This window comes from Cupressus sempervirens, chromosome 9 (assembly GCF_028749045.1).
Source record: "Cupressus sempervirens isolate cs-2001-9-10 chromosome 9, ASM2874904v1, whole genome shotgun sequence".
Lineage (NCBI taxonomy): Eukaryota > Viridiplantae > Streptophyta > Pinopsida > Cupressales > Cupressaceae > Cupressus > Cupressus sempervirens.
This window is the reverse complement of record NC_143126.1, coordinates 744812172-744884260: the sequence shown is the minus strand read 5'-3', so window position 1 is coordinate 744884260 and position 72089 is coordinate 744812172.

The following is a 72089-nucleotide window of genomic DNA, read 5'->3' as shown; positions in this document are numbered from 1 at the left end:
TAGACCTCTATTCTAAACTATGCAAATAATGCTAGACCTATTGGCACCTCTTGTATCTCTCCAAAGTGTCTATGTACCCACTCTAGTAGATACATCTCTATCAATAGGTGACCAATCACCATCCATCCTATGAGATAGCACTCCTATCTATAGTTTGGTAGGTGGATCTCATCATCATCCCACATGGGGTAATCTCTATAGGGTCTCTAGATAAACTATTGTTGGAAATATTCAGAAAGGCTAGGTTACTAAGAGGGGAAGGCTGAATTAGTAACCCTACAAAACTTTTAACTTCAATTATCCAATTATCATTTAATCTTCCATATATAATCTGATCTAATTACATGCATAAGAAACTGAAAATATGAAAGCATTTATAACACTTTGACACATAGATTTAGTGACCTAGAAACCTTCCAAATAGAAAGTAAAACTGGGTGGGGATGATACCCACAAGCTTTAGTATTGCAATATAAAGTTAGCCTATTAAGGCTTACATTCATCACTTTTGATGATCCATCCTATTAGGAGTGAAAAAGGACTACTAGGTCCATGTTGTTAAAGGATTTATAAACATACAATGAAGTATGCACTTAGTAAAGAGATTTTGCAAAGATTGTTAGGTCTACCTTGTTAAAGGATTTGACTAATCCACCTATTAGGATGAAGTAGTAGCTGATCTCTAATCTAGAACTTGGTTTGATGAATGAGATTCCTTTACGTACTAATTACCTTGCTATGATAGATATGTCTTTGCTGCTCCTTATACTAGTGTAGCCTTTGTAATCCACTCTTTTCTATTATTTTATGATTATATTCAGTTACATTGCATTTTCATTCACACACTTGGATATGATACAATTTATTAAATATATACTAATCCAATTATACAATTACAAAGTCGATCACAATACAAGTTTACACAAGTATTACAAAGTCAGCCCAAGTGAAGATACTCAGGTTTTGAAGATTGACTCGGTGAGGTTCTAATACTAGGTATCCACTATCAATGCTCACCATTGTCATGTGCTTAGTAGATGTAGAAGCTCTATCCATACTTATCAGTTCCAAGTAGTCTTGAACTTGGTCTACACTGGTGACTTGGTAGATATTGTGAAGCTCATCATATAAACTATGTCACTTGTTTTACATTGTATGACTCATTAAATATTATCTCCTTGAGCTCACTATAAAGTGAGTCACTTGGTTAACACTGAGTAGCTTGGTTAACACTAGACTTGCATCACAGAAACTGTGAACTTGATAAGCATTGCACAACTCAATTTGCACTGGTAAAATTGGAATATACTAAGATGCTCAGTTTACACTCTTGAGCTTCATGATTACTATAACTACTCAATAAAATCTAGAATTTGTCCAAAGGACTCAATAGCAACTATAGAACCTGGCAATAATAGAAATTCTTGGCAAACATTATTATCTATACAAGAAGCTTGGTAGCTATTTAGAATCTAAAAAAGTGTATGTGACTAATAAAAAATTTGAGTGATATGTCAACAATCTCCCCCTTTAGAATTAGTGACAAAAACATTTATCAGCCAAAACTAAATTTAAAAAAAAAAAGGTTTCCTAGATACTTATCCATCACCTTATGATACTACCTCGGCAGAGTATATGGTTCTTGAGATTTTTCAAAATTGATTTTGTAAGATATATATTTGTACATGATAAGGTTTTTTCATATAGTATACTATATATCTTCTTGCTATATACAACATATACTTACTGCACATATCTTTTCTCCCGCATTGCTTTTAAAACTTATTACATTTTCTCCCCAATAAATTTTTACATCTTTGTCCATTTGTCTCCTCCTATACACCTTTCTCATATCTTCTTATTCATAGTTTATGATCCCCCTATACATATATCTTTCTCCCCCTTCTTGACATTAATGCAAAAGATTTATTCTGTTTATTTACATGTTAATGCCAAAATGAGATAAAAAAATTCAGTGTACCTTGAGTATGATTGCCAAGGTCTTGGCCCAGTCCTCTTGCAAGACCTTACTTTTATGTAGTGCAATTTGTACTTCTATAGAAAACTCTATGATATGTTCTAAAAAGGAGAAGTTATTGTCATGGATGAGAGTTGTAGAATGTGCAATGTGTTTCTGTAATGCCAAAAACCTTATGTTCTTGAAGTGTGTAGAACTTGAACTATGGTCAAGTTGCAACTGCTATGTATTAGCCTTGAGATCTTCATCTATTTTGGACAATTTTTCCTTTATTTCCTTGGTAAAATTAGAAACATCGCATAACTTACCAGAAAGTGATGATACATTTGTACAAGATGTTTCTAGAGAACCCAAAATTGTAAAGACTTATACTTGATAGATAGCAATTTGTTGAGTAATGTGCTCCAACACTTTATTCTCAAACTTCTTTTCTACCTTCTATAGTAATTTATCTTGTCCATCAATATCTTCATTTAACTTTAGAACTGCCTCTGCTAATTGATACAAAATTGGTTGTAAAGATTCAACCTCTATACCTATAGCTTTTGCCAAAATATTCTTTGCATCCTCAATAATTTTAAATTCTTTATCTCTTTCATCTCTTAATATCCACTATTTGGATTTCTTCTAGAGGAGTTCACTGAATGTCTACATTGGTCTAGAGTGAGCTTGGAAATGTCCTAACTAGGGATTATAATCTCCTCATCTAGGTCTATTTCTTCCTCCATCTCTTTTCCTTTGCTCAAAAATTTTGTGCTCAATTGAGCCTTGGTCTCAATTGTCCTTACACTTATTTATTGTGTACCTGAAATAGAAATAATTGTAGACATACTAGGACTAGATGTAAAAACTAATACTACACTCATTGAAGGAGCACTAATAGAAATACCTAAAGAATCAAAAATTGATGTGACAATCATAGATGTGTCGAAAACTATTTTTCTCAAAACTAATGTATTCAAAATTAATTTAGCTAGCTTGGTAGAAGAGGGAAGAGTTTGTAGCTTCATAGATGAAGTGGAGATCACTTTAGTCAATGATGTGCTAAGTTGAATCAAAGCAATGAGTCATTGGATATTTGGGTTTTCACTAGTAGCTAGAATCAATCTTGTTGGGGTTATCTCTATGCTTGATGTTGTCACTAGTTTTCTTGGAGAGTGAGGAAGTGAGACAATGACTTTGTAGCTATCTTAGTTGGATCAATTTCCTCATCATCTTGTGTTTCTTTCTTAGTAGCCTCTTTCTCTTGTTTCTCTTCATCTTCTATGTTATCAAAATGGGTTGGCTCTTCATCATTTCCTTCTTCATTCTTTTCTTTATCCTCATCATCATCATCATCATTTACATTCACAAGGAAATCACTTGGTTTATGAAGATGATAAACATTTTCCTAAGTGTTAGTTGCATTCCTTACAACATGTTCAATATCCTTCATCAAAACAAGGCAAGTATTGAACTTCAGAGTCAATTTTCCCTCATTTTTTTGTAGTGATTATTTTACCTCTATATTTGATATGCTTAGTATAAGATGCCTTAGATTTTTCCCAAAGATGTCTTTGACAGTTTGCATGACAAATTCCCATCTTGGCTTTATTTTATCCATCAAAATATTAGTAATCTAAGAAGCAAGCTAATCAAATGAGTATTTCCATTTACCCATTTTGTCCATCACTAGATATTCTATTTGCTTCTTTTCTTCATCTATCCTAATCTCATATTTTAATGTCTTAAAATTTGTTATATTGACTCTAGGTTCTAGATCTTTCAATCTGTCTTGGAAGGTGGGTGGAGATTTTCCAAATATTATGTCTCCTCCTTGTCATCTTTCTTCTTGGAGGATCTTCTTGTAAATACTGCAGTGGATGACATTGGTGGCTTGGTGATAATTTCTTTTCCCATCTTCATTAATGGTTCTTCTTCCTCAAATTCTTCCTCATCCTCTACTTTCTCATCCACACCTTTTCCTTCTATCAACAAAAGAGTAGAACTTGTTTTCAGCTTAGCAATTCTTTTCTTTCCTTTGTTAGCCGCCTGAGGAAGCTTTATTTCTAGTTCTATCCTAGATTTTGCTTCATCATATGTACCTTAGAATCAACTAGTTCATTAACAAGTGCCTCAATGATATTTCTTGTTTCATCAATATTAACCTCATATCCAAGAGGTCTTACCCATGCTATTCTAGGCCTAACTTTCTGAATGTATACTTTGTCACTATCTAGCATAAAACACACATCATCCTTATAATATTCAACAAGTTTCTTGGGGATTTGGTATTTTTTGTTCATTTTCTCCTTGAAAGCATCAAAATATTTTTCCATAATATTATTATAGTTCTCACCCATCTTAGCAATATAATCATTGATCTGATAAAGCACAAGCACATCTTTTCTCCAAACAACAATGTCTTCTGAAGGGAAGAATTTTTTAACATAAAAGAATAGACATGCTAAAAAGGAGAAAAAATTACATGGATTATTCTTTGATGTCTTGATGCTCTCCATATTACTATTGAATTTTTTGAATAGTAGCTTGACAAGGTGTAAAGATAGATTGTTCTTCACTACCTTGTATGCAAGGTCAACTGCTCCACACAATACACTGTTTAATCTGCTCGAGTTGTAAATCTTATGTGCAATAATATGGATTTTGAATTTAAACTCCATGTCTATGACACTACTAATCTTCATTCCTCTATCATCCCATTCTACTAGGATTTTCTTTTCCAATTCAAAATGACCTAGGGTTTTGGTTATTTTAGCTTTGGCTAACATTGGGAGACTAGTGATTCAATGAATTATTTTCTTTGTGATAAATACTGGTTGCTCCAATCACAACTACCAATTATGCACCCAAGTAAGGATAAACCTAATCCATTTTACTTGGAATTTATGAGGCATGTGAGGGTTGTGAGTTAACCCTTTAGTGTCTAGGTGTTGGTGCTAGGGTTTCAAAACTCCATTTACACATAGTTTATCTAGGGCATTATCCATTTCCAAAGTGCCAATCTCTTGAATAAAAAATTTAAAGTGAGTGCAAATATCATTGATCAATATTACTATTGGAGGGATTTGAGACTACACTCCACTTGAATCTAGGGTTTTAGCAATTACAGGAGTGAGCTTGAAGTCTGGTGCCTTCCATTCCATTCCATGAACCAATATATCGGATCCTTGCTTTTTTTTTCTACTTTTGGATGCCATCTTCACTTGGTATGGTTTTAAAGAATTCAAAATCTTTTGTTGATAATATTCTCAAATCACTTGGATGCTCTAAAGATCATAGTTTGAAATAGCTCTCAAAAATTTCATGATCAAAATGACTCCAATTCCATTCCCTTTATCAAAATTTTACCGTAAATGCTTAGTATAAAAGGTAGATTGATTGACATCATGTTGATAGTTTGTAATCCACTTGCATTCATTAAACACCCGGTGAAGTCTTCATGACTCAGTAACCATATGCATCTTCATTACTCCCAACCTTGCTTGGTAGTCTCTTTTGTCATTCGGTAACCACATAGAATTTAGTTACTCCTCACTTCACTCAATAAGGTCTATAACCCAACCCCACTTGGTAGAGAAGGTAACTTGATAGACACTAGTACCCTTTTCCTTGGTGATCCCTTTGTATCCTGAATATAGATTTATATCATTTATCTTTTCAATTTGGAACTATTCTGAATGTTTTCTTTGGTAGCATAGTCCCACTTTCTCCTTTGAGAACTTGAGTAGAAATGGTGGAGTCACTCATTTCTTGAGTGACTTGTTCATCATTTTTTGGTCTTTCATTCTTCGTAGACTTTGGAACCCATTGATATCTCATCTATTTTTGGATGTTATCAACTTTTTCCTTCTTCTATTTTTCATTTCTACTAGTATTCATGAAGTTCTTGGCAAGATGACCAAGTTCTATATAAATGAAACATCTTATTGTAGTATCTCTTTTGCACATATGATGTTTAACACAATTCATACGAATGTGTCCAAATTCTCCACAGTAATGACATCTACACTAGGTGTAGTAGTCCTAACCAAATATTGCTTTCACAATCTGTTCTACTAGATTTAATATCTTGGTTTTACATTCTAATGACTTGTGTCCATGGTTCTTACATTTATGACATTTTCCTTCAAATATTGGTTTCTCTTTACATTCATTAGGCTTATGACCATGTTGATTGCAATTGTAGCATTTTCCATTGAATTTTTCTTTTACATTGCTCAAACATCTGTTTGATGTATGACCTATCTTACCACAATGATTTCATGTAGGTTTTTGATTCTTTCGAGCTCCTTGCTTGGATGATTCTCCTTCTTCTATATATCAAATTCATACTTTTCCCTTTTTCTATAGAGATTTTTCTTGTTCAATTGATTCATGTCTTCTTGGGATTTAATCATTCTTTGATTGATTTGCCTTTCAAAGTTTAGATCATTTTAGAATCTTTCATTTTAAGATCTTAGGCTCATGGTTTCTTCATTTGCATTGGAGAGCTGATCAATAAGGTTTTCTTGTTAAAGGGATTGGTGCTAGATTTCATTGTACTTTCCTTCTATCTCTTCTTTTATCTTGTTCTTGTACTCCACGACTTCACATAGCCTTACTGAGTTAATTTCTTGTTCTCTTCTTAGTTTTCTTACTTTTTCTTATAGTGAACCATTCTTTTATAGGAGTTATTTGATTTCTTCATTGGCTTCATCTTGATTTCTTGAATGAATATCTTCAATTCTTTCTTCAATGTAGAGATGATTCATTTGAATTGCAAGTTTTTTTCTTCTTTTTAAGGATTGAGAGAGTTTCTACTTTTCTTTTTTGAGTTGTGAAATAGCTATTTCTTAATCTTTCTTTTCATTTTCAATAGCTTTGTCAAGTCTAAATATCTCCTGGCTTTGATCTTTGCTCAAGCTATTAAACTTTCTTCTAAGAAGCACAATGCTCTGATACGAATTGTTAGAAATATTCAAAAAGGCTAGGTTACTGAGAGAGGAGGGGTGAATTAGTAACCCTACAAAACTTTTAACTTCAATTATCCAAATAACATTTTATCCTTCTCATATAATTTGATCTAATTGCATACATAAGAAACTGAAAATATGAAAGCATTCATAACAATTTTACAAATAGATTTGGTGACCCAAAAACCTTCCAAATAGAAACTAAAACTAGGGTGGTGATGATACCCACAAGCTTTAGTACTACATTATAAAGTTGGCCTGTTAAGGCTTACATTGATCACTTCTGATGATCTATCTTGTTAGGAGCAAAAAAGGACTACTAGGTCCACCTTATTAAAGGATTTATAAACATACAATGAAGTATGCACTCGGTAAAGAGATTTTGCAAAAGATTGTTAGGTCTATCTTGTTAAAGGATTTGATTGGTCCACCTGTTAGCATGAATTAGTAGCTAATCTCTAATCTACAACTTGGTTTACTAAATGAGATTCCTTTATGTACTAATCACCTTGCTGTGATAGATATGTCTTTGCTACTCCCTATACTATTGTAGCCTTTGCAATCTTCTCTTTTCTATTCTTTTTTTATTATATTTGATTACATTGAATTTTTATTTGCACACTTTGATATCATACAATTTATTACATATATACCAATCAAATTATATAATTACAAAGTCGGCCTTAATACAAGTTTATACAAATATTACAAAGTTAACCCAAATGAAGATACTTAGGTTTTGAAGATTGAATTGGTGAGGTTCTAATACTCAACATCCACTATCAATGCTTGACATCATGATGCACTCAGTAGACATAGAAGCTCAGTCCATATTGATCACTTCCAAGTAGTCTTAAACTTAGTTTGCACTAGTAACTTAGTATTTATTGTGAAATTTGTCATATAAATTGAGTCACTTGGTTTACATTATATGACTCGATAAACACTATCTCCTCAAGCTTGGTATAAACTGAGTCACTTGGTTAACACTAAGTAGCTCAATTAACACTAGGCTCACATCACATAAACTATGAACTCAATAAGCACTACACAACTTAGTTTGCACTAGTAAACTTGGCATACACTAAGATGCTTAGTTTACATTGCTGATCTTCATGGTAACTATAACTGCTTGGTAAACTCTAGAATTTGTCCAAAGGACTTAGTAGCAATTGAAATGGTTAGAAAACATTGTTATATGTATAATAAGATTGGTAGCCATTTACAATTTGAATAAGTGTATGTCCCTAATAAAAAAATTGACTAATATGTCAACAACTGTGCCATGGTATCTAATTGATATCGGAAGAACCACATGTACCCCAATGGTCCTCATGCTAGTATGTCTCTATAACTGTATGAATATGGCATGTCCTCTACCAACTCCCTCTCTATGAGTGGTCTGAATGTTGCAATGTGCTCATATGCCCAAATCTATATTAGTGTACCACTAGTACTAAATGTTAGTGCACCTCTATATGATACCTAATGTAGATAATAGTACAAAATCCCTAACATGCACGGTTTATAGGAAAACATAGTCCCATCCATGATCATCCTCTCTAGCACCCAACCCCATCTGATAGGGAACCCATGTGTACACCTATCAACTATTAGTATTCCACCAATAACCTAATAGATCATAGCTATCAATCACTCATGGTGTGCTACTAATAGATCCCATCCAATCTCATAATCTTGAATCTCGACTCTGCATCTCCTCATCTAAATAATTGATGTAATGTTACCTACCTAGTAGCTCGGTCATACATAGCTAAGTCCTCATGAATAAAAATCCTAAGGATGTTCCATATATCCTCCAAGGTCATAGTAGCCTCCTCCATTGGCAAATGGAACAAACTAGTCTCTGAATACCATCTCTCTGTTAATGTTGTCAGTAGGGCCCTATTCCCTCTCACCTTTGGCATAAATGTGATATGATACAAACCAAGACCTACCAAGATCTCTTGCTCACTAGAAGCCATCTAATGAGGTATCATTAGGCTCTAAGGCCTATGTCCTTTCATCCATAATAGGGGTAGATCCTCCTACATAACCATATAGCTTATGTCAACCTTCTATGGCTTTCTATCTAGTTTAACCTATATTTGACCCAAGATTGACCTAGTTTGACTATAGTTTGAATAGGTTTGACCTCCTTCTAGGAATTTTTGACTAAGTTGACTTATTTTTTAAACTCTTCTGAGGGTTTTGAACATGTCTACCAAGTTTTTGGTCATTTCGAGCTCATTTGTATCATTTTGACCCTATACCTATCCATCTATTAGCTTTTTCCTCCATCTAAGCTTGGTTTGACTAGTTTTGACCTTTTTATGACCATGTTAACCTATTTTGACCTATTTTTTCAAATTTTCCTAGGGTTTTTAACATGTGGTCCAAGTTTTGGATCATTTTGAGTCTGTTTGCACCATTTTAGGCCCTTTGCGTCACTCTTAGTCAACATCCACTTGGGTTTGACCTACATCTACCCTAGGTTTGACCAAGTCTAACCACTTTGACCACCTTTGACTAATTATTAACCATTTTATAACATCATCCTTTGGTATTTCTAGTGTACCCCAAGTTTCAGGTCAATTTGGGTTCATCCAGACTCTGTTCAAAGCCCCAAAGCATCTTAGGGCATAGTTTGAACCTCGTTTGACCTTGTTCAGACCACATTTGACCTCCATTTGAACCTTGAATAACTCCTAAGTTCCTAAAAGGAACATAAAATCATAAAAAGCACAAGGATAGCCTTAATGTACTCACCAAAGTTCCTATGTCTGCCTATCATCAATAGGTACACACTCATTCGCCATGGTGTTGCTCCCTGGGTAACGGGTCCATTATGCTTGCTCCAGAGTTATTTGCTAGAAAATGTAAGGGTTAAAATGACTTTCAAACCCTCTCCAAGCCTTTTTATGTTCTATTTCTACCTACATGGATGTGCAATAAGTACTTTCTATGTTGGTCACGATGCGCTTTTGCACTCCAGAGCCTGTAACTTTCACAGTTTAGTTGTGATTTCAGATCTGTTAGTTGCTATGGTTTTGTCTTCTTGTTGTAAATGAAATTGACCTATTATATGACCATGTTTTTCAATTTCATGAGGGGGCACTAATAATACAACACCATTACTAGGGCATGCTTTTATGACTTTTTCGTCATCATTCTTTGACACAATGCTCTAAATCATATTGTTTCAAAGAGGGGCAAAATGTAGATACTAAAAAAATGGTTTGCATCTATAGTTGCATCACATTTTCATACTAACTTGTCCCATTTTCTCATTCCAATAATTTTGATCTTTTGGCCAACTTGAATATATCTCAACAGTTTTTTTTATCATTTGTATCTTCTTTCACATTAATTGTAGATTATTTTGGAACCAAATCAACATCATCAAAAGTCATATCAAATATGTTAGTGTTTCAAACTACTAAACAATGAAATGCTCAATATCATAGTGAAAATACTCATACAATCTGAGGATTAGCGAATTCCCAATAGAAATTACATGAATAAACCACTATGACCCAACTTCAACAAAACCAAAGGATGGTTTCCTACTCTTTTGGCTCTGCTAAACCAAGGCAGATATACCTAAGGATGATTCTACTATAAAATTTTGTGTAGAGACTCTTTTAGTTTCATTCTAATTCTCATCTATTACCTACTAACACATGAGTACTTTACTTCACTTCCTTTAATGTTCTCAAACTTGTATGCATCCCTTATTAGCAGATCTGGTCATAATTCTCGTAGGATTTACAAATAGTCCTAGAAATAGTAGCTACCTAAGACTCAGAGAATAGATATAAATGTGTAGTGACCAGCATTTATAACTTTGAACAAAATGGAACAAAAAATGATTTTGATTTTATAATTGGTTTGATATGCAGCAACAAAATTCATCCTTGTTCACTTCTGACTTATGTGACCAGTACCTTATCCATTGGGCATAAAATTGACTATTGGTGGGAGGTCTAATTCAAATAACTTGTAAATGAATCAATCAATTTGCATCACTTCTTAAAATTTTAAAACTTATTTCACCTCTTTTTGCAACTGTGAATTTTGTGCCAAGAGGTCCCTTAACTGGCCTTAAAAAATGACCCAAACACCTAACCGAGCTTTGAAATTTAACACACTAAATCTTTGTACCATGCACTTGCACCCTATCAAATCTTATCTCATTAGAAATTCCCATTCAAAAGATATTGACCATCAAAGTTGACCCCTCAGAATTACCTACAAGAAAACATGTTAGAAAGCAATAAACTGGGTTCGGATTTGGCTCAAAAAATTGGGCAAATGAGCACATGGGGAAATGAAAGTTGGAGCATTGATTCTCTATCATGAGGTGAGTATGGATTTTTAATTTGAGCTCACAATGAATAATTGGGTGCAAATGGTAATTAGTCAAAGTGGGCTACTTGGATTTGATGATTGGAAAGAATGGTAGAAAAGAAATTTTTTCAAATGCAATAACTTTAGAAATTGCCTTTGAAAACCAATCAAAAAAATTCTTCATAAGTTGAAACTTGAAACATAACAAGTTTTTTGATGTCTAAAATACAATGCAATAGGAATTTCAAAATTTTGGTCAATTGGTCAAAATTTATAACACGTCAAATAGGGCTTCCCAGAATTTTGCATAGTTACACAAATGTACAAAACAGTAACTGACCAACTTTGAGGGATTCAAAACCTAGTGAAATAGATTTGAAATGACTCAAAATTAGAAACATAGGCTCTCAGGTAAGGACACTAAATACTCCCAAAGCGGCGGGTCATGACACATTTCTGGGTGTGAGATTTTTTATCACAAACATAGCCTCCTGTTGTTGCTTGACACTTAGGGTAAAATGCAGATTTGAAATTTGCTCAAAATGAGACTTCACAAAATGGCTTAAAATCGCGATTTAACTTCATGGAACAAGTAGATGCACTAAAAGGAAAGTGTTAGAAGCATTGAACACCTCTTGGGCCTCAAAAGTACAATTAGGTACATGCAAAATTTATAGGCATTCATAGGGCTTGATTTGACTCAAAATTTGAGAAAGATGCTCAAAATGGGAATACAATTTTGAGTGCTAACAAAATCAACTTAGAAACATGTCAAATCAACATGAAATCACCCAAAATCACCCATAATCAACCATAACCAACTTGAAACATGTCAAGCATCCCAAATCAATCATCATCTACCTAATCCTAGGTATTGTTGTGGCTTTCAGTGCCTTGGATACCTATCAATCTATCAAACTTATAAATCTGACCTTAGTACTATCATGGCTCTTAGTTCTAGGTCAAACCATCATTCTTGTCCCTTGATAATTGACAGTGTCATGTCCCTCAGTGTCAAGTCATGACATCATAAAACCATTTTATTGATATTGACAACATCTATCAATGTTGTTATCATCAACCATATCAATCAATCTCAACCCTGTCACATTTTACAATGTTAGGTAAATATTATGTGTCCTTAATTCATGTCATGTGCCCTTTGCATGTTATCAATTTTAATCAATCAAACAATTTAACCGTGGCTTTGGTCGAGGATAAACTTTAAGAAACCCCCTTTAGAAAAAGATATAAGATTTTGGTGAATCATTCATTATTTTGAAAAACAAAATTATTTATACTGGTGAATCTCTCAATTTTTTAATTTTAAATATTGTTTATATTGGTGATTATTTTAGAATCATGATTTTTGTGTAGAAAATATTAGCAAATCTTTACAAATTCATTAATCACCATGGTATATTACAAATCAAAACTAAACATTTTTAACCTCATACAATATTATGATGACCACTACATTATATTTAAATCAATAGTGAAAACTAAATATTGGCGATTTATCACTAATGTAGCTAATGATTATAATAATTAATTGGAATTAATTATAATATCTCCAATAATATATAATATTAAGGTGAATGAAATCTAATCATTTATTGAATATTGTGGTGAATCTTTGAGTTTAATTTTTTTAATAAAATAAATTATTGAGTGATTTAAAATATTTTAGAACTAAACGTTATAAAAGTGTGGTGATTTAGGTTGCATAAAATCTTAAAATATTAGGCAAATTACTAGCCAAAATTTTCTAAAATTAGCCAATTGGTGAATATTAGCCACTAGAAAATACCTTACTTTGGTCTACCCATCATCATCCTAGTCAATATGTATTGTCATCGCATTTTCATCAAAAGATATTGTTGTACCTATTTAATCAAATTGGCCAATCATCTACTAATTTTCTCTATAGGACTAAATAACCCACAATTTAATCCTATTTCATTTCACTATTTATTCTTCATAACTAACATCTTCAATTAATTAATTTTATTAATTAATTGATTCATTATTCACAAACTATGGGAATTCACAATTTCCTAAGTCATATTTTTCACTATTAATTCTATTTTTACTAATTTCTATTTGTTTGGATATATGGATTTTTAATTTAGATATTCCACATAATATTGACACAACCTTGACATCATCATGACACATGGGCTTGACACATCATGGACTCTCTATCAACACTTGGTTAAAAATCACCATAATCCATATATTATTATTTCCTTGTGCATGTCTATATTTGGCTTCCATCGTCATAGATTCTTGGCTTTAAGTGAATTTGAGGTGTCACATGACACATCATAGATTCTCAGCCATTTTTAGTCATGTTTGACTTCCAAGCATCATAAAATCCTAAATTTGGCATCTTCTATCATATATGTCATGGATTCTCAAAAGAATCTCTTGCCAAGTCACATATCCAAGGTGACAAGTCCAATTCTCTCATCTTGTGTGTTGATTATAAATTCAACATTCTTCCTCTCATTTCTAGTCCCTACATCCTTCAAATCCCTTGGTCTTTGGTGTCTCATGCTTCAAAATTATTTCTTCTAGTACTCTCATATCATTATCATAGACTTGTGCTTCCTAACTATGTTCACTATAGACAATTGGAGCTACATTAGATGGAGAAGAAAGAAGGACATGGGAGCTACAAATGAAAGAGAAAGTTTTTAACTTTGTCTTACTTTGTTTTTTTATTTGACTTTATGGTAGGCTAGAGGGTATTAATGTATGTTTATTGAGTTTGTGATTTTCTCATAGTATGTTAGATAGTAACCCATTTTCTAGTTAGTATGGAGGTTAGTATCTACCAATAGATAGTTAAAGACAAGTATAAAGCATTGGATTTGTCAGAAGCTTCCCAAGTAGTGGAGATTAAAGAGAAATTCAAGAGAAAACATGCAAACATCACTTTAGTATAAAGGGGTAAAAAGCCTAGAAGCTAGAAATTTAATTTTGATACTTCAAATTTTTTTGGATTTTTTCAACCTATCATCAATGTCAATGAGTGCATAGGTGTGTAGGTGCGCTATTTATAGAGGTTCCCCAACAATTTTGAATAAGTAATAGTGCACCAGTAGTTAACTGTCAGTTGCTAATTTAGATATTTCCATGTATTTGAAACACATTGTGATGGTAGTTCAACTCCCAAAAACACCTAGAGAAGGTCAAGCTTCCATTTTCTGAGCTTCCACTGACTCTCAGATCCTCTTGCAACTTCCTTCTTCTTTTCTACTTCTTTGTTATTTTTTTTAATTCATGTAAAGGCTCATGCACCCATTAATTAATAAAAACAACTGTGGAGTCCTACTTACCACCATTTGGAGTGTAAGTTTCTATATAACTAGATTTTTATTATTATTTTAAAGCATATATTTGCATTAAGATACCTCTTATTCTTGACACAAATTGAGGAGATGATTTCTTATAAATACATGGATGTAATACATAATTAAGGTTGTTACTTTAATGCAATATTATATCTATTGGAGCTTTCATTATGAGTGTAGTTATTCTTGTAAAAGTGTATTATCTTTGTGAATGTATGTTCATGAATAATAATGGAGCCAATGGTTTTGTTGTGTTGATTTGATTGTGTGGTCTTTTAGTTCTAGTGTTTTTCATGTGTTGACAAATTTTGCTGATATATTGAGTTGGTGGAGAGATTACCCTATTGTTCCTACATAGCTTCTTGTCTCACATGAGTGCACTTTCCATGGCCTTGTGATTTTATGAGAAGTGAAACATCTTCTAGTTTTAACTAAATTCCCATCGACAATTGTATCAATGGATTTGAGGAGGCATTGCTCCTATTTTCATTAGTTTCCTACTTGATCTTTTTTATGATTAAACTCATAGATGTTTTGTTACCATGGTTTATGTCCATTAGAAATTTCCATTTCAAGTTATTTTTTTTAGTCTCTCATTACCTTATCTTTGTTATTTTCTTTGCTAATACTAGTTAAATTAGGAATTCATATAGTTGCATTGATTGATTTCATTCATTATAAAATAGAAAATTCCAAAAATATATCTCTTTTGTTGTTACTTTTAAAACAATAGGTTACATAACTTATCTAATTTTCTTGGACCACCAAATGCCTCCTCATGAAAAAACACATTTATCTTCAGTTAAGTGAATTTAAGTAGGTCACAAGATCACCTAGAACATTGGAGTTGATCCTAGATTATCTTTTTAAGAGAGGGGTTTGAAAGGATTAATGTTGTTAAGCATCATACAAAATGATAGCTCAAAAGAAGTGGTGCTAGAAGGGGGGCCTCATACCATTTTAAAGAAAATAACAACTTGCTATGGTGAAATTCTAAAGTTTTTTGAATTTTAGAAAATTTTCCCTCCAAAACAATCAGAAGGTGCATAGGTACATTATTTTTGAGAAAGTGTGCTTCTATGGAGGTGCACTTTTTCCAAAATTAATGCAAGCTAGAAAATCTTGATCCAATATCTCCATTTCAATGAGCTTTAAGATCTTTAGATAGTGAGCCTAATTTCTTAGAACTTAGTCATTTTTGTAAGCCTTGTAGTGACAAAGGATTTCCCAAAATTCTACCACTTCCACTCCAAATTTCATCACCTCTCATTCCACCTTTGGACCAACCTCCACCCTATTGGTGTTTGAAAATACTGAACAAAAAAATGACCAATACCAAAATGATAACACTCATATAACCTAAGGATTATCGAATTCCTATTAACAATTACATAAGTAAGCCATTTGGACCCAACTTCAACAAAACTAAGGATGGTTTCCTACTCTTTAGGCTCTACAAAATCAAGGTGGGTATACTTAGGGATGATTCTAATGCAAACTGTTGTCTGAAAATTATCTTAGTTTCATTCTAATTCTCATCTTCTACCCTTAAGCACATACATAGTTCACCAATTTCCTTAATGCTTTCAAGTTTATATGCATCCCTCATAAGTAGATCTAGTCATAATTCTCCTAGAGTTTTACAATTATTTCTAGAAATAGTAGCTACCTAAGACTCAAAAACTAAAAGTAAATGAGTGGTGACTAGCATTATAACCTTGAACAAAAATGGAATGAAAATGACTTTGAATTTAAATTTTTTTTGACATGTAGAAGCAAAATTTACTCTCAACCATCTTTGATTTATATGAGCATTTCCTTATCTATAGGAGCAAGAAGTCAACTATTAGTAGGAGATCTTGTTCAATTAACTTGTAATTGAATTTATCAACTATAATCATCCATTTCCATTCTTATGATATATCTTTTTCATAAAATCATGAATTATACTAATTTATTGAAGCATTTACATAAAATTAAAAGCAACAATATAACCAATATACACCCCATCCGAAATGCATTCAATAATATGAACATTATTCAAAAGATCTCAAAATTAATAAACTCATGAAATGGAGATAGAAAATGGTGACACAAATCTGGTGTAAATACCCTTTTGTATTATCATTTTCCTAATTAATACAATAATCAATAGAAACTCAATAAGGAACCAAAAAATTCATACTGATTCTATCATTTTTATTTGTCATAAGAAAAGTACATGACTGGAAGTAAACTAAAAAATAACTACACATGACTAGACCGACTGCACTTTTTTGAAAATTGAAAAAATACAAAATTTGAACCATCACAATGCCTTGAAAACTCATTTATATAACATGAGTTGCAACAAGCAAAGGGAAATTGTGATTGATAGGTGTCTCTTTTTTAACAATAAGTACAACAACCTTTTTCAAAATATCTTAGACACCTTAATTCAAAAAGAAACAACAAAATGTAGTTGTAGATGACAACTAGAGCATAAAATCTTTAACTTTGTCTTTTTCTCTAATAGTTCCCTATTGGTAAATCTTTTATTTTTGTGATTTCTTCCTAGACAATGACTTCTCTCTTGGTGGGCCACTCACATGTCTTGGTTGTTGCTAGTTCACTAACAACTTTCTGCCACTTGGAATCAGTGATCACTCTTCCTTTTTTTGTAAACCTATTCATTTTAGTTTCAATCTTGAATAAGGTATCAATTAGTTCATTAAAAACACATTCATCAATATCACCTTGGAAAATAGATGCCACCTGTGGCAAGTCTGCAATATGGTCAAAAGATTTAGACCAATCATTGAAATCTTTCACTTTACTATCAGAATCAAGGATAGAAAGAATTAAATAATGGAAACTAATTGTTAATACTTTCATTTTACTCTATATTTCTACTAGTTTCCCTGTGAAAAATTACAATAGATCTTTCACCTTGTCCATGCCTTCTTCTACAACAATAACTTTATCTAGAAGATCTAGCTTTTTTGCTAACAATGGTATCAATCTGTCAAAGAATTGCATATATGGTCCCCATTGTTGGAAGATTGGATCAAGCCATCCTATTGAATCCTTGTAGACCTATTCTATAGATTTTAGATTGATGAATGCACTATAGATATCTTGAGATATTCTCTTCAAAATGCTTATTCTATGGCTTAGTACATTCATCATAACATTTTTCTTAATTGCACTGTCAGATTGAGGAGCTTTTGTTCCCACATTGACCATAGGTACTGACACTATTACCCTTATAGGTATCTCTTTTTTTTGGGCCTCTACTTCTATAGTGTGCCTTTCTTCTTCCACTTGCCTTGGTGCATGTTCTACCTCTATTGCAACCTTGTGTTGCTCTTTAAGGGATGCCACTTCTACTTCTAAGTTATGGATTATCCCCTCCAACTCTTCTATTCTCTATTTTTGGACATAGCTCATCTTGAGCTCCTCTTCATACAAATTCCTAACATCTAGACATTCATTGTATACAATAGCTAGTGTATCCTCAATTTCATATACCTTTAGCTCATTCATGAGTGCAATGTGTTTGACTAGGCTATAGATTTCCTTCCTAGTAGTATTGTCTAATGTCCACACAATCATGTTTACCTATGTAGTTTCTTGTATATCCATCATTCTAGGCTTTTTGGTGTAAGGGGAAACACTCTACACTACTAGAGTTTTTGTATCTACATTAAATCCTAACCCCCTCTTTAGTCCCTCACTACTAGTGGCTTCATAACTGATAGCTTTGTCTTGTCTCCTCATTTGATCAAGAACAAAAGCTTTCTCAATATCCCAATTCAGTATTAGAATCATACCACTCCTATGCACCAACTCCCTGGCTTCTATAGGGGTCATTGTCTAACTTTCCAGGTTATAGGCTAGCAGTTTAATCACCAATTCTTTATTTTTCTCTAGATCCTCTCCTGGCATGATGCTCAATGTGAGCTCATTCCATTTTATTTTATAGAGAAAACTTTTAAGTTCTAATGATTTGATGAAATCATCATCTTTTATAAACTTTTCAGAGTGGATGAGCCTATCATCCGATCTTGATGCTACAATTTGAAGATCACTAGAGGCTTTTCCTACCTATGTAGCCTTTGATGTAAATAATTTTTCCTAATATTAGAAAAATACTCATCATTCCATGGCATCACTTGTAAGGCTCTACTTACAAACCTCTCTGGGATGTGCATTGTCTTCTACCTTTTATTGCCCTTTCGCACATGTGTTGAAGTTGATGGTTGCTCCTTCTCCAACTCAACCTCCAACTATACATTTGGCTTAGTGGATTCTCTGTTTATAGTGGCTTCCTCTCCCTCTAGCTCATGTGGCATCTAAGACATGATGTACTTAAAATTTTCTACCATATTTCTTAGGTTGCCAGGGTAGGGAATCTTTATATAAAAACCCTTAAAATCAAGGTTGGTCCTTCTCATGGCTTCCTGTAGCTTCCTTATTTCACCATACTTTCTTAATAGCTCATCAACCTCCCTTGTGGATACCATGTTAGCAATTAAATCCTCCATGGGGATTGGCTTACTTGGAGGTAGGATGTATCCCCTAATGGCCTTTACCTCATTTGTAATATAGTTTTTAGGGTCATACATCTTATAAGGCCTAGTAGAAAATTTGTACTAGCCTAGGTACTCACTCAACTCCTCATATGTATTTTTTCCTTTTTCAAAATTCCCTACCTTAAATGTTCTACAAACAAATGTGGGCTTATGTAGAGAAGGAGGGATCATTTCTTTGTTCATTAGCAAAAATTGCCAAAATAATTTAATAATGGCCATTTAATAATTTAATATATCCATCCTCTGATCATATGCTTAAGGCTTTTCCCATGGCATTGTAATGCCTCTTACCTTTTCTTTATTTCTCCTTTGCATCTACATGGGTTACCTTAATCTCATAACATTGAAAAACCTTTACAAATGGCATCCCACTCTTCCATTTCTCCTTTCTCATAGAAGTGTAAAGCCTTGTCTTCATTCTTTCATCTATCCTTTTAAGCTTATACACTCAAGCTTAACTCATAAACATAGAGAAAGGGATGAAACAAATCTTCATTCATATGCTTACCCTGCAACCATAAAGACGTAATGAGAAATTTCATCTTTCACTTATCAACGACCCAGATTGAATCTCATAAAAATAGGAAAGAACATCATTGTTGATTTCAAGCACATGAAAAATTAAGAACTTAAGTTGTCTGCCATGTGGGTTGGGCCCATTTGATATGTATGATGTGTCACCATTTCATTTGCTTACATCCAGGCCTGTCTAACAACTCAAAAGGTCCCACTTGGAATGATCACTGTTATAATATGGATTTACAGTTGTTTGCAAGTCCAAGAAGCGAAGGCATGTAAACATAACTAAACATCACTTTCATTCTTACAAGCTCCTTTTATACGTAGAACTATAAAACACTTTATTCCTTCTCATAAACCATCCTATGTGCCATGTTGAGGTATTATGTGCTTATTCCATTTATTAGAACATAGGTGCGTAGATCAAAACTCAATACCTTTTCGCCCCTCTGCTTAACTATTTACTTGTAATCCCATAAAATGATCTGACATATGTCCTTTAAAACCTTTTATGTTCATACACTTAACACTTTAATGTATGACTGGGAATACCCTTTCAAACTCCTTTGGCTCCTCCACTCATCTTATCATCGTAAATCCATAAGACCATTTTCAAAGCACAAAAAATCTTTATGCCTCTTTGTCGATGGATCAATTGTATGATCAGGGAACCTCAAAATGAAATGTTTTGCTACTACAAAAAGAAAAAGTGTATCCCCATAAAACATGAACCCCTTTACACCTTTATGGTGCATGATGAAATGCGACCACATAAACATGAGCAAGAAGGTATTTCATTCTTATGTGAAACCCTACACCGTAAGACCATAAAGGAAAATCTTAAGCAGTTTACAAACCCTTTTGAAAATTTGAAAAGAGACCTAGGGTTTTTACATAGGGTATTTTAATGGCTATGTCGATGACAAACCTTGAGAATTCAATAGAATTCAACAACACATGAACCAGGGCATGACTAGGGTAACCTAATTTTTTTGAAAAATATAAGGAAGGAAACCCTAGTCTACAAAATACAGTGGCTTAAATGATTTTTCACTAAAATTTTAAAATTTCTTCGCAATGTGAAAAATCAGACCAACACACCCATTGTTCCACCAAATCCTCCACTAATGGCCTTCTTTGAAAATTCAATAAGCTCAGCAATTAACTTGTAAGGTGCAATCAATGACCCCTCTAAGAATCCTAAGAAATTATTCCCTAGGTTCATCTATGGAGAAGCACGAACAATTGAGGACCATGTCAAAGTTTTAAAAGAAATATGCAATAAAAAAAAATTCGAAAAGAGATTGTGTTCCTTCTTTTATGTAATACCCCGCCAAGGGATCCAAAGAATTAACCTAGAATTTCATTAAGTTTGGTAGCATTTTTTTTTTACATGAAAGTAAATACCACATATAACTTATGCATAATAACGGAAGTGAATAGCAATGTCCATCTAAAAGTAAACATAACATACATAATAGATTACATTCTTTAAAGATCCCTTAACATTGAATTACATCTAAATCAACTAACATCATTGAATCCATCAAATATAACAATCACATGAAATAATATTGATAAGTCCAATGTTTATACATTACATTTCAAATGCTCAATCATCCATTGTACATGTCACAGGGTATGACAAGCTCAAAAGAATATACATACGTGAAATAAGATACATCATCCTATTCTAATCCATGATACATCAAAGTAAAGATAATCACATGATACATCATCATAGAAGACATATACATCCATCATAAAGATCAAACATAATAAACTAAATGCACGGTTCCTTCCAATCATTAATAGCATCATTAGACCATCGTGGATCCTAGCCATCCCTCCGTGCATAAAATTCCAAATCACCGAAGAGATCATCGGTACTAACATAGTAGGAATGTCACTCCTAACCTATACTATATCATATGCAGAAAGTAATCTAACATGCAAATAAAAGCATAAGATAACATCATCTAACATATGCTAAAACATTAATGAAAGGATACATATCCACCATCATGAAGGATGTATCAGCCATGATGTCTCAATGAATCTCAAATGATAAGAGTGGAAAATACACTACCACCCGACCACGTGGTACCTAAGTGGTCCACTCCCACTATGCTAAGGAGATAATCTCAAGTCCCAAACAAGGTATCAAAAATCACATAGCATAAATCTCTATAAGTCCAGGAATCCTAAAAGTATACTAACTCAAAGGTTCTAAACACAATATCGACATCTAATCCCAAAGGAACACAATGACATGTAGGAACCTACTATGCAAGCAGGAAAGTGTGATCGTAATTATCACGTACAAGTTACCTTGGGAGTTAGCTAAACTCCACGAGTCCATACTAATCTCATGCGGCCACTAGTATCCTCTCATACTGACGAGGCATACTACAGAATGCAAGGTCACAACCATGCATTCTCACTACTCCCATCCTAGCCTGTACAAGCACTCAAGGCATGGGTGAGAAAAAAACACTTATCATTTTAGGTTCATTTAGTTAGTATTAGGTGTGAATGTTATCACTTATTAATCCAACTTACAATGAGTTACCCTGGCAACCTCTTAGGGCCCCGGCCCCCATTGCAAGCCACTTCCCATCACTACATGCAAATATCCTACCCTAAGCTCATGGAATCATAAATCTCAAAATCACAAAAGATAATCCATAATAAAATCATCAAATATGCATAAAAGCATCAAATCTCCATGAGCAAACATCCATAGAAAATCATGAACACAACAACTCTCTATTGGCAACTTAAGTATCACTGATAATCAAAGTATCCAATGGTTCTCAACAACCAAAATATATCTCATCATACTGATCGAAGACTCCAAAAAAATGGTTGAGTCAAACATGTCACAACATGACATCATCAAGAATAAATCCACATTTCAGTCCCATCATGGCAACTAGAAAATAACCAAGGATAACTAATCGATGACCAAAAATAATGGTTAAGTCAAGTATCTCATACATAAGAATCTCAACTATAACAATCAGTAATCACATCCAATACATAGAGCAATCCATCACATAACCATGGTTGGGTTTATAAAGATCAAGATTAAAACATCATCATGACATAACAATCACATAACCCCCAAGCCTCAGGTAGATGTCCTATAACTAGTCAACACTAGTCAACCCAAAACCCAAAATAATAGCATAAGAATACACAATGCAAACACATGTTTTGGTTTTGCTAAATTTACAACTTAAATTTGAATGCAAAAGTCTTGGTTTACGTTTCCAAGTTTAGAGAAAGAATTGGAGGAACATTTATACATTTTGAATGAATACAAATATTCTTTAAAATCCATCTTTCAATTATAAACTTTGATTCAAAATGTCCCCCACCAAATTAAATTTCATATACTTGATAAAAAAATTAATTTAAACCATGAACCTTTGATATAAATCATTTATCAATTATACAATTATAAAACAAATTATTAATAATCATATTTACATATTATATACATACTTATATATATATTTATATTTAAATATATACATATAAATACATATATGAATATATAAATTATTTTAACATTAAAATAAATCGAATTAACAAATTTGATTAATACCATTTAACATTGCAAATATTATAAACGTTATATAACATAATAGTCTGCCGGTACGCAGGACCCTGCGGTCGCAGGGCCTGCGACGTCAGTGGTACTGCGTACCACTACCGTCGCAGTACCTGCGACGGCGGTACACTGCGACCGTAGTGGGGGCGCGGGTCTCGTCCCTCCTGACTTAATGCTTAATATGTATATAATTTTTTAAAAATCGCTTATCAAATTCTCATTTGTGATTTGGTTTAAAACGTATGTACATATATATATATATATATATATATATATATATATATATATATGTACATACATATATATATATATGTATGTACATATATATATATATATATATGTATGTACATATATATATATATATATATATATGTATGTACATATATATATATATATATGTATGTACATATATATATATATATATATCTGTGTGTGTGTGTGTGTGTAAGCAAATTGACAAACACACACAAATATATATATATATATATAAATTTCAATTTTCAGAATTCCTCCATAAACCTTTGATCTCCAAAATTTTCAATAATTAATCTAATGGGTTTGACTATGAATCTCAACCCTAGCCCCGTGTTCTTTTTAGATCTATGCATATAAAATTCTCAAATAAATTAAACTACCCATATTGAGAATGCATACAATAAAAATATGAAATTCCTCAGAAGACATATGGAAGACACGAAGAAGACAGGGAATGCATGATGCAAAAATAGCATAAGTAATATCAAAAGAATCTACCTGGATTTTGATGCTAAATCACTCTTCCTCAGAAAACCCGCAGAGCAAGCTCCTCCCTTCTTCAGAGTTCTCGAGTCCTCCAGTGCTCCAATTGCACTCCAAATGCTATGTCTAAGCTTGTAGGAATGCCTGAATATAAAGAGCTCTGAGGAAACCTCTAGAATGCCTCTAGAAATAGCTAGAAGGTGTCACCAACTAAGCATGGGTATTTTCCAACCTTCTAGATGGGTCATAAGGTTGTAGACACCATGTGCTTAATTGATGCACTAACCCCCATGTTGTTGACACATGAGAAATAGAAAAGTGCGTTAACTCTCATGCAAACTTATAACTCCAATTCACTTTTTATATAATTTTCTATTTAAATATTTATAACTTTCATTTTAATTTTTATAACTTTTATTATTATTATTTATTTATTACTTTATTATTATTTTATTATTATTATTAATTTTAATTTCTAATTTTCTTTTATTTAATTCTTTTTTCCTTAATTATTTCTCATTTAATTAATTATAATCAAAATATCAAATAACATGATATTTTATATTAATTTTCTCAAATAATTAATTTATTAATTAAATCTATTTAGTAAGACTTAATTAATAGAAAATTCACCATAGGCCTCCAAGATAAAATATGAAAAACCATCATAGAGCAATTCACACAAAATCAGTCTAAAGGGTTAAAAATCATGAATCATGTCATCTGACACATTCGATGGGTAAAATATCTAGATACTTGTCCTACCTCACTAGCACAATTGGCTTAAAGGTTTGGGATTTGGACTTGAGGATTTATCTCCCTTCTCTTATCATTGAGATAGTATAGTAGGGTACGCTCATCCTGGCAATTCAGGGAAGTTGATACCCAGTACCTGCAACCTGCAGAAAAAAAAGCATGTACATACAATATATATAATGCTAAGCTAAACAGACAATGGCAAGAAGTGGTGCATCGTGTAGATCCTGACTAAGCAGGTGACTATGACTCCCTTCATTAACCACATCAGAAACACCATACAATAAGAAAACACACACACCATACACATGCAAGTATGGGGTAAGTATGCATAATAAAACACATGAGATAATAAACCATCCAAATCATCAACAATAACTGAAAAAAATATAATGATCATCATGTATGCCTGAAATGTAAAGTCTAAATGATCTCATCACATAACCACTGAATCCATAACATAATACTAGTCCATCATAGTCTGATAATAATGGCAACAATATGTCCAAAAAAGATGTGAACGAGGGTAGGCACTACATTTTATTTCCATACTCATTGGAGAAGTTGCATTTAACTAAATTTGAACTTGCCTCCAAGATGCATCCAAAATAGGGCTACCTTCAAAAATTTTTTACTCAAAAAATTTAAAATATTTGTCAATCTAGCGGTGATACATCAACAGTCCATATCAATCAAAAGGGATCTAGTGGAGACTATTTCACATTTCAATCATCACTTCCATATGTCTTACTACAAGTTGGAAATACCATACACTATACTAGTTGAAGTTGCAATTTAGATTTATCTTAATGCTATGGACTATTTGATGGCTATATTTCTAAGAAGACTCCTTGCTACAAATATTGACATATTAGAAAGGGTATTAAATGAAGAAATTATGTTTACCAAGAAAGTCAATCATAATTGAGGATGATTGATGGTTCCATCTCAAGTGACTACAATGATACCAACATATCTCATTGCAACACCACTAATGCCTAACCAATTCATTCTAATGAATATGATCCCTCTACAATAGACACTGATAGTACCAATTCTAGTCATAACCTATATAGGATATAAACATTCAAAAACTCCTTTCTTTGAGCAAAAAGAAGCAATTTCCAATGAACTAGAAAATAATGTCAACACTAAGATTGGTCAAATGAAGAAAACAATGTCTCAAATTACCAAAAACTAAACCCAATTGAGGTTGTCGCAAGGCTAGAAAAACAACTTTTAGAGAATGAATGCAACCTTTTATAGCAACAACTATGGTTAGAAATACAACAAGAATTTGAATGGAAATAATAATGTGGGAAATAACATCACATATAATAATTACAATCCTCTAGAGTGCAACAATGGTTTTCAAAGGAAAAATTGACAATGGAATACTCATCTAAACAATGGAAGCATCCCTACTAATAGTAAAAACAATACTTAGTATGTAGACATCAACCAATGTGACAATAATCAGAATATATCTAATGATGGTGGCTCATATTTCAATGGAAATCAAGAGATGAACTAGAATTCACAAGGAAATAATGGTGAGTCTCCTATGTAGGAAAATGCTATGCTATTAGAATCTTATGATTCTCCACAAAATCCTCAAATAGAATAAGCAACTAGTGAAGAATTCACTTTTCCATTTAGTCAAGAATTGGATCCTCATCCAAAAGAGATGCTAGCTTTTCAAAATGATAATTGAAATACTTACAATCTATGTAACCGAAGGGAACCTATGACTGATGAGATTCCTCATGTGTTGTATCCAACATCTTTTGATCCAAGAGCTAATAAAAATCCAATACCTACCACAACACCCTACATTGGGCAGCAAAACCAAAATCAAGGAAACGTGCCTACGATCCTAAAGAATCCTATGTGGGAAACTAAAAAGTACAATGTTGTGGAAGATCTAAGAGAACCAAGGCTAACATGTCCATGTTTGATATGTTACAAAATTACCCTAATCAAAGGAAAATAGTGTAGAGGAGTCTATATCATGCAAAGGCAATGCCAAATGTGAACATAGTCCCTCAAAAGATAGCATTAAAACAAGTCAATAATTTTGAGGAAATTCCTACTATGTATAAAGCCAAGGTTGATGTCCCTCCTTTCTTACTTAGTCTAATAATTTTTAGAAAGAACCTAAAAATTTCTTATAGATTTAGGAGCTTCTTACAAATTCACGCCACTTTTGATAGCTCAAAGGTTGGAAGTCACTCTACAACCCTTGAATTGGCTATTGATACAACTAGACAAGATAGAAGTAAAATTTATTAGGGTATTGAAAGATGTTAGAATAAAATTTACTATAGACCCCCAAATTCAAGACATTATAGACATACATGTGGTTGAAGTTCCTACAACTTATGAATTATTTCTAAGTAGAGAATGAACAAGGTGCTTAAGAGGATGGTTTTCAATTAATTTTGCTTAATTATGGCTACCTTAGAAGGGACCACATAATCAGATCAAGATAGATGTTGATCCAAAGCCAAAGACAATGATCATAGAATATAATGCACTAAATGAGGTAGCCTTTTTTCAAGATGAGTTAGGCTTCTATAAAGTAATCTCTCTTGACATTAATACAATTGAGAAAATTGACAATCTGAATAAAGAATCTATGAATCCTACTCCAAAAGAAGAACTCATCACTCAATTTGTAGACAATATGGTTGCAAACTTACAATGCTTAGGAGATGAAGCAAACCTAAATATTTTACTTATGCCAGGATTTCATAGGTGACACAAAGTTAGTCATTCAAAATTCGAATGCTTACATTCTTAGGAAGTAGTAGCTAAGGTACTCACATAATGTAAATGAAAAATGTTCAGTTACTAAATGAGGTATAGATGGAAAGTTTAACTTCTACAAGCACATCTGAATTGGTTTAGATTTATGAAGAAGATAAAGATTATTTCAATGTGTCATATAGTGACACTTCTATAGATGGTGGAGGTTTATCCAATCCTCCACCTGGAATGATCAAAATCCAAATGAGGAGACATTTTGTAAAAGGCCAAGCTTGGACCTCAATAGTCATTCATCCAAAACCCTAGATTCAGAAGATCACTAAATTAATTGGGGATATTAAAAGTCAACAAGAACAATAAACAACCCTTATATCCAAGATAAACTATGGAAATTCACCAAGTCGACCACATGAAAGATTGCAATGGGTCCCAAAGAAGCAATATTTTAAAACTCAAGTAAAGGAAATGCTACATACAAACAAACACAAGATCAAAAAGCCTAAAGAATAGCCAATCTAGACAATCAGGTTTCACAACTCTAAATCCAAATTAGGAGTTGACATAGTTTTTCAGCTAATTAATCGAAAAGGTAAGTTTTTAAAAGTAGCATATCATTTACAGTTTAGATGTACTAACAATGTTGTAGAGTATGAAGCCTTGAATAGTAGACTCCTCTTCGCATTGGAAAAGAATGTCAAAGCTCTCATAATTGAAGGAGACTCTTAATTAGTCATCAAATAGGTGAAATTAATATACTCTTGTGATGATAGGAGACTACTTGCATACTAAAAAATATTTTGGGATTTGTTAAAAGATTTTGAGACCTTGAACATAAAGTTTATCCCAAGGAAGACGAGTATGGTATTCAATGCCCTTGCCATTTTAGCAAGTGCATTGCAACCTATTGAAAAGAAAAAGCTAAAGAGATTTTTTATTGAATTGGTTGCTCCCCCATCTATTCCAGATAATATTATGAACTTCCAATTTTTCCAAGATGACCAACATATTCTTGAGTTTGTGACTACAATGGACTTTTCAAGGGACAAGATATCAATGATACTGCCAATGATAAACTAGAAGAAGATGAGCTAGAGGATGAAGATGGAATTATAAATTTGAAGACAAATATTATTCCCAAGGGGATGGTAGAGTTAGAATATATCTTTGATCAAGATGAATCAACATGTAGTAAAAGGAATGTTAAGGAAAAGGGGTTGAAAAATGTGTTCTATATAATTTAGGCATAGAAGAAGATCCAAATATGGCTAAAATTGGATAATTTATGGTTTATTCAGGGTTTCCAAAAGAAAGCTTCTTGGTCATATTATTTATAAAGTTGGGATATCTATCAATCCTAAAAGGATAGAGGAAATTCTTAATCTATCACCTCCTCATAGTCATAAAGAGATGAAACCTTTCTTTGGAAAAATCAATTTTGTGCATATATTCATTAGTGAATTTGTTGAGATAGTGTGTCCTCTTAATGATCTACTCAAGAAAGGAGCAAAGACTGAATGGGTTCTAGAAATAAAGAAATCTTTTGAAGACATCAAAGTAGAAATCTCTATTGCCCCAGTTCTTGTACATATAGATTATGATTTACCATTCAAAATCTATTCATTTGCTTCAGAACATTCATGTGCTTGGATTATTACTCAAAAGAAAGACAAAGTGGATTAGAGACCTATTGCATTCATGAGTTGCCCACTAAAGAATGTTGATTTGAACTAGTCTAATCTAGGAAAATAAAATAAAAGTAGTTAAGAAGTTATTCCATTATATACTCAGAAGAAAGATATATGTAATTATGCTTGATCCCATAGTCAAGATGTTGCATATGTAGAATAAAATAGGTGAGAGACAAGGAAAATGGATGTCTATATTGTAATAGTTTTATTTGGAGGTTAAACCAATGAAATTAATAAGAGGACGAGGATTAAGCAAGATGATAGTTGATAATGATAATGAAATCAAATTTGATGATGAAATAAACACTAATAATCAACAAAATTTCATGGTGTCTCAAGTTGACATTGATCAAGGAATAATCATTGATATTTGGTATCAATATATTGTTTACTATCTTTTACAAAATCAATACCCCAATAGGATGAATAGTTCTCAACATAAAGGACACAAGATGAAATGTGAATCCTACAAGCTACAAGATAGAAAAGATGCAAAGATATGAAAGAGGATTTAGAATAGTTTCATGGTAGGTATGGCATGGGACATAGATCAATAGAAGCTACAATGCTTATGATTTTGAGATTAGGTTATTTTTGGCCTACCATATTTAAGGATACATTTGAACATGTACGTTCTTTCATTATTTGTTAGATAAGTGCAAACAAAGAGAAGCATCCAACTATGTCATTTCAACTAGTGTTTGAGGTATGCATTTTGTCTAAGTGGGCGTTAGGCTTTATTAGTCCAGTAAAACCACCACCATCTATAGGACATATATTCATCCTCATAGCTATAGACTATTTCATACATTGTACAAAAACTAAAACTTTTAGAAGTTACATGGCAAAGGTGGTTATAGATTTCTTGGAAGAACACATTGTCACAAGGTTTGATATGTCATTCTTTCTAGTATGTGATAATAGATCTTCATTTGCATAAATCTTCCTAACTTGATGGGCACTAGATAATCGAGTTATAATCAAGTTCTCTTCAAATTACTATCCCCAAGGGAATGGCATGGCTGAGTCCACAAATAAGAACTTGATCACAATGATAAATAAATTGCTACAAGAGAATCCAAGAGATTGGCACACACTGCTAACATATGCATTATGTATGGATAGAATTAGGATAAAAAATTCTTTGGGAAGATCCCCTTATTTACTCATCTATAGACAAGAACCAATGGTCCCACTTAATCTCAAGATTCCAATATTTAAATTTATGAAGGGATATGATGAGGATAGAGATAGTATTTAGATTAGATGAATGAATCTCTAGGAATTGGATGAGAAAAGAACAAAAACCTTGGATCATATGGAAAAACATTAGGATGTCATGAAATAGTGGTTCAAAAAGTATTCAATGATAAAATATTTTGGACTATCTAACCTTTTTCTCTAATGTGATAACATGAAAGAAAATTTGGGAAATCACACTAAGTTTCAACACTTGTGGATTGGTCCTATCAGATTTCAGAGATTTTGGGAGAAAATAATTTTAGGTTGTTTTCCTTACAAGGGGAATTGGTCCCATTTACTATCAATGGCCAGTTTCTAAAACATTACTTTGAAGCCTAAAAGAGGAAATTTTTTTTTTAAAGTTCCTTTTAGCAAGAGTTTTTATTTTCAGCAAGTGGGTTTTCTTGTTAGTTGTGTGTTTAATTTCAATTGTGTGTTTTCTTTCAAAGTTGTGTTAGTATAGGAGTTAGACACAATCAAGACTCATTCTTGATGCATTTCATAAATCACTTCTTAGGGTTTTGACTTTTAGGAAGAGGTATTTCTTTGTCAAAGTATTTAGATGATTTTGTTTCTTATACCAACTAGAGAATGGATATTACTCTCAATCCCAAAGGAGTTATAGTTTTGAAATTAGAATTTAAGATCAATAGTTCTCAACACTAGGAAAATTTAAAGATTGATTCTCTTGGTGTTTTCAAATCAAGGTTGATGATAGGAAAGGATAGTCTAAATCTTACTAGTTCAAACAAAAGATCTTTTCAAGGAATTGGTAAAGTCATTGTTTGGTGTGAGAGTTTCCAAAAGTTCTTACAAGAGGAACGTAGAGGTTATCAAACTAAGGAAAGAATCTAAGAAGCAACACCAATTTCTTTTCCACATAGTCTAAGTGTGATCAAGATACATACAGAAAATAAAAAGAAAAAAGTGGTGTTAAGAATGAAAAATTACAAAGGTATAAGAAAGGTAATGTAACAATAGGGATATGCCCTCCCAAATAGCTATCTAGTATCTATACACATTCCTTTATGAAATAATAAAATGGAAACATGTGAGGTTCATGAAGCATGATCCAAAAAAATTACTCGGGACCTAATATACAAATATGATAAGCCATCAAGAACCCTTTGAATGGATTCTCTCATTTGGTTAGAAAATGAATAATATACATTATCTATGAGGATTCTTGATGAATGGACCAGTGGAATGGAGAATTGTTTCTAAGTTGTTCTAGCTCATGATAGATTGCATCTTGAAACTTCAAATGAAATGAATACACTGTTCTCACATTGAACTTGAAGATTGGAGATTCTAAATTTTTAAATATCAAGGAACTTGAAAGTTGTTTGAAGTGTTTGGGATTTTGGTGTTATTTGACATATGTTAGATGAATGCTTGTTGGTGAACAAATGCCTTTGTCATTTCTTCTTTTTTATTGGGGCTATTTGTTGTGGTTTCACAAGGACCCCCTAGTAGAAAGGTTTTTTCAACCAAAGCCCTAGTCTAGGGCCTACGTCATTTTGAGACTCCCTCAGGAATCTACATCTAGCCTTTGTCTCTAATTGAGATGAATTAGGTGTGAGAACCAAGGAAAATTAGGAGATGTCAAGTGTTTTTAATGCATAAATGTAAACTTGTGAACTAGTCCACATTTGCACCTATCCAAGGTGTGCAAGTGTGCTAAATGTACAAGTGTGCACTTATCTCCCTTTAGAGATGCCCACTTAAACACATGCACACATGTGCACCTCCAAAGGAGCTGCACCTACCTAGAGCTATATAATTCCCAGTACCTCCTCCCCTCTCCTCACTTAATCTTCATGCTCCTCTACTACCACACCTTTGCACCTCCTAAGGTGCACTCAATCCTAACCTACAAGACAACAAACATTAAGATGCCAAAGTTGACACATGAGCACCTATCCATAGTGTGCATGTGTGTAACTTTTTCCACATAGAAAAAGAAAACTTATGAAAAGAAGAAACCTAAAAGAACATCTATGAAAGGTATTCACATAGAAACCTATTCAAGGTGTGCATGTTCGCACCTTTCTTTCCCAAACCTAAGTTGCCACCCAAGGAAAGGTATGCATTTACACACCTCCTCAAGGTGCAAATGCATAAGGATGTGCACATGTGCACTCCATAAAGGTGTACATTTGTGAACCCTTAATGCATAGAAAAGAAAGAAAAGACCCTTAGTCCTCCCTCTGCCACACACAAATGTATAGTAGTGCACATACACATGTACACACCCTATCAAGGTGTGCACATGTGCATGTGTGCAACTGGACATAAAATGACCATTTAGTGGTCATTAAGTGTACCTAGTGCACTTTTTAAGGTGTACAAGGTGCACTATTTTGCATTCCAGGGCTACAAGGGGGAATTTTGGTAGTCCTTCTCTATCTTGGTACTTTGGGCTAGGTTTTTTGATAATTATGGTTTGTTTTGGATGATTTTTTTTAGCTCTCTAGACTAATGTATTTCTTATGCACAGATAAAATGGCATCCTCATCATCCTCACTCATAGAAAAGATGGCTCCAAAATTGGTAGTGTTCAAATACCAAGGTGCACCAAATAAATCCCTCTTTGAGAATGGACATGAAGAAATATGGGACACTGATCTAGGACATATCAACTAGGACACATTCCTAACCATCTACAATAAGCCTAAAGAAAGATCCACAATGATGTTAGTGCTTATTAGATTAGGATTAGTTAATGTGACATAAAATTGTACATCTATGTAGTCTTTTGAACTCATTATGAAATTGGAAGACCACTATGTTACTGAGGAAAAGGTTGTCAAGAGTGTCACAAGTGAGATAGTCCTGGACCTTTGACCTTATAATATTGAGAAAGTCTTTCATTTTCCTAGAGCTGATTAGTGCTTGTAGATATCATATGAAGGAGAAGAAATATGGTACCAAGAGAATAAGAAGGAGGCCCAAGAGATAATCCAATCATCATTTTTAATTGACAAAGTACCAGTAGGTTGCAGAATTGGAAAGGTAGACATGACTCAAGGTTATATGAAGGATGACATTGGATATGCCAAAGTACTTTCAAGTAGAGTCATCAACTTACCAACAATTGGACATCTTAATTAATGGACGGTCCATTTCATTAAAACCATTAGGACTACCAAGATACTTATTGATTAGGCCATAATACTTGGTCATAACTTGGATGAGAAGTTGGTGGGAGTCAAGACTAACCCCAAGTTCTATATGACATCATATTTGGTGTACTTATTGTTAGCAAGGGCAAGTGACTACCCAAGACTTTACAAAAAGGGAAGCATGCAAGATGCAAATGCTTGGCCCTATGTGGTATACCCTCAGCTAGTAAAGAAGAAGCTCTTGGATTAGAGAAATGAATACATGATAGTGAATGATGGTTTTATATTTGTGATCATTTGATTTATAGAGTGTGATTATGTTAAAAGAATGTGAGTAGATGCAACATCAAGGATCGCAAAAATTGGTGTATACTACATTCAATTCAAAAAATTCATGTACTTGAGCGTGGCAAGTGCATAGGTGAACCTAAAGAAACTCTTTAGATATTCATTGAATACACTCTTTTTTTTTTAGATTGTAAGACATCTCACATCCTCATATGAAAGAGTGAGAAAACAACACAAGAAGACATGCATGTGGCCAATAACCATAGGCTCATTTTAGGTCAAACAAAAATAGGATATAGAGACCCTTGATTTAGAATGGTATTAGCATCCCTTGGAAGAGTACAACTCCCCTTGCCCATATTTTGATAATATTGGAATGGTACAACATCTGGAAAGGAGGCAATTCATGTATGAAGATACACTAGAGGATCACTAGATGAGTGGCACAAATGACTAAGGGACTATTGTATAATGGATCTATACTTAGAAAAAATAGTGCTTAAGATGAAGATCTCTATCAAGGCTATCAAAAAGGACATAGAAGATATCTTAGATCCTCTGTACAATAGGGACAAGATATATGACAGGCCTATAATGAATGTAGAGATTAGAAAGGATGAAAATAAATATATCAACAATAGAGCTTGGCACATTATCTAGTTGACAAGGGAATGGATCAAAAAAACATTCAAACTTGATATAGTTGTATAGGTTGTTCTCTTGCAAGCCACCATGGCCTATGAAAGGAAAATGTGTAAAGGTCATAGTGCCAACTTTCCTAGCTCAATCACTAGTGACACAAGAAGAGGTTTATAAACATGAGCTAAAAATTGAGTATTTCAAGGAAGATATGGGAGTTAAGAGGAAGAGAGCTTTGGAAAAGGTTAGGAAGCAAGAAGATCAAGTACAATTACCTAAACAACCATAACAGAATCTAGTACAAGTACAACCCCAAGATAAGTCAATGGCGCAAGGACCTCCCCCAAACTAGGAATAGGAGGGACAAGGAGATGAAGAATAGAGGGTGCCACTGATAGGGCTAGAAGAAGAAGAAGCCTACCCCTAAGCTCCTAAGAGGAACAAGTTTTAGTTCATTATGGGAGAACCATGGAAAAGGAGAAAATTGGAGAAAAAGAATACTCCTCCCCCACAAGTACTGGAAACCATTCATGGTGATAAAGAAGAAGAGAAGGAGGAACAACTTGATAATATTTCCTTGAGCCAAAGAACTCAATTAGCTAGGGCCTTGGAAGAGGAAAGAAGGATTTCCACTCTAATGCCACCATCTAATCCAATAGAACTTTTTCAAATTAGAACTTCCAATAATGAGTAGCAAAGTGGATTATAGATATGGAGGGTCAAGAGACTAATGTATTTAACCTCCCAAATTTCAAGATTTCATGCTTCTTGGAATTAAGATGGTGGGGGAGAAGATATAGGATACTTCGTGGAGTTAATCCCTAGCAGAGGACTACAGCCAATTTCCATCTCTTCCTCAAGGACATTTGGGCCTACCCCCATTACTGTCTTAGGATTTGTCATTTATGGACAAAGGATTTGTGATGCTACTTTCTCTATCTATTGAAGTAGAAGAAAAAACACCAAAAGAAGATGAAAAGCCTCAACAAATGTTATGCAATGAAGTATCAGAGGAGGGGAAGATAAATGAGGAACCCCAACAAAATCCTCATGATACTGAGGTTGGGACCTATTGAGGTGTCATTTTTGATGATGCTTAATGATAAGATTTATTTTGAAATCCTCTATTGATAAGCTAATCTAGGATTAGCTCCAAGGTTCTAGGTAATCTTGCAACCTATTGAAATATGCTTAGTTGAAGATAAATGTTCTTTTTCATAGGGAGACATTTGATTTTTCTAACCAATTTCAAATAAGATGTTCAATATTCTTGCTATCTCAAAAAGTAACCACAAAAGAGATATTTTTATTATTTTCTATTTTATGGTGAACGCAATTTAACAATGAAACTATATGAATTCCTAATTTAACCAAGTGTTAGAAAAGAAAATAACAAAGATAAGGTAATGATAGATGAAAGAAAATAACACGAAAGAGAAATTCCTATCAAACATAAACCAAGGTAACAACATGTCTCCAAGTTAAATCATTGAAAAGATTGGGTAGGAAACCAATGAAAATAAGAGAAATGCTTCCTCAAATCCATTGATGTAATCATCGATGGGAACTTAGTAAAAAAAGAAAGATGTTTCACTTTTGATCGAATCACAAGGCCATAGAAAGTGTGCTCATGTGAGACAAGAAGCTATGTAGGAACAATAAGGTGGTCTATTATCCAACTTAGCATGTTAGTAGAATTCATCAACATGTTACAAACAACCAAACTAAAATATCACACAAAAAAATCAATACAACAAAACCATTCTCTCCATTATTATTCATGAACAAGAATTCACAAAAATAACACACTCCAGCAAGAATAACTACACTTTGAATGGGAGTAGCAATAACATATAGTATTGCACCAAAATAATGGCCTAGAATACCTATTACATTCTTAAATTTATAAGAAATCACCTCCTCAATTTGTGTTGAGAATGAGAGATCTCTTAATGAAAACTTATTCTTAAACTTAATAAAATAAAGCTATTTATATACAAACTTACTCTCTAGATGGTGCTAAGCAGGACTCCACCCTTCTTTTATCAATTAATGAGTGCATGAGCCTTTACATGACTTAAAAAAATGAAAGAATAAGTTGATAAGAAGAAGGAATCTACAAGAGGATCTGAGAGTTATTGGAGGCTCTAAAAATAGAAGCTTGACCTTCTCTAGGTGTTTCTAGGAGTTGAATTGCCATCCAAACATGTTTTTGGTGTACATAATACTCTAAATTAGCAACTAGCAATTAACTATCGACACACTATTACTTTCTCAAAATTTTCAACTCACCTCTATGAAAAGTGCACCTTGCACACCTTGTGCACCTTACACACCTTGGTGAGAGGTTCAACTACATTTCTAGCTTCTGGGTTTTCTTCCTTTTTATGACAGAGTGATGTTTGGATGTTTTCTCTTGAATTTTTTAATAATATCTATCACTTGGGTAGAATCTAGAAAGTCTACAGTGTTATATTTATATTTTACTATTTTCTACTAAATGCTAACTTCCATACAAATATCCATAAAATCCTCAAATTTAATGTCTAGCTCCAACAATGCCTATTCAATCCTGAATGCTTGTCTAGTATATTCTTCTAAGAAAGCATCTTTGAAATTTTTTTGGAACTTTTTGACAATTGATTACACTGGAATGATTTTAGTCTTTGACTTATCTTACAAAATATCAAGGCATACATTGCTATAATACTTCTTGGCTTCCAAAATCTGCTCATGTGCTTGATCTCTTAGCTTCTATATACACTCATGTAATGTCTCCATTACTTTATTACTAGCCTCTATCTTCTCAATCTAATCCTCTGATTTGTCAAGCTCTTCTGCCAAGTTCACCTCCATAAGTGTATGATAAATTTGACCCTTTATTTCTTAAAGTGCTTGGAGGTCCTTTCCCCAACTATATACCTCATCCAATAGCCTAAAATCCTAGTTAAATATAGACACTAGCTTTTCTATACTACACTAAACATGGTACAACAAGTTCAAATTAGCCTATATAGTCTATACACCTTTATCCTCAAAATTGTTATGGAATTTTTTACATGTGGGTCAAAATGAATCTATCTACACATTCCCCTTATCTTTCCTTTCTAATGCCATGATGAGAGTAATTTCTGGACTATCAAGGTCAATGGGGCTGACTACTCCATGTAAATAGCCTCTTATAAGCATGTTTCATTTCCTCAACATTATCAACTTTGACCCATTCTTTTCTACTTGTTTGAACACTTCTTTTACACCTATAGGGATCAAAACTTTGTTAGTATCTATCATTGGCTTTCCTAATAGGACCTCCTTGATCTAGTAATCACTAGGAGTCAAATCCTTAATGTTAGGATGTGGAGGAGGGATGGAAATATGTGCAATAAAATCCCACTCTTGGTTTTTCATTTTAAATGCCAATGTTCATGCATCACCCATAGGTGGCTTAGGCTTCTTGATGGCTTTCACTAGCTCATCCATTCCCTCCTTTGCACTCAAGTCTAGCTGTCATTTTTGTTGAACCATAACCTCCCTCTTTAGGAAAGCTAGTGTACTACATATGGGAGACATGTATTTGGCTAAAGAGGAGGTTTTCATTGCTAGCTCTTTTCCCTTATCACTCCTTTATAGATTCTTCTCCTTATGAGAGAGGTCTATATTGGGAGTTTCTATCTCTTTTGTAGCCAGATTCCTTTCCTCTATATCCTCAAATTTTTTTTGAAGTTCTCTAGGCATCTATCTCTTCTCTAATTCTTCATTAGATGACATTTGTGTATGCTCTTCTTCATCTACTTCTTGTTCTTCTTCATCAATGATAGTAGGGAGAGGAGTGGCCATGCCTTTATCCAAGAGTGGGAGATCTTGAGATGGTGGTGGTGGTGTGCCTAGAGGCCGTTGTGGTCAAGATTGCATTTGGTTCCAGTCCTCTCCCAAGGTTTGATTCATAGGTGTATCTCATATTTTATCTCCCACCATCTTGGTTTCTACATGCATAAAGTCAAAATTAGAAATGTTAAAGATATTTGTTTCTTTTCCTTCTTGTTCTTTGATCCATTTTTCCTACTCATCTTTTGAAGTTGTAATCTAAGTAGCTTGCCTAGGATTGGATGGTGTCATTATGGTTGAGCTTCTCCTTCTCTCTTCTATTGTAGCCCTCACTAAATGAGTCCTTTCACTCAAACAAAGATTTTCCTCTTTGTCTCCATCTTCTTCTACATTCTCCTCAGGGATGGTCTCTATAATTTGAGGGATGGGAATGACTTTCTTTTTTAACTCCCCTCTTCTGGTATTTTTTACTATAGGCTAAACCCTAGCCTTCTTGGCAACTATACATGAGGGTTATTCCTCTAGAGTAGCTAGTGGTACTTCCTATGCTTCTTCTTCTAGCTTATGTTGTTTTTCTTTTCCAAGTGGAGGAACTTATTTATTATATTAGGCTTGAGCCACCTCTTCATCTTGAGGCTTTTTAGTCTCAGGCTTGACTTGCATTGGGGAATCTCTTTTCCTCTTATTCTTCCCTTTATCTAACTAAAATTATGAAACATGCCTCTCATAATACACCATTTCTTGCCTAACTAGGTATTGAGAAGGGAAAGTTGGTACTACAACTTTTGCACCTATGTCTTTAATTGGGTGTGTTGTGGCTTAAAGGGTAACAAATATTGAAAATAGATTGATACAAGTATGGTAAATGTATTTCAATCATTTTTTTGTCACTGATGTCAGACTTGCTACTTGTTGGTAAGACAATTTATTATATGATTTAAGTACTATCATTTATTTGATTGATGAAGATGATTTAATCAAATAATGTAATAGTAACACCTTGTAGAAAGTTTGATTCATGACATGGAAAAGGAGTACATGGATTAGTTAAGACAATGATATAGTGAATTGATAATCTACTTAAGGTTGTAAAGGATGGTTACATTGATTAAGTTTAGAAGAACAAGTTAAAAAAAGTATGTCTGCCAAGCTTAATAATCTGCACGGTGGATGCTAAGAAAAGTTAGTGTAAGCTGAGTATAGTTTAGTTGATATCAAGCACTAGTAAACTTTAGATTGAGCTAAGTTATTTATTAGTTGATGCTAAGAAATACAGTATGTGTCAAGCACCATAATCTAGTTAATTCTAAGTGACAACATTATGAGAAAGATCAAGAATTTGATTACTCTAAGATAATAAGTTTGATTTCTTGAAATGTGTGAACCATGTGGAAGATAAGGTTGATGAGTTGGTGGCATAGAATTCAATATGAACCATTTTGAGGCAAATTCAAAGAGGATTAAAGGAGAAGTTTCTAGAAGGGAATGAAATGAAATAAGGGGTAGACTAATTTAATCCTACCTAATCCATCCTAACCCTAAAATGGATGAAGGAGAATGAGAAATAAAAGATCTTAATTTTCTATTTATAGAGATGGTTAGTCGGAAGAAAACGTTGTCATGTGCAAGAACCTAAGGAAGACAAGGAGTCTAGGGTATTGCTTCATTTAGTGACCTAAGAGAAGAGACTATATTGGCAAGAAAAGCAAGAAGGCTTAAGGATATAGATTCTTAAAGGGTGAACAAGCTATAAAAGTTGAGGTGTGTGAAATCCGAGCAAAATGGAGGACTAAAATAGAGATCAAGCCTTATTGTTAATTTCTAATCATTGTACCAATATAGTGTAAATCCTTTGGATTAAGGTTGACCTTAAATTCATTTGTAAATCCTTTAATTAGGTGATATTCCAAGTGAATGATCTAAAGTCCTTCAACAAGACTCACTCCTAATAGTGTGATTGAAATCCTTTAACTTGGTCATATTTAACAATTTTCATTGTAACATTTAATAGGGTTGGCATTTCATAGGGCATCACTTCAAAAGAGTGAGAATGAGTAGAATGTTACTAGTGGTTTTTCCCAAATTGGGTTTCCACATAAATCATTGTATCGAATGTGTTATTGAATCTATTATGTTTCATGTTTACATTTCTGTAAAGTTGATTTGATAGTAACCTACAAGTTTAAGTGATTGGATAATCAAATGGATGCATGCATGATGAAAATGTTTTATTGATATGGGTTCGCTAAGATATGAAAAGTTTTCATAGTACATCTAGAACTTAGAAAATTGATTCACCCCCCTCTCATTTATTTTAAATAATTCAAACAATTGTTACCAAAGCCATCTACTTAAGAGGAAAAGTTTGAATCTACTAGAAGCAAGAAGATCAATATGTCAAAAAATAAGTACCCAAGATTAATAGAGATAACTTTCCTACATGGTAAATTCTAATGAAGTTACACCTCAAAGGTCTTGGAGATCATGCACAATCTACCATTATTTTTTAGCATGTTAATCTTATTGGAGTCTTAACTACCAAAGATCTAAAAAAGAAGAAAGAACACAACTAGGCAATGTTGGAGATTTCCTATGCCCTAAGTTATGCTAAGTTTGATGATATCAATGGATATGACAATGCAAAGAAAATTTGGGATGCTCTACACACTATCTATGGAGGTGATAAAAATGTTTTAAGAGCCAAAGCTAAAAGTCTTAGATGTAACTTTGATGACATGAGAATGCAAGAAGGTGAGAATATTGCTCAACATTGCTCTAGGATAAAAGATGTTGTTAATACAATAAGATGAGCTATTGGTAAAATAGATGATCATACTATACTAAGAAAAGTTATGAGAATGTTGTTGCCCATTAATACCATTAGAGTTTTTGCAATACAAGAAATGAAATGTATGCTAGGGAATGATCTAACTCTTAAAGGTATAGTAGGTAGGCTCATTCTTTTAAGCTATCTAATTTTGATAATTACAAATCCAAAAATATTGAATCTCCTTTCAAAGCTAAGTTTTCATTGAAGAAACCTAATGAGAAGAAGAAGAAAAAGGTAAAATATGTGTCCAGTGATAGTGATACAAATGAGGAAGATGTAGATCAATTTGAAGCACTACTAGCAAGCAAATTTCACAGAGGTAAAGGAAAATTCAAAGGTAAGCTACCTATCAGGTGTTTTAATTGCAATGAGATTGGTCATATTGTCACTAGATTTATAAACAAGAAGAATTACATAGGTGGTGACAAGTACAAAAGTAGAAGAGATGAAGAAAAAATAGATTACAAAGAAAAAGGAAAGAAGTTGTGCTACATTGTTGAAGAGGAAACTAAAGATGGATGTGATGATCATGATGATGAAGTGGTGTATGTTGAAATGGAGGATGAATCTGATGAGGGTGAGACAACTGCACTAGTGTCTTGTGTGAAAAAGAATGAAAGATGGATAATTGATAGTGGGTGTTCAAATCACATGATTGGAGATAAAATTAAGTTCATTACCTTGCATTATTATGATAGAAATAGTGTAAGGTTTGGTAATGATGCCCCCTATCTAATAAAAGGAAAAGGTTCTATCAAACAAATAGAAAATATTTTATGTGGCAATGTTTATTATGTTGAAGGACTTAACTATAATTTGTTGAGTACACAAAACTAAAAAATTTAGGTTGTAAGGTTGAGCTTGAAAACAAGCTTGCTAATATATATGATACTGATGAAAAAATAATTGGAAAAGGTGATCAAACTAGAGGTAATCTATTCTATCTTGATATAGACGATGCTACTTGTTTAATTGTAGAATTTGATGATGTGTGGCTGTGGCATAAGAGGTTATGTCATGTTAATTTTGATAACTTGGTTAGTATCAATAACATGAAAATAGTCATCATTTTGCCTAAGTTGAAGAAGCCTAACACTATAATTTGCAAAAAATGCTAGTTAGGAAAAATGACAAAATCAAGTTTTAAGGGTAAGACTCATACCTCTAAAGGAATAGTAGAGATTTTTCATACTAAATTCTATGGAAAAATTATAGTACAAAGATACAAAGGAGATAAGTAAATTATGCTACTTGTTGATGATTGTTCTAGAATGATGATAGGTATGTTTCTTAAACAAAGATATGATACTTTTCAAATATTTAAGTGGTACCTAGTAAGAGTTAAGGAGGAAATAGGCAAAAGTATGGAATGTTTGAGATTTGACAGAGGAGGAGAATTTACATCAAATGCATTTGAGATGTTTTGTAATGACAGAGGAATCAAAAGATAGACATGTACTCCTAGGACCCCTCCATAAAATGGAATTGTTGAAATGAGGAATAAATCAGTAATGGATAGTGTTAGGACCCCCATGATGGAGAAAAGTGTTGCTTTGACATACTAGAGAGAAGATATAAGAATAACTATCTATAACTTGAACCATGTGTAAGTCAAGAAAGGTACTCATTAAACACCTTTTGAACTATGGTATTAATACTCACCCAATGTAAAATATTTTAAGTTATTTGGAAATAAGTGTTATATTATGAAAGATTTCAAGAATGTTAAACTAGATGAAAAAAGTGAAGAAGGTATATTTCTTGGTTAATCCACAAGAAGTAAAGCTTATAAGTATTTAATTACTAACACTAACAAAGTTGTGGAAAGTGCAAATGTGAAATTTGATGAATATATAGAAGTATATGAGGCTGAACCTATGATGAAACCAAAAGAATACAAATAAGTTGTATACTTTTATGTAGGTATGCTTGCTAATGAAGATGTTGTAAATCAAATTGTAAATCAATAGCAAGTTTCAGTGACTATCAAGTCACACACTATGTATGTCAAGTTGCAATCATGAGCCAAGTTATAGAATGAAGTTGAGGCACATTTTGATTCTAAGATTAGTGTACATGAAAGAAATACTAAGCTACTTGGTAGAGATGTAGATAGTTATTTAGAAGTTGAGAGGCCAAATAAATAAAATAGAGCTGAACCAAGATTTTCTAAATATGTCAAGAGACATCACCGTGCTACAAAAATTATTGGAGATAAAGATGCTAGACCAATGAAAAGAAACTAGATGAGAAATGATACATATTTACTGAGCATACAAGAACCAAAAATAGTGAATGATACCTTAGAAGATGTGGACTAGAGTAAAGAAATGGAAGAAGAGATTGAAAAAATTGAGAAAAATAAAACATGGAGTCTAGTTCCTAGAACAAAAGATAAAAGTGTGATTGGTACCAAGTGGGTATACAAAAACAAGTTAGATGAAAATGGTGAAGTCATAAGGAACAAGGGAAGATTAGTTTGTAAAGGATATGCACAAGAAGAAGAAGGGATTGAATATGGGGAAACATTGGCCCCTATTGCAAGACTAGAAGGAGTAAGAACTCTACTTGCTTACTCTATCTACAAAGTTTTCAAAGTTTATCAAATGGATGTCAAATCTACATTTTGTAATGATATATTAGAAGAAGAGGTTTAAAAAGAACAACATGAAGGATTTGTTGATGTTGACAAAAGAAACATGGTATGTGAACTAAAAAAATCTTTATATGATTTGAAGCAAGCACCAAGAGCATTGTATGAAAAACTTCATAATTATCTTTTAAAGATTGGATTTGAAAGGACTGGTGATAACAACAATCTATACTTGAAGAAAAAGAAAGGAAAAGATATTTTACTATCTAAATTTTTTTTCAATGATATCATATTTGGAGGTATAGATACTTTATGTAAGGCTTTTGAAAATGAAATGAAGAAAGAATTTGAGATGTCTATGTTTGGAGAGAACAATTTCTTTGTGGGTTTGCAAGTACATCAAATGAAATATGGTATATACATCACTTAGTCAAAGTGTGTTAAGGAGATATTAAAAAAATTTAGATTGGAGAATTCCAAGCCAGTAACCACACCTATGGTGAGAAGACATAAATTGTAAAGTAATGATGATTCAGCTAAGGTGAATCAAACATTATACAGGTTTATGATTGGAAAATTACAATATATAATACTGAGAAGGCCTGATATTACATTATCTATAGCAATAGTTGCAAGATTCTCTGCTAATCCTGGAGAGAATCATTTGATGCCTACAAAAAGAATAATGAGATATCTAAAAAGAATAGAGGACTATGGTCTATACTATAAGAAAAATGAGAAATTTGAATTAAGTGCCTACACTAATGCTAATTATGCTAGAAATATTGATGATAGAAATAGAATTGTATCTCTCAATCTACTACTAAAGTTGAATATGTTGCTATTGTAGAAAATTGTACAAACATTGTATGGATCAAATAGCTACTCAAAGGTATGAGGGAGGAAATCACTAAACCTATGATACTTTATTTGGATAATACAAGTGTTATAAATATATCAAATAATCCTATGATGCATACAAAGACTAAGCACATTGCAATCAAGTATCATTACTTGAGAGATTTAGTTCAAGATAAAGAGGTGCAAATGGAATATGTTAAGACAAAAGAGAAAAATGTTGATATCTTCACAAAAGCATTATCTAAGGATGCTCATGAGTATCTAAAAAGTAAACTAGGGGTGATACCCCTATCAAAGGCTATCTAAGAACCATGACGAGTGACCTACATCAAACAAATTGACTGACATATGTTACACATTGACATAGTGGATCTTACTTTAGGAGCTACCTAAAGTAATCAAAGAGCTAAAACTACAAATCAGTCACAAGCAAGGTGACTGAGGAAGAAATTGAGAATGTTCATATCTACATACTAAAGATGCAAAGTTTTTAGCATTTTTGTCAAAGAGGGAGATAAAGACATTTAAAAAGGAGGAGAAATTTGAGTTTAGGGAGAATGTTTACCAAAGGGAGATATTGTTGAGGGAGATGAGGGAGAAATATTGATCCTCCTGATTATGCTAAAGGTGATAGAAGATAGAGATAAAAGAAATATGGAATATCTACTCAAAGGGAGAAAATATACCACTTGTTTACATCTACCTAGTAAGTGGGAGATAATGTCAAGGGAGATATAAAAAGTGATCAAGAGGGAGTCATAAGGATGAGTTGATTGATTTTCTATTGATTAGAAGAGAATTTTGTAACCTATTCATAAGATGAAAGTTGTTGATAGAGGGAGAGATTTCAATACAAAGAATTATTTTCTTTTTGCTATTTTGTTGTTTAAACTGATTTAGTTTGGTTAGATTGGTTTGCCATTATAGTTTTATCACTGATGTCAAACTTACTATTTGCTAGTAAGACAATTTATTATATGATTTAAGTATGATCATTTATTTGAATGATGAAGAGGATTTGATCAAATAAGGTAACAATAACACCTAGAGGAAAGGTTGAGTTATAATATGGAAAAGGAGTACAAGGATTAGTTAAGACAATGATATCATAGTACATTGATAATCTACTTAAGGTTGCAAAGGATGGTTACATTGATTAAGTTCAGAAGAACAAGTTAAAAAATGTATGTCTACCAAGATTAATAATCTACAAAGTGAATGCTAAGAAAAGTTAGTGTAAGCCAACAAGAAAATCAATATGAGCCAAGCAAAGACAATTTTTAGTGTAAGCAAAGTGAAATAATGTAAGGAAAGTAAAGTTTAGTTGATGTGGAGTACCAAAAAACTTTAGTTTGTGTTGAGTGATTTGTTAGTTGATTTTGAGTAACATAGTATGTCCCAAGCACTAGAAACTAGTTAGTACTAAGTGACAACATTATGAGAACGATAGAGAATTTGATGAATTTGAGCCAACAAATTTGATTTTTTGAATTGTGTGAACCATGTGGAAGATAAGATTAATGAGTTGGTGGTACTAAATTCAAGATAAACCATTTTGAGGTGAATTCAAAGAGGATTGAAGGAGAAGTTTCTAGAAGGGAATGAAATGAAATGATTTATAGATTAATTGAATCCTACCTAATCCAACCTAACCCTAAAATGGATGAAGGAGACTAAATGAAAAAAGATATTAATTTTCTATTTATAGAGATGATTGGTTAGAAGCAAAGGTTTTCATGTGCGAGAACATAAGGAAGACAAGGAGTCTAGGGTATTGCTTCATCTAGTGACCTAAGAGAAGAGACTACATTGGAAAGTAAAGTAAGAAGTCTTAAGGATATGGATGCTTGAAGAGTGGACAAGTTATCAGAGCTAAAGTGCATGATAGCCAAGAATAATGGAGGACTAAATAGAGACTACTAATTTATAGGTCTATTGTAAGCTATTATCAAATCAAGCCTTATCATTACTTTATAATCATTGTACTAGTCTAGGATAAATTTTTTGAATTAAGGTTGACCTAACAATCATTTGTAAATCCTTTAACTAGTTGACATTCCAATGAATGATCTAAAATCCTATAACATGGCTCACTCCTAACAAGGTGATTGAAATCCTTTAACTAGGTTACTTTGAACAATGTGCATCATAACCTTTAATAGGGTTGGCCTTTCATAGGGCATCACTTTAGAAGAGTGAGAATGAGTAGCATGTCACTGGTGGTTTTTTCCAAATTGGGTTTCCACATTAAATCATTATGTCAAATGTGTTACTGAATCTATTATGTTTCATGTTTATATTTCTACAAAGTTGATTTGATAGTAACCTACAAGTTTAAATGATTACTTAATCTAATGGATGCATGCATGATGAAAATGTTTTATGGATATGGGTTCACTAAGCTATGAAATTTTTTAATTATACATATAGACCTTGGATAACTAATTCACCCCCCTCTCTGTTATTATAAAGAAATTCAAAAAAAAACCTATGGAACTAGGTCAAGGTTAAAAGGCTTCTTGATCCATTCCCCCATCAGTTAAATTATGTGTCTTGTCATGTGATTTATATCTGCATTCTTACCTCTATCTATCTCTACATTCATGATTGATCTATCATAGATTTTGTCATGGTTCTACAATAGATCCAAGATATCTTGACTATCTTTCTAAACATCCTTGAGTGAGATCATTATTTTTAAGGCCTTTTCTACCAGATATAGAGTCATCCTACAATAATCCCTTATAAGGATATCATAGTCATCTATTCTTTTCACCTAGTGGTCTTCTATAATATCTTCATGCACAAACTGCTTCCCTACCAAATGTTGAACTCTTCCAATATTATCAAAATAAGGGCATGAGGAGTTATAATCTTCCAAGGGATATTGATCCTACTCTACATCAAAGGTCATATTATCTTCTTTCTTCTTGACCTCAAATGCACCTATAGTAATAGGCCACACCCATGTCTTCTTATGTTATTTTCTCACTCTATCATATGTAGATGTGAGCTATCTAAAAATCTCCATTAAGATGAGCCTATTCGATCGATATATTAGGAGTTTCTTCAAATTCACCATAGTACCATCTACCCTTAGATAAGTGATTTTTTTGAACTGGATTTAGTAGGAACCAATCTCTATGATCCTTGTTGCCTCCTCTACTTACATTCATTTAGCACACTCACCCTCTATAAATCAGATGTTTGCAAATATAAAAGCATCATTCACTATTTGGTACTCCTTATTCTAATCTAAGATCTTCTTCTTTACCAACTAAGGATATACCACATAGGGCCAAGTATTGGCATCTTGCATGCTTCCCTTCTTATACACTCCTAGGAAATCAATTGTCCTTTCCACCAATAAGTTCACCAAATATGATGTTATATAAAACTTGGGGTCAACTTTAACTCCTACCTACTATTCATCTAGGTTTTCACTCAACATTATGACCCAATCAATTGGCATTTTGGTTGTTCTAATGATCTCTATGAAATGGACCATCCATATACGAAGATGCCCACCTACCGATAGACCCATGACTCTACTAAAAAATACAATAGCATATCTAATGTCATCCTTCATATATCCCCTACTCATGTCTTCCTTTCTAGCATACGCATCCTACCAGTGTTCTATCAATTAAAAATGTTGATTGTATGATCTATGTGGCCTTCTTGTCATTTTCCCTATACCATCTTTCTGCTTGATGATAAGTTTTCTTCGCATACTGATCAACTCTAGGGAGATGGAATACTTTCTCAATATTCCAAGGTCTAAGGTCTAGGATTATCTCCATTGTGACACTTCTAACAAGTCTTTGACACTTCTAACAAGTCTTTCTTTTGACACATAGTTTTCTACCAATGCCATGATAAGTTTTGAGGATTGTAATCATGTAGGATGAGATGCTGCATTGACCAACCCAAATTGGATCATTGAAGAGACCATTATAGACCTCTCTTTAGTGTTATTGCAAAGTACAAGGAATGTGTTCCAATCTATGGATCCCAAATCAATATCTCTTATCTCTGAATGTCCATCCTAAAAATGTGATTTCTTTGGTGCTGTAGGACCAGAAAAATGGGTAATATGCATAACATACTATGAGAAATCATAAAAATCAATAATCATATGTTAGCACCCACTAGTCTACCATGAAAGCCAAACTAATAGAGAAAGAAATAGAAACCCCCATTTTCATTTGTAGCTCCCATGTTCTTCTTTCTTCTCCAAATGATTGTAGCTCCAAAGTTGCCTATAGTGCACACAAAATTGAAGCAAAAGTCTATGATGTGGATAATGCCATGAGAATACTTGAAGTGTGATTTTATGTGTGAGAGAGAATGCAACATGCAAAGAAGTAGAGACTCAAAGATTCAAATATTTGGACTTCCAAAACTTAAGTATTCAGATCTCAAGAGACTCAAGAATTAAGCATTAAGATTCAAGAGACTCAAGGACAAAAAATGAGAGAAAGAGTGTTCATTTTATAATTTTCATGGAGGATGAGAGCATTGGATTTGTCACCCATAGATATGCGACGTGGCAAGAGATTCCTTTGAGAATCCATGACACATATGAAAAAATATGCCAATTGTGAGATTCTATGACACATGCAAATCAAACTTGGCTAAATGTGGAAGAGAATCTATGATGCGTCATAAGATTCCTCAACCCACTTAAAGCCAAAAATCTATGACGAATAAGCCAAACAGGGACATGCGTAAGAGGTAATAATAATTCCTATGATGCATATGATAGAATATGCCAAAAGTAAGATTCTATGACACATGAGAGTCAAATTTGGCTAAATGTGGAAGAGAATCTATGACGCATCATAAGATTCCTCAACCCACTTAAAACCAAGAATCTATGACAAATAAGCCAAATAGGGACATGCGTAAGAGATAAGAATATTTGATTATGACAAATCTCAGCCAAGTGTCAAAAGAGAATCCATGAGGTGTCACATCCAAGTGTCATGATGATGAAATATTTTATGGAATATTTGAATTAAAAATCATTTTATTCCACAAAATAAGAATTAGTAGAAAATGGAATTAATGATGGAAAATGGAACTTAAGAAATTGTAAATTTCCATGGTTTGCAGATAATGAATCAATTAATTAATAAAATTAATTAATTGAGGATGATAATTGGGAAGAATAATTAGAAGGAATAATAGAATTAAATTATGGGTTATTTAATCCTATAGAGAAAATTAGTAGATGATTCGCCAAATTGATTAAATGAATGCGACTGTATCCTTTGATGAAAATGTGACGATGATTGATATCGAATAAGATGATGAAAAGGTAGACCAAAGCCATGGTAAAATTAATTGATAGATCGAAATTGATAACATGCCAAGGACACATGACATGAATTAATTGATATGTAACATTTAACTGACATTGTAAATGCTACAGGATTAAAATTGATTGATAAGTTTTGATCATAATAACACTGACAAACACTATCAATATTATTAAAATGGTTGATGATGCCATGATCTGACATTGAAAGCCTCAAAAACATCAAAGATTGAATGACATGAATGATATTTTGACCTAGTACTAAGAGACATGACAGCACTAAGGTTATATTGATAAGAGTGATAAGTTGATAGGTTTCCAAGGCACTGAAAGCCACAACAATGCCTAGGAGTGGATAAATGATTATTGATTTGGGATGTTTGATACGTTTCGGGTTGATTAGGACTGATTTTGAGTTGATTTGATATGATTCTGAGTTGATATGAAATTGATGTGAAAGGGGATACAAATGACAAAATATGGTCAATCTATCCAAAAGATCGAAGTTAGTAGAATGAGAAAACGGGACAAATTAGTATGAAGAAGTGATGAATTCATAGATGCGAACCATTTTTGAGTGTCTACATTTTGCCCCTCTTTGATACAATGTGATTTAGAGCATTGTATCAAAGAATAACTGATGAGAAAGATTCAACATGCCCCAGTAGGGATGATATATATGGGTGCCCCATCAAGAAATTGACTAAGATAAGCATATGATAAGTCAATTTATCGACAACAAGAAGAAAAAACCATAGCAACTGACAGAATGACCTGAAACTATACATGCATGCCCAAGATGATCGAAAGATGTCAAAACCTGAGGGAAATCATACAAAATGGTTGTATTTGGTCAAAGATGATGAGACAAATGTCAGACTAAGGTTGAACCAGGTGGAAAGCCATAGAAAGTTGATTGACAGTGCAAGATGATGCAAGAATGCATGAATAGAAGAGGAAGATTATTTGGTGAATCAGAAGACATGATCATGGTGATGGAGAATGAGATGATGAAGAAAGATGAGATGAGGAGATGTTAGTATGATGGAAAGACTTTTGCTTCTAGAAAGTGCACTATATGTCAAATGGAGCTTTATTTTGATATAGCAAATGGAATGCAACGCATCATGGCATAAAGGGCTAGAGCACAAATGCAAGCCTTTTGTGTAAACAAGCATGATGAAAATAGAGAGTGACCTTTTCCTTCCTAAGGCATATGTACAAGCCCCAGACTCTCAAAAGGTACATTGTAATAGAAAAAAATGGAAAAAAGATGACCATGAACCATCCTGGCCACTCTCATAGATCAATTTATATCATCGAGTAGCATAGGGACATGATCAAAGACAAAATAAAGCAAAAATAAATCACTCATTAAACAGCGTGAGCCAACAGCTATTCTTGTCCATTATTATGTTCTTGTTAATGTTTTAGGTGTGTATATAGTGTTCAACATGTTGATAATGTGATAGTTCTGGTTGTAGATTCAGTTGATAAGTTCATAGTGACATGTTGGATTGATTGTTGGTTCATGCTGCACAGATATTGTGATTGGCATTGAAGCATAGTGCTTTGATTTTCAATTTGCAAAGCGCAAGTGTTTATGCAAAAGGGGTGGTTATCCATAGTGAAAATGTGTAAGGTTTATTGCAAATTTTTGACGAGTTTTGTGATTTTTAGGGTTTTGGGAATATTTGATTTTTTTGTGTAACTGATTTCTTCAGGTCATTTTACAATTTTTAGGGTTTTTTTTCAGGACATTTTATGATTTTTAGGGATTTTTTCAAGATCGTATTTGAATTTTTAGGATTTTTTTCAGGACATTATGTGATTTTTAGTGATTTTTTTAGGAGCATATTTGAATTTTTAGGATTTTTTCAGGACATTTTATGATTTTTAGTGATTTTTTCAGGATCGTATAAGCATATACAAGTGTTAGCTCCAATCCATTATGCGATAGATCCAATGGATAAAAAGCACTTAGGGGTATGCCCCTAGTTGAAATTCAAACTCATGCACCATGTAGGTAATATGCCCCCAGACAAGATTCAAACTATGTACAAAGGCCAATGACAGAGTGTGCATGTAGACATGTGATACTTAAGCAAGGTAACGAAGGACATTAACCAGTTTGTGAGCCATGATAAGGAACCAAGGATGTCTTGCAATATGAAGGGTATGATCAAGGAATGATAGAAGGGGAAAAGACCAGATGGAATCCTGATAGATGGAGGAGCAATAAATGATTACACATGACCCCTATTTGCCAAGTTTTCACCATGGTACTTGCCCAAAGTGCATGTTTGCCAGGTTTTCACTTTTGGACGAAATTTTTCTCTTGACTCAAATTTTCATGCCAAGATGCCTGTTTACCAGGTTTTCATCAAGGCATCCATTTTTTTAATTTATTTTTTTGACTTTTTTCACTTTTTTCTTTGCTTTTTTCATGACTTTTTGCTATTTTTTTGATATTTTTTTAGGACTTTTAGATGAAATCAAGAATGTCACTGACAAATGCTGAGAAGATATCTATTGTTGGTGCTGCTAGCTGATGAGCTCTGGATCCATGACTGACCATAATTATGGAGGATTTGTTCCAAGTCTATAGCTAAAATCAAACCACTAGAAAGGCCTCGAGAGATACCATCGTGTATCGTATGTAAGACAATGTTTATCTCTTGCGAATCAAGGCATCTAAGGATAATTGGGTCAATAGAAATGTCATGTGGGATGTCACTGATGATGACATATGAAAAGGCTTGTTGGATAAAGGACTGATTTTGGTTATTGGACAAAGTAGGTAGTTGGATTTGGGGATAAACAAAGGGATATAAGGGGGGGTTGGGAGGGTTGGGAGGGTTGAGACCAATGACCTTCCACATGAATGCTGATTGAGAGAGCTCCAAAAGACTTTGTGGCATGTTGAACATTGGAACACTAATATTCATGGCATCATATTTTTCATTTTGTATCCTTGGGAGCTTCTTAGCTTTTGATTTTTTATGGTCTAATGGTGCCTTTTGATTTTCACCAAGAGACCTATGCTTGTTATTTTTTCCTCTTTTTGCTTTGTAACTAGAATGTGGAGTAGGCTCCCCAAAGTATGCCAATGTGTTCTCTTTAGAAGAAATTGCTTCTTTATGATCTTCAATCATAATTCCTTCAAAGTCTATTATGAGAGTATCATCATCGTCAAATTGATCAAAAATTGGTGGTCCCCATTGGCCCCAATCCAAAGGTTCAGGATAACTTGAGGAGATGTCATCAACAGTGTTGAATGGGCTTTGGTTGAAGGTAGATATATGGGTAACTGATTCAACTGGGTCATTGGGGTTATGCTCAGAGGCTAGGGGATTGTTGGTTTCAAGTGGGATATTCTCAGATGCCTTTTCATCATTCGAAACATCCATAGTCTTACATGTAGGTACCGTGGTACTAGGAGGACCTATTCATAATGGTTTAAATCCAAGCCCCAAACTAGGGGGTTGTCCTTCTATAGTGATAGGTTCAATGATTCCTTGTTTTTGAGATCCAAGACCACTATAGCCATCATAGCCTTGTTTCTACATGATGGTAAACCCAAGTCCATACTTGCTAGGAGATATCAAAGTGGGTTCTCATTCTGCTTTTTCTTTCTTAATACATACGGATGTATCATTCCTTGTATTGATCTCTGAATGTTGTGCTTGAAGTGGTTGTGATTTACCATGAGATTGGGGAGAAACTAGTGACTCCCTAATGTGAGAGACTTGAGACATAAAGTACTCTCCACACCCATTGTCTCCAATCTTCATCTTTTCCTTGGCTTTAATGAGTAGTATATCAACATCCAGATACTTAGAGGAATTTGTGGGTTTTCCTTCATTGTTTGCTGGGATTTGGTATGCAATAGCATCTCTTAGATTACTACAAAACTGGAAAGGATCTGGATCGCCAGGGATGGTAACCTCCATGTTATTATAGGAAAACTTCAGACATTAATGATATGTAGAAGGGACTACTTTCATAGCATGAAGCCAAGGGCATCCTAGTATCATGTTGTAATTCATTTCTATATCTAGGACATGGAACAATGTATCTTCAATAGCTGGACCAACTCTGATAGGTAATGTGATGATGCCCTTGGAGAAGCGTTCACCATCATCATAAGCTTTTATTGTGATTCTTCGAGAGGGATCTACATCATCTTCTGAATAACCCAAATTGTTGACAACCTTAAGAGTACAGATGTTCAGTCCTGCTCCTCCATCTATTAAGACACGTCTGACTTTGGCATTATGGATGAAGACTTCGAGATAAAGGGGATCATTATGGTTAGGTTTGTCCTTAAGAATATCTCAGGGTGAAAAAGTGATATGTTGTGACACGGATAGGTTCCCAACCATGGCTTCGAACTGGGCAACATCCATGTTATCTGGGACTATTGACTCTTTAAGGGCTTGCTCCAAGATCTTTTGGTGTTGGGGAGATGCACGTAGTAGGTCCAAAATGGATATTTGTGCAAGGATTTTTTTTGAGTTGTTCAACAAGGCTATAATTAGATGAAGTAGGAGCAGTAGGTCTACTTGGAGGTACAGGCCTATTAGAAGTAGTAGGTCTAGATGGGGCTCTAGGTAGGGTGATCTTGCTATGACATGTAGTGATAGCACAATGAGGGTCTTCAGCCTTCAATGTGAATGTGGATATGTGGAAGTCAGACTCATTAAAGAAATTGATGGTGTAGTCATAGCCAGTGCGTGTGTAATTCACATTACCTTGTGAGTTTGAGTTTGAACTTGAGGGTTTCTCTTTGTCATGATTACCCAAAGGATCTTTGAAAATAATATGATCAGAGTTGGATGCTAACAATGATGGATCAACTGTGATTACACCATCATCAATAAGGTCTTGTATTGCATGTTTCAATTGGAAGCATGATGAAGTCTTGTGTCCTTTGGTGTGATGGTAATCACAATACTTTTTTTCATCCCACCAATCAACTTTAGTCAATGGTTCATCTTTGATTGGGGGTAATTGCAAGAAGTTATTACTAAGCAACTGTTGTAATGCAGTTTCAAGAGGTATCCCCAATGGTGTGAATTTTCTATCCTTGGTTCTAGGATGTCTTTTGTCTTGCGTGGAAGTCTCAATTTTCTGTTGTTGAGGTGTTGCTTGATTAGGAGTTTGTGAATTTGTAGGGTTTACACCTTTCAAAGTCATTTGAGGTTGTGCTGTGCTAATTATGTGGGCATCCACAATGCCATCATTAGTCACATTCTTTTTTTTGAAGAAATTTTTTGCCTCATCATTAGACGAGTTGGGGTTTGTGTTTTCTTTGTTTATCTTGAGGATTCCCTTACGGATAAGAGCATCTTCAATACTAGCCCCTTTTTTCATGAGTTTAGAAATGGTGCTTGGACTCTTGATTTTGAGTGTATACATTAAGTCCGGGACTAAGTTTTCAATGCACAGGTTTACTTGTTGTTCTTTGGGAATATCTATTGAGCATTGACTAACTAGGTTTCTCCAACGCAGTAAGAATGTGATGAATGATTCTCCTGCCTTTTGTTTAGTTGAGCACAAATCAAAAAGTGTGACCTCATTTGCAATGTTAAAGGCAAAGTGGGAGATAAACTTGTCTACTAGCTCTGACCAAGATTTGATATTACCAGGAAGTTTGGAGTACCATTCAAGTGTCGGCCCCCCTAGAGAATGAGGGAACAATCTTATAAGGTACGTGGGCTCATCACTGAGTTCGGTACATGAAGCACAAAATTCTTGGATGTGATCAATAGGGTTTCCTTTTCCTCGATATTTTTCAAACCTTGGAGCTTCAAAGTGTTTTGGGAATGAAGGCATATACAGACTTTTATCAAATGGGTTAGGACGTAGGTCCCTTTTTGTATATAGAGCCTATTTCTTTTGGACTCCCAATGCCTCGACTTGTTTGGAAAGTTGTTTGAATTGTTGTAATAGTTATTCATTGGGGTTTTGCATGATAAGTCTTTTGTGTCTATGAGTAGACTGTTTGCTGTGGCGAGAACTATGTCTACTTGGTTCTGACATTTCTGTGTCTGATGAGTCTAATGAAGTGTTGCTAGGTGGTGGAGGTATGTTGGCACCTCGAAGAAATAAAGGTCCCTCTTGTTGGGGAACTCATTGTAGTATTTGATGTGGCATTTGTTGTGAGATTGACTGTGATTGTTGTACCATGTGTTGTTGTTGTGTCGTGTGTTGTGGTATTCCAATTGTTGCTTGTGTTGCTCTTGTTGTTTAGCAAACACCATTTGTTGTTGTTGGAATTTTTTTTGATAAATTGTGTGTAAGTCAAGTGGGTCCACATGGGATTGCATGTTAGGAATGTTGGATGTTTTCCCCACTTGTGGTTGTTGTTTTTGTGTTTGATGTTGTTTTTGATATATGGGATGTGTGTCAAGTGGATGTAGACTTGGTTGTGCCTTGGAAGTGTTGAGTCCTTGTACCATTGTAGGGTGGTTTTGTTGTGGGGGTTGACTAAGTCCTTGAGAACTGAACATCATGTTTGTATTGTTGTTTTGGTACATTTGTGTTTTAGATGTTCCTGCTTGCGACATCATATTGACTTAACTATGTGATACATTTCTATTGGGAATGGGTGTAATGTCAATAATACTTTTCCTTTGTGTGTCCATAGGGATGGTTGTGCTTGATGTTTCACATGTTGTATTTATGAGAGGCTCCATAGTGTTTGATGTTGTAGCACTGGGTAAAGTTAGGAGCAAAGGTGTACTTTTTTTATTTTCCTCCAAAGAAGGTATGTCTGGCATCCCTAGAGTACGGGTCCCTTTAGGTGCATCTTGTTGTGGCATCATGTGACTAAAATCAAGTCTTAATATCCTTTTGGGGTGTTTAGGGATTGGTGGTATTTCATCAAACAAGGGGTTGACATTGATGTGTTCAAATGTACTTTGGAGGGTTTCAATTGTTGGTTCTTGATGGGATCTTATAGGTGCCATTATTGCATTTGAAAACTCCAAAGGTTGTTTTCCCTTGTCTAAGTCCAAATTTATCATGGGTTGGATGTTTTCAATTGTTGTGTTGGTTTGATTTTTGGACCTAGGACCTTCCAAGTTTGGATTAAATTTGACAATTTCTTGAGCTACCAAACGTTTGAAGTTCTTGCGAAAACTTTTGTCTTGACATGCCCTAGCCATTTCTTCATCAGTGATGCCATAATCAGTGTCAGAGTCATCACTTAGGTGTACAATACCTTGTTGTATGTTTGATGTGTTAGGTTGGCTGAATTTAAATGCATGTGATTGTTCATCTTCAAGTGAGGTTGGTACACTTCCTTCTCCTGGTGGCATTGGCATGAATATAGGTTCAAAGTCAGGACTCCATTGAACCATCCCATGTGTGGGGGAAGTGTTTGGAGGAAATATCATGGTAGGTAAATTGTTCAAGGTTTTTGGTGCCATAGCTTGATTATGAGGATCTTGCAGATACATATTCAAAGGGTCTAATAGTAATGGTTGTGATGCCTCAATTTGGTCTTCGTCAAAGGTTTGTTGGATTTTCTTGCTCTTTCTTTGTCTTGGATGAGGTTTTGGTTGTGCTTGTGCCTCAGAAAACAAAGGTTGATAGAGTTCATCTAGTCTCTGAGCTACTTGTCTCCTAGTAAGTGCTGGCATGATACCTAAGAGCGCAAATGCAATGGAATTTTTGAGTGTTTTGGGTGATTTAGAGTGGTGGGTATGCAAGATATGAGTGTTTTTGGGATTTTTTAGTGTTTAGGAATGTTATGCAATGTGAGGAAATGCTAGATGAATTATGGTTTTGATGTGCAAAGTGCAAATGTCCTAGGGATGTTATGCAAATGCCAATGCAAGGTGATGTTTTGAAGTTTGACTAGAGGGGATGAAAAATGACTCTAAGGTATGCAAAATGACAATTAGGGTTATGTTTTGGACTTATGCTAAAGGTTGATGTATGCAAGGTATACCATGCAAAGGATGATGTTCTAGGGTTTTTAATGACATTTGGGATATGCAAAATGAGGGTAAATGCTCAAGAAGGTAATTTGGTTGATGGACAATTTGATAGGGTTTGGTAGTGAAAATGATGTTAACGATTTTGATCAATGCAATATGAAGGGGATATACCACTAGGGTAGGTCAAAATGATGTTTGGGGATGCTAGGGATATGATTATGTTATGAAAAGGGTATATGGAAAGTTTTGAACTTAGATAAAACCTTTTAGAAAGTATTTTGTCTAGGAGTTTAACCTTGTGATAAAGGACTTTGGATCTTGACCAAAAACTAATAAAAGATTAAAAGACCAAATTGATAAAAGATGAAAAGGTCAAATCTATCAAGCCATAGATAGATTTTGACCCAAGAAAATGATAAGAAAAGACAAAAAGACTAGTCAAGATCCATTATCCGTCAAGACTAGGAGATACTCTAAGACTCATACTTTGTTCTAGATTTTTGACTAAATTCAAAGGTTTTGGGGGTTCAAAATGATGTTTTGAGGACTCAAAATGATGGTGATTCTAAGTGGGATGTCACAGAGATGTAAATGGTAGACGATAGTGTTAGGGACAGTTTGGATGCTCAAAATGATGATTAGGACACCCAGAATGATGGATAAAGTGGTCAAGATGATGAATAGGTATGTAAAGATGCAAGGTGGTGAATGCAAAGTGCTGATTTTGAGACGGGAATGCAAAAACTAAGGAAAGTAAACTGAACCTAAATGGATGCAATATGAAAGGTAATAGATATTAAATGAGAACTAAAAGGTACAATATGAAGTCTATATGATGCATGAATGAGGCCTATACTAGGATGAATGCAAGTGAAGTCTATGCAAGTGTGAGATCTATGTTTTGCCAAGCATATTTAGGAGCACAAGTCAACATGTTTTCCAAGGTTCGAGTGTGTTGAATCAATGTTTGCAAAGTTTGATAAAGGTTGAAATGTTTTGGAAATGTGTGAGGTTTTGACAAGTTCAAATGATATCCAAGGTGTAAATTTAAAAGTTTGGCTTTTATCTTGATTATGTTTTACACACACGCAATACACATTAAGACAAGAATAGCTATTGTAAAAGTTAACAAACACACCACAACCTATGCTTTTAGGACTGTATCCACTGAATTCCTACTTGAACCGAAGTTCAGCTATGCTTATCCAGAGCGAAAAACCTAGGATCTTGGCACCACAGGCTCCCCCTTACAATGCACTCACTTCTCGGGGCTACCAAGATCTGCTTCCCAAGGGACTGTTGCCTCTACAAAGGACCACGGGAATGTAGGATGTCTTCAAGGGCATGGGTGACCCCTTGAGCTAGTGGATAGAAAGGATTTTGGCCACTAAAACATGGTTTTTAGTAAGGGCATTTCGTTCGGCAAGTGAATGATAAACTTCCATAGAAGGTCTCCCAGCACTGAGAACTGGGGTTTGATGCACCACAAGGGTACTAGAGGAGAGCTATCATGCAACAATACCACCGACACAGCTTTCATTGTAATTGAGTTTTATATAGCGGCTAGAACATTGACCTGGCTTTGGCCCATTACAACTCTTAGGTTGTCCCCTGGCATACCCAATATCAAGTATCTTGGTCCAAGGTAGGCCTCCTATAGAAGTTACACAGATTTCTCTTACACCCAAGATCCACGAATGGCGAGGGGAGAGGATAAATCCAATGCAACTCCTAGGGATCTAACACCATAGACATGCCAGGCAGAAAAGAAAAAGGTTCTTTTTAAGCACCAAACGAAATGTTATCTAATCTAGGAAATCCACACACATAGTTTTGAAAGACACACAAAGTCTTCGACAACGTCCTACAAACAAAGCATTAGTAGTTTATGATGATGTCTTCATCCCACGATTGCCACATGCTGCAAATAGACCATTAGTAACACAAAATCACCTAATCTATGTCCTAGAGAGTGATAGGAGCTTGAAATGTAGATTTTGATTGGTGCATGTGCTTACTATGAACCTAGGTGTGCTCTGATAGTACAAATCTAGATGTGAAAAAGAAGAGTAGATAGTCATTATACCCTTCCAAGTGAGCTCCTTCCTTGCACCTACAAGCACAAACAAGAAAACCCAAGTTCGATATGCATGTTCACGTCGGGTTCACCAAATGTAGGACCAAAAAAATGGGTAATATGCATAACATACTATGAGAAATCACAAAACTCAATAATCATATGTTAGCACCCACTAGTCTACCATGAAAGCCAAACTAATAGAGAAAGAAATAGAAACCCCCTTTTTCGTTTGTAGCTCCCATGTTCTTCTTTCTTCTCCAAATGATTGTAGCTCCAAAGTTTCCTATAGTGCACACAAAATTGAAGCAAAATTCTATGATGTGGATAATGCCATGAGAATACTTGAAGTGTGATTTTATGTGAGAGAGAGAATGCAACATGCAAATAAGTAGAGACTCAAAGATTCAAAGATTTGGACTTTCAAAACTTAAGCATTAAGATCTCAAGAGACTCAAGACTTAAGCATTAAGATTCAAGAGACTCAAGGACAAAAAATGAGAGAAAGAGTGTTCATTTTATAATTTTCATGGAGGATGAGAGCATTGGATTTGTCACCCATAGATATGCGATGTGGCAAGAGATTCCTTTGAGAATCTTGGACACATATGACAAAATATGCCAATTGTGAGATTCTATGACACATGCAAGTCAAACTTGGCTAAATGTGGAAGAGAATCTATGACGCGTCATAAGATTCCTCAACCCACTTAAAGCCAAGAATCTATGACAAATAAGCCAAATAGGGACATGCGTAAGAGATAAGAATATTTGATTATGACAAATCTCAACCAAGTGTCAAAGGAGAATCCACGAGGTGTCACATCCAAGTGTCATGATGATGAAATATTTTATGGAATATTTGAATTAAAAATCCTTTTATTCCACAAAATAAGAATTAGTAGAAAATGGAATTAATGATGGAAAATGGAACTTAAGAAATTGTAAATTTCCATGGTTTGCAGATAATGAATCAATTAATTAATAAAATTAATTAATTGAGGATGATAATTGGGAAGAATAATTAGAAGGAATAATAGAATTAAATTATGGGTTATTTAATCCTATAGAGAAAATTAGTAGATGATTGGCCAAATTGATTAAATGAATGCGACTGTATCCTTTGATGAAAATGTGACGATGATGGATATTGAATAAGATGATGAAAAGGTAGACCAAAGCCATGGTAAAATTAATTGATAGATTGAAATTGATAACATTCCAAGGACACATGACATGAATTAATTGATATGTAACATTTAACCGACATTATAAATGCTACAGGATTGAAATTGATTGATAAGTTTTGATCATAATAACACTGACAGACACTATCAATATTATTAAAATGGTTGACGATGCCATGATCTGACATTGAAAGCCTCAACAACCTCAAAGATTGAATGACATGAATGATATTTTGACCTAGTACTAAGAGCCATGACAGTACTAAGGTTAGATTGATAATATTGATAAGTTGATAGGTTTCCAAGGCACTGAAAGCCACAACAATGCCTAGGAGCGGATAAATGATGATTGATTTGGGATGTTTGATACGTTTCGGGTTGATTAGGACTGATTTCAAGTTGATTTGATATGATTCTGAGTTGATATTAAATTGATGTGAAAGGGGATACAAATGACAAAATATGGTCAATCTGGCCAAAAGATCGAAGTTAGTAGAATGAGAAAATGGGACAAATTAGTATGAAGAAGTGATGAATTCATAGATGCGAACCATTTTTGAGCGTCTACAGGTGCACATTGAAACTTGAAGACAATAGGTTTTGGAGGAATCTTTTATGCAAGAAATGATGATGAGGATGCCATTTTCTCTACACAAAATAGAAAATTATTAGTCCAAAAAGCTAAAAATCAAACCCTAAACAAACCCTGATTGTAAAAAAGATCAAACCCAAAACACCAAAACCTTGAAAAGCTAGCTAAAATTCCCCCCTTAGAGCTTTGAGATACAAATTATCACACCTTTCACACTTTGATAGGTGCACTAGGTGCTCCTTAGAAGGCACTTTAGAATCTTTTTGATCAATTGGAAACCTATGCACATATGCACATGGGTGAGGTGTGTAAATGTGCTTAGTGAAAGTGTTGTGTGGGAAGTTTAGTGTTCTTTAAATGCTTAGGGTGTGCATATGTGCACCCTAATGGGGTGCACATGTATTCATCCTCTATGTGCTTTGTTCATTCTTTAAGGTTTATATGGTGCATAGATGCATACCTTGAAAAGGTGCACATCTATACAACATGAACTTGGATGCCTTGTTTTAGTATTTAAAAAGTTGTGCATATGCATACCTTGAGGATTTTTTTACATGCAAACATTTCCTTGGTATTTAAGTATTTAGCTTTTACATTTTTGTATGAAAAAAGGTGCGCACATGGACTCCTTGGATAGGTGCACATGTGCACACCTTTGTTGTTGTCTAAAACTACATTTTTTTGTTTTTCATGGTTAATGTCCACCTTAGAAGGTCTAGAGGTGTGGGTCTAGAGGAGGTGTGGAGAGTAATGAGAGAAAAGGAGGGGGTCTCAAGATTATATAGGCCTAAGGTTGTGCATACCCTTTAGAGGTGTGCACCTATGCATGTGCACAAGTGTGCATCTGCCAAGGAGTGAAATGCACACTCATTCATCTAGCGCACCCTAGATGGGTGTGCATGTATGTTGGGTGCCCTAGTGCAACCTATATCACCCAAAAAGTCCTATCTCTTAAAAAAAAATTAGTTTTGGCACTATATTTTCTCAGTTAGAGGACCAGGGCTTGACCCAAACTCAAAGTGGATTTCCCAAATAACCAAGGCCCTAGACTAGGAGTCTAGGAGACAAAAAATCTACTAGGGGATCCCCATTTCTAGGAGAAATTGGGTGTGCATTATGAATCCACAAAAAATAGCCCCAACAAAAGGGAAAAATGACACAGGAATTTCTTCATCATCAAGCATTCTTTTAACATGTGTTAAATATCAACTAAATCATGAACACTACAAGAATCTTTCATGTTCTTTGATAGTCATAAATTCATAATCTTAAATCTTCAAGCTTAGTGTGTGCTTAGTGTATTCATTTCCTTTGACATCTCAAAATGCAATGTATCATGAACTTCTAGAAACTTGGAGACAATCTTTCACCCCATTAGTCCATTCATTAGGAATCCTCACAAAACTTGTTTATCAATCACTTATCTAACCAGATGAGAGAATTTATTCTAATGGATGTTAAAAAGTTATCAATTCTTCTTTTCAGCTCCTTAGTAGTCTCTTTTGATTCTACTTCAAGGATTTTGCATGCTTCCATTTGATTCTTCGATGAAGAAATTTGTATAGATATTGGATAGCCATTTTGGAATGCATATCCATTATGTCAGATTACTTCTCTTAGACCATTTTGAATCTTTCATTCTTAACACCACCTTTCCCTTTTAGTTTTCTTTTCTATACCCTAGCCACACTTAGACCATTTTTCCAAGGCATTGGTATTGTTTCTTGGATTCATTCCTTATTTTGATAACCTCTATGTTCCTCTTTTAAGAACTTTATGGAAATTGTCACACCAAACAATGACCTTAGCAATTCATTGAAAATACCTTTTGGTTGAATTGGTAGGCTTTAGACTATCACTTGTTGCCATCAACCTTGATTTCAAAACACCAAGATAATCAATGTTTAAATTTGTAAAGTGTTGAGAACTATTGATTTGCAATATTGATTTTGGGACTGAAAGTCCTGTACTACTATAATTAATGTTTTCTTTCTAGTTGGTACAAGAAATGAAAAATCATCTGAATACTTTGACAAATATATATCTCTTCCTAAAATTCAAAACCAAAAAGAGTAGTTTATGAAATATGTCAAGATAGAACCTTGATTTCAACTTACCCCCAGACTAACACAAACTAAAAGAAAACACACGACTGAATGTAAAGAAACTTGCATAAAGTTAACACACTTGTAGAAATACAATCTTTTTTAATTTATCTTCGATATTTTTCCTACTTTTAGCCCTCAAAGTAATGTTTTAGGAATTTTCCATTGATGGGAAATTTTACAAATTCCCCTTGTAAGTAACTTAGCCTAAAATTATTTTCTCCCAAACTCTCCACAATCTGATAAGGTCCAATCCACAAGCATTGAAACTTTGTGTGACTATCTGACTTTTCTTTCACCTTATCCCATAGGAAAACAAGGTTGTATAATTAGAAATATTTTATCATGGCCCACTTGTCAAACCTATAGGCTCCTAATTTAACAATTTTAAAAATAATCAAGAAACTAGATCAATGCATCTAAGGCTAGCAAATTCCTATGATGGATACACTCGATTGCAATCTTGAACCAACTATAGGGCATAACTCTTTCACTTCAGGCTATGCATGACCTAGGTAGGTTAACCTTGAGGTTCTAATATATGGTACCAGTACAATTTAAACATAAAAATGAACCTAATAATAGTAGATGAAACCCTATTATCTTCTAATACTTATGCAATAACATAGGAACAAAATAGCAAAAAAATGAACTCATAAACTAAGTGAGGGTTAATTTATTTCAGCCCACTACAAAACATGAAGAAATGAATTGATTTTGACTAAAAATATTTGTGCAAATGACCTTCATATCAGCTTGCATCTAATTTAGTTATTAGTGCCTTATCCATTGCAACATAGAGTCACTACTAGTAGGATCACCTAACTTGATTGCCTTACAATTAAGTTTGTCAACTAAAAATCCAAAATTCTCTTCTTATGAAATATTCCCTTCATATACCCAGAAACCCAATCAAAAAATTGAAGCATTTACTTAACTACTTGAGTTAAAAGAAAAAATAGATTTGATTTACAACTCGTCCAAGCTGCCTTAAATTGAATAAACCTTATTCACTCAATTACAAATTCAATAGCATATGAAGAAGCAGAAGATAGAATAAGAAAACCTAGATAATTCATTGTAAATCCCCTTTTATATTCATCCTTGGAAAGATTGAATACATTAATTGGAAAAACTAAATGTAACTTAAGATACTTCACATAATCTAGCATCAATTTCCATTATCTCAGAACAACACATGAAATGAAATGAAAATCTGGACAAGAGTGGATGTGTGGCCTTCATAGCTAGAGCTCTGCTCAATAGATAGGAAGTAAAACCATCAAAAGCCTTCATTTCCTAGTGAAAACTAGAACCCTACTACTATCATAGAGAAAACTACCAACCACAATAATGAGAAAGAAAGTGAATGATATAAGAGGAGTGAATTCCTAGATCTCATATGCATCTGACATGTGTCCACTTGGAAAAAAAACTCCTAGAAGTGACAAAGAATCTCTCTAATCTCTCTACAACTGCATATCAAATCCTTGATCATTTTGCTCCTAAAAGAATAAAGAATCTCAAAATATTGGAACAAAAACTACTTTTAATGCCCGATCTGAACTCAAGAAAACAACAAAAATTAGTTCAAACTTAACTCTAGAAGCCAAAAAAACTTTCTAGAATCAATGTAGGCTTCAACAAACTTCAATGTTTTCCTCCCAACTAATTTTGATCTTGTTGGTGTTTTCAAACGTTACAGGTTTCAAATTACCCCAATGAGAACAAGACATATCTAGGGGCAACTAACTCCCATTTTCAACATATCATTTAAGACACTGGGCCAACTATAAGGCTAGACCCTTCTTCTACTTCAAGCTCTACAGAACCTAGGCAAGTGGACCTTAGATTCAGTCTATATGGTACTAGTGCAAAACATATTCTTGAATATATAATCAATAGATTTAACCCTTAATTCTCTTATTAATTCATGCAATAACATTAATCTACAATAGCTAAATTGAAAACAATGAAATTCATAAGCTAAGTGAGGGCATTCTACTCTAGCTCTTCAACATGAAAGGGAAAAACAATTGATTAATGATGTTGAGTTCAACAAAACCTCAAATATGCAATAGTAACAATGAATGATCCTCTAGCTGATTAGTGCCTTATCCATTGGGCAATTCTATGAATCTAATGCATGCATTTGTGATATCAAAGACATATTTTATACACCAAGACATCAAATCTATCCTATCACTTTGTGAATCAAACATCCATGTTTATTAAGACCTCATTCTCATGAAATATCCTTCTCAAATAACCAACAACTCTATTAAACACATCAAGCATTTACTTGGCCCTTTGTTCCAATAGAAAAACATATCTGACATACAACCTTAAAGGGATGCAAACGGATCTCAGCTCTTTATTCCTAGACCACATAAGACTACATATTACTAAGATAAGAGATGATAATCAAATTGAAACTAAAGAAATTATGGCTCATTCATATTAATTTCTTTCAAACAATACATTCAAATGCATGAAATCAAAAAATAGAAAGACCTAATAGATCTGAACTTTATATATTCTCTTCACTACTATTTTTCATGCAAGAGACAATATGCTAAAGAATGTGGTGTCACAATAGTGGGAACACATCAAGACAGGAATCCTAGTTTCACAAATCTAAAAGAACTCTAGATTGGAACACACATGGTATCACAACAATGAGTCATTTTTTCTCAAAAAATTAGAACCTATATAATGGATGAAAGAAAGAAAGATATAGGAGGAGAGTGAATTCCTAGATCTGTTATGCATCTGGCATGTGTTCACTTGGAAAACCTCTCCTAATAGTGAAAATAATCTCTCTAATCTCACTACACAACTGGTGAATCAAATCCTTCATCATCACTAAAAATTGGAGCCAAATTATAACAAAAAGGCATAGTATTCTCAAAAGTAATCCAATAGACCTTTTACCATGTGTTTTTACTAGGCCTGTAACTGTATTTTCAAATTTTATCAGTTTCACTAAGAAGGCCCAAAATTTACATTTTTTTCCTATAACTTGAACCATTGAGCACCTATACAAAAACAAACTCCATAATCATTAATTTCATCTTCTCCTAGTTCTGGCAATATATAATAAGCCTATGTCCACTTATCGAGAACTCCCAAAATCTTGATTCGAAAATCATACCCCTACTGCACATGGTCTCTAGTTTGAACTTTAAAATTTCAAAAATTTAAAATAATTTCTCAAGTTCAAACTTTAGAAAATATTCCTTTGTTCACTTAAAAATCTACACAAGACCTTGTAGAGAAGATATTTTAAAATGACATTTAAAAATCATTTTATTTTTTGCACTCAACTTTCATTTGAAGTCAAACCTATTTGACCGAGGTGCGACATGTTGACCTCTGATTGGCTCATTTTTTGCTTTGTCATCTGATCCCTCGAACTATGCACCTTGAGGCATCATCTCATTGGTCCTCTATTTTTCCACATCATCATGCCACATTATCAATCAATATGTCACTATCTTAGTCAACATTTTACCACATCATCAGTGACATAGCGACCTTGCGACACATGTCATCTTCTCGCCATGTCAATACCTTGGGATGTGTGCCATGTTTGAAGCCTCCACCATGTGTCACCATTAGACTCATCCACCTTACCACCAACTCACTTCCATGTGTCAACTTTTTATTGGGTTGCCATGTTGCTATGTTAACCATTGTGCATCTTTGTCTTAGCGACATGGTGATGACCATCGGATGCACCATGTGTCACCATCTTATGAGTTCTAATCTCAATCTACCATGTCATACCCTTCCTCAAAATATATGCCACATGGCACCTTATGGTTGGTCCGATAATCACCAACATCATTATCTTATCATTTCACACATTTCCCAGTTGCCACATGTATTTCTCTGATTCGTTCTTAGGCTACCACTTGTCCTTTTGTTACTTGTTGATGTTGCCACATCATGTAGTGCCTCTCATGTTTGCAGTCTGTACCTTATCTATTTTTTATTCGAGAGATACTTGTTACTCTTTTTGATATTTTTACTTTGAGACGACTTGAGGGTCGAATGTTATATTTTGATTTCCGTACCATAGATGCTTTGTTGCTATGCTGTTCAGTTTATCATATTTGCATGTTGAAGCTAATTTGAGAAGACGGTAGATCTATGATAACTGATTATCTGGTTATATGATGTATTGGTCACATATGTGGTTTTTATGATCTATTGGACCTTATGCCTTGGTTATTTACTTCATTCTCGTCTTTTATGATTAATGCGAATGTGAGTGGTGTAAATGGATTAATGAGTTATTTAATGCTTGAATTGCTCCAGCTATTATGTTATATGCAATTGCACTTGATCATGTGTTTTAGTGTGTAGGAATTATATCCCTAGCAGTGGCCTATGGAGTTAGTGATCCAGCTGTTCATATTTTGCCAATGTTGCTCCTATATGGTCAACGTATCCTTATTTAGTTTTTTTATATTAAAAACCTTTCGGTGATTAGTAAATCTGAACTCATTGCATTATGTGATTAGACCGGTGAGCATGTCTGTGCATTTAGAAGTTCACATTTTCGCGAAAGTGTTAAGTGATTTTTCTATTATTCTGAGTTTTCAGGTTTTAAATCTTTTTGGATTTAATTTCTGGCAGCTTTGCCTTAGGTAAATTTCCATTGCGGATAATAACCTTTTTTTTTTTGGGTTGATTCAGAGTTTAACTACTCCAGCTAGCTATTTTCCATAATCAACTATTCACTCAAAATGAATAAATATTAGAAAAGTGAATTCATTATTCACTTCTCACTTTTGGAAAATTGAATTTGGAGAGCAAATTTGGAAATCCTCTTCTGAAGGATTATTGTTTTTCTCGTTGTGGGAGCTGTGAGCGTGGGATCTTTGCGAGGTTGGTCTTGTTGGATTCAGCTCAATGAGTTCTTGCTTTGCTGTTAGTTTCAGCAGTTTCGACAAAGTATTTATTTTATTCTATGGGTTTCAGTTTTGACCCTTTTTGTTGTCAGGTAGGGCCTTCCCATTTTAATGTTTTTGCTTTGTTTTGCTTTCGTTTCTTGTAGCATTATGTTAGGAGGCTGTGAACTAGTGTTTCCCTCTATTTCTATGTGCTAGTTCTGCTTGGTTGGTCAGGTATGAACGTTTTACCTATTTTTGAAATGGGGGTTTGGGTTTTTGGGCCGTTATGCTGGCCGTTTTTGCATACGGTGTCTGTTTTCGATTATTTTTGGATTTTTGGGGTTTTTGAACCCAAAGGCCAAATGGGTTTTAATTTTGGAATTTTTCCAAAATTTTAGATTTTTACCTCATTTTGCGTGCCACCCTATTTTATCAAGTTTTCTTGGCACATTGTGGTTCGTGGACCTGGATGATTTGTTTGGATACCATTTAGAATACTTTGGCATCTTTTGTTGCATTGGGATGTGTGTACCATTTGTTATCTCAATTATGTTTTCGATCAATTGACTTTTCTTTGCATTCTCATCCTGTCCTTGTGTATGATCTCTGTGATGGTGGTGTGCCACACACATGTATATTGTCGGGTGACCTACGGGGCTTGATCTTTCGTGGTACTTCCAGAAGTTGTGATCATTGGGGTTGGGTTGGGAGTTTGCATGCCTATAGGAACTCATCACTGGATGACCATGGGTAGGGTAGGGTAGCATATGGAGGGGGCTTCTATCTCGTAGCCTAGTGACCTTAGTCCCATAGGGTTGGCAAAGGAAGTTTTAAGTAAGTGATGATTAAATAAAACATTGGGTGGTAATAAAATTGAAGATAATTAAAAAAAAAAATATGCGGGGCCCTCCGTTGAGGAGTTGAAACGCATGATCCGAGCTTGGGCTTGTCGATGCCAAGCGACTCTCCATGATTTGAGTCCCTATGTTGTAGCCCATTGAGGTGTTTGACTAGGACCTATAGTTTATGCATTGTCTATGTCTTGGATTCAGTCATCATACTGCTTGGCATGTGTGTTAGCCATGGTTGTTGTTTTGTGTGTGTGTGGTTGGATCATTATCTCCATCAGCACGACGGGTGTGGACCTATGGGTGCCACGTGGTTGGGAGGCGTAGCTACCTTCACCACTACTAGGGACTAGTGTATAGAGACGGTCTATTATTTTAGCATGATCATTGCTGGATGTATCACTTGGTACTTTAATTTATGGAGTATGCTTTCTAGTGATTTATGCTTTCATTGGGATGCTATTTTCCATGTTTCATGATGTTGGTTTTACGCAATCCTTATTATGATGTTTTAGCATATGGTAGATGATGTTATCTAATTACAAGGTTATCTTATACTTTCTACTAGCATGTTAGATTTCATTTACTTATATTGTAGCATGTTTGCTAGTGATGTCCCTATCACGACAGCACCGATGATTTGATCGGTGGCTTGGGATGTTATGCGTGGGGGATGGCTACGGCCCACGATGGTCTTATAATGCCATTGATGGTTGGGAGGAATTGCATACTTGTGGTTATTTTGTTCATTGTGATGTTATTTCAGTTGTGGTGATGTTTCCATTCTGTACTGTTCCTTTTCTATTTGTTAGATGTTAGATTCTATTTTCTATATTTCAGTTACTTAGTTTGAGTTCGAGTGTTCAAGCCTCAAAATGTGGATCCGGTACTCCCTAGTGTGGAGGTTCTTTTGTCAAATTTTCCCTATTTTTGATTTCTAGTAGTGTTTTTATTTTGTATGGGCGACATTTGCTCAGCAATGTGCGATATTTAAAAAGTGTTGCATGCTCACACAAAATGTATCATATGATTCTATAAAGTGTCGCACGCCTCTTTGAGAAGTGTCGCACAACACTTTCTAATATCACATGCCTCTTAGAGTTGTGTCACGCGACATTGTTAAAGTGTTGCACGCCTTAAGGAAAAGTATCGCCTAGTCCCTGAAAGTGTTGCACTCCTTCTTGAGAAATGTCGCGAGACACTTTTCTATGCTGCATTAAAGTATCACATTGTTTTTGAAGAAAACCTATGCAGGTGGACAATAGGCACTTTTCATCATGATCCAAACTTTTTAAGAGTTGATCCGAATACCCTTTTGGGTGTTCTTTGACCCTATGTTGTTGCATTTTGATTTTTGATGGTTTTTCTTGAAATCCAATTTTCAGGTTTCTGTTTTAGTCCTTCAGGGTTTAAAATATATCGTTTAAGTATAAGTTGATGTATATTTAATTTCTTATACTTAAGATATATTTCAATATATGTAACAATTCATTTGAGATGGGTTTCAGACCTCTACGGGCTAAGATTAAGATTCTAGGAAATTTCAAGGCTTCAGATTTTAGACTTAGCCAATTTTTGGGAGTCTGTTTTGGTCTTTTTGCTCGGTCGATCTCTTATGTTTTCTTGTTTTTGTTTTGGTTAATGGTGATGTTTGGAGATCTGTTGGGTGTCGGGATGGTCGTTAAGTCTTCCATTGCGATCTGTATGATCTGTGTATGTTGTTGTCATGTGCACTTACACTCGTTTAAAAAAAAAAAAATTTATTTTGGCTTGTTTTAATCCTTGTTTCCAAGGATCTCTAGGCAGGGCATTACACATTACCTAGTGGGATCCATGACCTTGTTGCTAGATTTTATGGTTTTCCAATAGGTCGCTATGTTGCTACCAAAAAACCACATCATTTTCTGGTGGTGACATAGTGCCTTGCCAAATTTTGGCAAGTTTCCACATTTCATGAATTTATATTCTCGGTTCCATGTCATTGATAACATTAGTGTTGCAATTCATTCATTGGTTCAAAATTTAACTTTATAACCTTCATGTTAGCCAACTAAGACCCACACATGAGTAAATTTTCCTTTTAAAAGGTCATGTCTTTGAGACACCTATGAATTGTGTGTTGGTGGTCTTAAAGACATAAGAAATCTTAATCATGGGCAATGTAGGATTTATCACTCGAGCCTTTTCTTTATCCTCTAGCTTCATCTTGTCCCTATGTTTTCCTCTCTAACTCCAAACTTGACTTGTATCTAATAGTGCTAGCGTATGCCTCCCACTAGTAGTCGAACTCTTAGGCAAAGTGACTAGCTTAGCTGTAGCTAGTCTTCTTCATTTTGCTCCATCATTATAATGATTTATTAAGCCAACATTGCTTGTAGCTCTGGGCAAAGATTAGCTTG